The 67,838-nt window shown below is 45.4% G+C and overlaps 1 protein-coding gene across 1 annotated transcript; it reads right to left on the reverse strand.

Annotated features, from left to right (window-relative positions):
• Window positions 1-25,640: 25,640 nt before the first annotated feature.
• On the reverse strand, window positions 25,641-33,358 carry LOC141050969 (uncharacterized). The gene is made up of 7 exons (XM_073547732.1): window positions 33,273-33,358; window positions 32,551-32,694; window positions 32,242-32,421; window positions 32,036-32,159; window positions 31,855-31,952; window positions 30,045-30,135; window positions 25,641-27,543 (listed from the first exon to the last, which is right to left on the reverse strand). The coding sequence occupies exons 1-7, from the start codon at window positions 33,297-33,299 to the stop codon at window positions 26,231-26,233; spliced, it is 1,977 nt and encodes a 658-aa protein (XP_073403833.1). The 5' UTR covers window positions 33,300-33,358; the 3' UTR covers window positions 25,641-26,230.
• Between the last annotated feature and the right edge of the window lie 34,480 nt (window positions 33,359-67,838).

Below are 67,838 nucleotides of genomic sequence, written 5' to 3' on the forward strand. Positions count from 1 at the left end.
GCCCTAAACGAGAGAAACGTTTTGCACACACATTTGCTGTGGGCAGTGTACAACCTAAGTTCCTTTTGGCAATTACTTTGATCTGCTCCTTGTCCACATTTTCCACAAAGGCTTTTGTGGATTCAGGAGCAGCTCTGAATCTGATGGATTTGGACTTTGCTAAACGTTGTGGCTTGTCCATGACGCCTCTGCAGACGCCTATTCCTTTGAGGGGTATTGATGCCACTCCTTTGGCAGAGAATAAACCTCAGTTTTGGACCCAGGTGATAATGCGAGTTGCCCCAGACCACCAAGAAAATTGTAAATTTTTGGTTCTGCATAATTTACATGATACTATTGTTCTGGGTTTCCCCTGGTTGCAAACTCATAACCCAGTTTTGGATTGGAAATCTATGTCTGTGGTGAGTTGGGGTTGTCAGTGTGTTCTTAGGGACGCTCCTGTTTTCTCCACCTCTCCTCGGTCTCATGATATTCCTGATTATCTGGCTGATTTCTCTGATGTATTTAGTGAGAGTAAGTCTTCGTCTTTGCCTCCTCATAGAAGTTATGACTGTGCAATTGAGTTGATGCCTGGGTGTAAATTTCCCAAGGGTCGGCATTCCAACTTTTCTGTACCTGAACATGATGCTATGCGATCCTATATTAAGGAGTCGTTGGAGAAGGGTCATATTAGACCATCGTCACCTTTAGGCGCTGGGTTTTTTTTTGTGACCAAGAAAGATGGTTCATTAAGACCGTGTATTGATTATCGTTCCCTTAACAAGATGACGGTTAAATATCAGTACCCGTTACCTCTGATGTCTGATTTATTCTCCAGAGTTAAGAGTGCCTGCTGGTTTACTAAGCTTGACCTCAGGGGGGGCGTATAATCTTATTCGCATCAAGCACGGGGATGAATGGAAGACGGCGTTTAATACTCCGGAGGGATATTTTGAGTACCTGGTGATGCCTTTTGGGCTCTCTAATGCCCCTTCTGTCTTCCAGTCCTTTATGAATATTTTTCGAGACTTTGTAGATAAGTTTTTGATCATCTATCTGGATGATATTTTGATCTTTTCTAGTGATTGGGATTCCCATGTGGAACATGTCCGGACTGTGTTCCGGATTTTGAGGGAGAATTCCCTGTTTGTTAAGGGATCGAAATGCCTCTTTGGTGTACAAAGGATTTCATTTTTGGGACTTATCTTGTCTCCATCGACTATTGAAATGGACCCGGCCAAGGTACAGGCCATTTATGATTGGGATCAGCCTACTTCTTTGAAGGCTCTCCAGAAGTTTTTGGGTTTTGCTAATTTCTATCGTAAATTTATAGGTAATTTTTCTGGTATTGTCAAACCACTGACTGATCTGACCAAGAAGGGAGCTGATGTGCTGAATTGGTCTCCTGAGGCTGTCTCAGCATTTCAGGAGCTTAAGCGGAGATTTACTTCAGCTCCAGTTCTACGGCAACCTGATGTCTCACTTCCATTTCAAGTGGAGGTAGACGCTTCTGAGATTGGTGCAGGAGCTGTTTTGTCCCAAAAAGATCCTGTGACTTCTAAGATGAATCCCTGTGCCTTGTTTTCTCGAAAGTTCTCCCCATCTGAATGCAACTATGATGTGGGGAATCGGGAATTGTTGGCCATGAAATGGGCATTTGAGGAGTGGAGACATTGGTTGGAGGGAGCTAGACATCAATTTGTGGTCCTCACCGATCACAAGAATCTGATTTATCTGGAGTCGGCTAAACGCTTGAATCCTAGACAGGCTAGATGGGCCTTGTTTTTCACGCGTTTTAATTTTGTGGTCTCTTTTCTTCCGGGCACTAAGAATGTTAAGACAGACGCCCTTTCTAGGAGTTTTTTTGCTGATTCTCTTAATGTGACTGAGCCTACTACTATCCTAGGTGAGGGGGTAGTTCTTTCTGCCATTTCACTCTATTTGAGACACGCCCTGGACGAATTTCAGGAGGATAAACCTGAGCGTTGCACTGTGGGAAGATTGTATGCTCCTGACCAGTGGAGAAGGAGAGTGATGTCTGAAGTCCATTGCTCCGCATTGGCTGGTCATCCAGGTATTTTTGGTACCAGAGATTTGGTGAGTTGGTCGTTTTGGTGGCCTGCCTTGTCTCGTGATGTCAGGAATTTTGTACAGTCCTGTGGGACTTGTTCTCGGTCTAAACCCTGTTCTCGTTCTAGTGGGTTGCTGATGCCCCTCCCGGTGCCCAGGAGGCCATGGACTCATATCTCAATGGATTTTATTTCTGATCTTCCTGTCTCTCAGAGAATGACTGTTATCTGGGTGATTCGTGATAGATTTTCGAAGATGGTCCATCTTGTACCACTCCCAAAGTTGCCATCTTCCGCTGAGTTGGTGCCCTTGTTTTTACAACAGGTGGTTCGGTTACACGGGATTCCTGAGAACATTGTGTCCGATAGAGGGGTCCAGTTTGTTTCCAGATTTTAGAAAGCCTTTTGTTCCAATCTGGGAATTCAGTTATCCTTCTCCGCGTTTCATCCCCAGACCAATGGGCAGACTGAGAGAACAAACCAGACCTTGGAGTCTTATTTAAGATGTTTTATATCTGCTGATCAAGATGATTGGGTCTCATTTTTGCCCTTGGCCGAATTTGCACTGAACAGTAGAGCTAGTTCTGCCACTTTGATGTCACCCTTTTTCTGTAATTTTGGGTTTCATCCTCGATTCTCTTCAGGACAAGTGGAATCTTCGTCCTGCCCAGGTGTGGACACTGTGGTTGTGAGAATGCAGCAGATATGGGACCAAGTGGTGGATAAGTTGTCACTCTCTCAGGAAAAGGCCCAGCGTTTTTCCAACCGGCATAGGACCATTGGTCCCCGGTTTAAAGTGGGTGATATGGTTTGGTTGTCGTCTAAGAATATTCCTATGAAAGTTGCATCTCCAAAATTTAAGCCAAGATTTATTTGGACCTTATAAGATTTTGGAGATTCTTAATCCTGTGTCTTTTCGGTTGGCTCTTCCAGTTACGTTCAAAATCCATAACGTATTTCACAAATCACTGTTGAAGAGGTTTGTTGAGCCAGTAGTTCCTGTGGCGGCTCCTCCTGACCCTGTTTTGGTTAAAGGCAATGTGGAATATGAGGTAGAGAAAATATTGGATTCTCGTTTGGCTAGACGGAGACTCTAGTGTTTGGTCAAATGGAAGGGTTATGGCCAGGAGGATAATTCTTGGGTCTCTGCCTCGGATATTCATGCCAATAAATTGGTTCGTGCTTTTCACCGGGCCCATCCTGATCGGTCTGGTGGCGTGGATGAGGGTTCGGTGACCCCTCCTCAAGGGGGGGTACTGTTATGAGCTCATTTTCTGCTCTACCAGCTGGGAGTTCTCCTTCTGTTCTCCCTCTGGTGGTGACAGGAGGTAGTGAGGTTAGTTTAATTGGTAATGGTCTGCCACCTGACGAGGAGGATAGTGATTGGATCTCTGGAGTATCAGACTGGATATAAGACAGCCGACGCCCTATCCTGTTGCTGGTGATTCAGTCTGCCTCTCAGGTCTTGGACTTCAGCTCTTCTCCAGTCTTCTCAAGTTCAGTTTGTTTTTTGCTAATGTTCTCACTTGCTCTTGTTGGTCAACTCAGTTTTTGTGTGGTCAGCCAGCCCGGCTGGGCTGTGCTGAATTTCCACTCTTATTTATCTGTATTTGCCAATTTGTCTTTTTGTCCTTTATTAGATTGGCCTCTTTTTGCTCTGTCTCAGAATATTCCAGAGTGCTGATATAGTGGGAGAAGTCTAGTGACTTCAGGGTTAATTTTGTTATCAGAAGCGTTGGACATTGTTTTTGGTAGGGTTTTTTGGCAGATTGCAGACAGTATCTTTCCTTTCCTTTTCTTTCAAGTTAGTTTGGCCCCATCGTTTGCTCAGCCTATTTTTCTGCCTTTGTTTGTGTTTTCATCTTGCTTCACCGTCAATACATATGGGAGGCTGTCTTTCCTTTGGGGTCTGCTCTGGGGAGTTAGTTTTCCTCTTTTCTTACTTTAGGCTTATTTAGCTCTCCGGTTGTGACGAGGCGTCCAGGACCATTGTAGGCACGCTCCACGACTGCTTCTAGTTGTGTGTTAAGATTAGGGCTCTGCAGTCTGCATAGTTACCAACCTCTCTGGTTTTCTGAGACTTAGCGTGTGTTGCTTTTTTCCTCCTCGGTGACCCATTCATAACACCCTTTATTCTGTGCCCCTGCACTTTGCTCTGTCATGCGTCTCTACACATGCTCCGTGCTTGTACTCCGTCTCTTGTCCCGTGCCTTGTCTAGCGTTTGTCCTTTGTGCCATGTTTTGTCTCTGCTCTGCTCTGCTTTGCCTTGTAGTCCTTCCTTGCTCTGATTCTGTCCTGTGCTCCAGTCTAGCTCCTGTTCCTTGTTCCGTACCTTGCCTTGCTCCTCCCTATGGTCTCTGTCTTTGCTTGCTCTGCCTCGCTCTCTCCTATGGTGCTTTGTAGTGCTCCCTGACACACGCACCATTCCTTTCTCTTATTTTTGGTGCTCTTTTCCATGTCTAGTCCCAAGGCTCTGCCTTGGCCCGGCTCTGGGCTTCGGCCTATGCTCCGCTGCTAGACTCTTTCCTATTGTGCTCTCTTGCATGTTTCTAGGCTAGTCCCAAGGCTCTGCCTTGGCCCGGCTCTGGGCTTCGACCTACGCTCCGCTGCTAGCTCTGTTCTTGCTCCGTGTTTCTGCCTATGCTTCCGTTCCTGGTTCCGTACTCTGCCTAAGCTCTGTCTTGTTTCTCGTCTTGCCTTGCCTTGTTGCTTCGTGTGCTCTTTGCATGCGCATGGCCTTCCTAGCCTCCTGTTTGTGCCTCAGTCGTGCCCGCCTTAGTCGTGCCCGCCTGCTTGTGCCTCAGCCGTGCTCGTCGGTCAGTGACAGCTGTGTTGCCTGCCATGCCTCAGCCGATTTCGCTGGAGTCTTGCCCATCTGTCAGTGCCGCAGCCCGATCAGCTAGCCAGTGCCCCAGCCGTGCTCTCTGTGCTCCCTTGCACCTCATGCTGTTTCTGCACTGCGCTCTACGTGCTCTCTAAAGCACGCGCAGGCCCTCGCCTGCTCCTTGGCATACCTCCCCGTGCTTCTATAAAAGTACTCGCAGGTCTTGTCATGTACCCTGTCGTGCCCTCTTGCACGCACAGGTCCTAACCCTGTCCTTGAGCCCTGACCCTGGCGTGCCTCTCTGCACGCGCAGGACTCTGCCTTGACTGACCCTGGCGTGCCTCTCTGCACGCGCAGGACTCTGCCTCGCCTGACCCTGGCGTGCCTCTCTGCACGCGTAGGACTCTGTCTTGCCTGATCCTGGCGTGTCCCTCTACACGCGCAGGCCTCCGTCCTTGAGTCTGACCTTGGCGTGTTCCTTAACACGCTTCGTGTTGCTTACTTGTTTTGTCTCCTTGCATGGAACCCTGGTTTGCCTGCCGGATGCCCGGAACCTGCCGATCGCTGCCAGAGATCGTAAGCCTGATGACTGCGACCTAATGTCCGGAGCTGATGTCCGCAGCCTGATGCCCTGATCATGTCGATCGTTGCCAGATGTCCGGAGTCCGATGCCAGTGTGCCGTTGCCTACCATCTTGCACGTACCATGTCTTGGACCTTGGCATGTCTCCTTGCACGCACTCCACCTTGGACTCTGGCGTGTTTCCTAGCACGCTCCTTGTCTTGGACTCTAGCGTGTCCTAGCACGCATCCTTCCTAGGAACTCTAGTGTGAACCCTAACATGTACCCTGCCCTGGACCCTGGTATGTTTTCTGCATGTGTTATGTCTGGAACATTTGGCGTGCCCTTGCACGTACCTTGCCGTGTTTCACCGTTTGTGCCCTGCACCTGATTCCGTTTATGCCTTGCACCTGAATAAAGTGTGTAACCACATTTTGCAGAAGAAACCCTGTGACTTTGCTTTGTGTTTCGTATCCTGTCCGTCCTGTTGCCAGACACTCAATAGAGTCTTCCTGAGCTGGCTGTCTGGTCCAGCCGCTGTGGTGACTCATCCCCTTGGTCTTGCCCCTGACACTCCCTGTATAGGGGGTGGATTCTCACTAGGCCAGCTCGCCCTAGGTGGGTGGGTACCATGGCCCAGAGGGTCCACTCTAAAAAGGAAAAAACGACTCAGCGTAAGCTGACGCTCGTCACAGTACTTTTTTTTTTTTTTTTTTTTTTTTGCTCCACTTTTTTTTTATACACTTGTACTGTTCGGTCAAAAATGACCGATAGCCTTTTATAGTGATCTCCAGCCATTTATCAATTTATTTACTGTAGGTCCTTTTGGTCCATGCAGATTTACACATACATACATTTTCTCATTACAATACTCCTGATGGATTACCTTCCTGTATAGTTATGTGCCAAATATTTTTACCCTGCTGTTCACATAGAATAGTTCAATTCAGTTCTCAACATTTCATATTGTAAATGAACATTTCTCTTTTTTTATTTGTGTTCCCTGATCTAATTTCTGTGAAATGCTGACCTGAAAGAGTACTAATAAATTCTGTCTGAAAAGTGTGTTTGCTTTACTCTGAGCTCTTATCCTAAAGGGTGGGGGGTGTTTTATTTTTTCTTATCAGTAGACAATTTCCACAGTAGTCTATCCAGTTTCATTTTCAGTCCAGCTGGAGAGAGCAGAGAGGACATATACAGACAACAGAGTTCTGAAGGATCATCGTTACAGGTATGTAGCAGATAAACTATTTTTTAATTGTCAAAGTATTTAATTCTTTTGATTAGATGGTATAGTGTAAAGCAGCAATTGATAGAATGAGTGCATGCTTATATGGATGGTCTTATTTGCGATGCTCCAGCATCACAATCACAGTGGATTTCTCAATGTGTGATGGGGCCCTAATTGTGTTTATTGTTGTAAAACTGGTAATAGTTTGTTCTCTCATATTATTGTTTATGTATATATTTTATTTTTTCATTCCGGAGTGTTGCCTCTTTGCATAATGAGAAAACGTATATTGACTGAAGCAGAGTTGGCGGACCTTGCAAACGCCGCTAATTCTGATGATGATGCCCCATCACACATTTTTTTTTTGAAAATATAATTATGGGTCGCCCGCGCACACCCAGGGCAGCGGGGTACTTGGTACCGGGCCGGTGTCAAGGCGGGAATGTGTCACAGCAGCGGTGACCCGGTCCGTGGCCCTGGGCGCCCAATATCAATGGCGGTGATGTTAATGGTGTTAAAGTTTATTAGGTAGTTCGTGATGCCACCCTTGGTGTTTGGCAAGTAAGATGTTGAGCCAACGCTGCATGCAGATCCGCTGGGACTGATGGTGTGGTGCAGCAGAGATGGTATAGCTCCCCACAGGTGGAGCTGTAGTCCCAGGGCAGTGTAGGTGCAATGGATGAGGAGAGGCGCAGAATGGTATAGATGTTGTTACCCAGATGTAGCGGTGCTGGAATAACTGGAGGACACCAGAGTATGAGGTTCCAAAGCTTTACTCACTGTTTGCAGTTCACACAACTGCCTGCCTCCGTACTGTGTTCTCCAGGTCAGGGCTCCAGCCAAGCTCCAGGCAGGATAGGATTCTCCCTTCCACACTCCACCAACATGTACCTTACTGAACGACTCCTCCAATGCGCCTTTAGGTGCGAAGCACTCCAGTACTTAGTTACCCTGGAATGCCTCTCTCTAGGTGTTCCTAGTCTTTACTTGTATGACAGACAGCTGTAGCCTGCTTCGGGGACTCCTCACTGCGTCCCGGCTCTCTATTCAGTTGCTGTTATGTCCCAAGTCTATGATGGGAGCAAGGCGTTAGCGGCTCACTACTCTGGTGTCTGTTGCCGGACATAAAGATCCAATCAACCTCGGGGACCGGGCCCCGGCCTTTGCGCTCTCTGGACTGGAAGGGTTCTCTATCTTTCTTCAACCAGCTTCCCACCGTCCTTCTATTCTCCTTCGTTCCGATCTGTTCTATCTCTCTTATGGAAGGTTAGGTTATCAATCTTATCAGTCTCTTTCTCTGGTCTTTCTCGTGCCAGCAGCTCAGATCACTGGGACCTGCTGCAGCACATCCCTCAGACACCCATCTTCTCTCTTCTCTCTCTAACCAACTAACCACTAACTCTCACTCTTCCCACTCTTTTATATCTATCTCCACCCGCCTCCCCAGCACCTCTCGTGTTACGAAGCCAGGGACCACAAAAGGCACACTATGACCTTTCCAGCATAAAGCATGGATGGGTCCCTGCTGAACTATTCTGTGTGTGGGGTGCAGGTGTTGGAATGCGGAAAGGAGTTCCCAGCCTACCTGGATGGTGGGGAACTACACCTTAGGAGAAGGTGCAGCACCTCTATGGCGACTGAAGCCTCAGGGGCGCCACAATTACATTTAGTTTATTGTTATTAGTTATAGTTTACAGTTGGCTAAATTATTTTTGTATGTGCAAATATGCAATATGCATAAATATTCCAATAAAGCCATGTTAAATGTTTTGACGCAAAAAAAAATAAAAAGTAAGTTTTTCTTTCCATTTTTCATTTGTATATAAACAACCAGGTTCACATACAATATAATACTGCAAAAATTATTCAATTAAAACACTTAAATTAGCTAAAAATCAAGACTTTATTAGGTCCGGTCAAAAATGACAGGAACATAACAAGTGTATAGTGGTAACGAACAGAATAGCAGGGTTAAGCTTTGTAAAGAGATCTGGTCTTATAAAGGAGTCCGCAGGATTGTTTCCACTGTAGAGTTGCTAGTGAAAGGAGCAAATTAGAGGCAAGAGAATGGTCCAGTAGTTGTATCACAACCAGGGGGTGCAGGGATATCATAAGCTGGAAAAGTAGTTAGAAATTTCTGACTTCAGATAGTTTGTTTTTTTTTAATGATAATTGTAGCAGAATAACCAGAAGTTCACTGAAGATAGTTGAGCTATAACTGGCAGTGGATAGCAAGATTTCCAGAGCTTAAATATCTTGCATCCCCACCCAGGCCACACAGCAGGGACCAAACACAGACAGAGGTTAACGCTCGATTTCCCAGCCCAGATGGAACAGCAACCAGAGGAACAGAACTAAAGCTGTTTCCCTGCATTGCCTGCAAGGAACGCATGGGGCCAACAGTTGGCTGAAACAGGAAGAGCAGGCACCGATACAGATGTCAAAGATATTAGGTATCCATTCAGTATTATTATGAATTAGGAAATGTCAACCTCGCCATTATTATAATGAATTAGGAAATGGCAACCTCAACATTATTATAATGGTAACCTCAGAATACCTTTGCCCCATATGCAGGGAGGAACATCCTCTGACAGTGGACATGTCAATTCCATGATATTTTTCCTTCCGCAAGTAAAGTATAACAGGGTTACACCTCTTATAGCTATAACTCCATATTGACCGACTACTGTGTGTTTTTTTTCCTTTTTCAAAATTATTTTGTCCCACACAATCCAAGTTGTCAACTTACTCAGGAGGTTCACATTGTTCTGCTGATGCACGATAATTATCTAAAATTAGTAGCCCTCCTATTGCTAAAGTTTCCTCCAGAATGAATCAGTTATTTTCTGGATGGTGTATGGCTCAAAATTCTGTATTTTTTTGTAGGAAGGGTTTAATATGGCTCCTACTCTTTCCTTTTGGAAAATCAAATTACTCTAAAAAGAATATACATCAGACTAGCCTGTCATCTGGGGGTCTCTTAATGTTCAAAAAATAATGGTGAAGATGTAGCTTGGCATCTGAGCAGAGCAGAAACATTATATGTGAGCTCCGCTCTGGTAAGTATTCTCTAAAAAAATCTTCAATTTACAGGCATTGGTTTCTCTAAAAACATTTATCATCGTGGCCTCAGGAGGAAGTGGCTCTTCATTGTCCTTTTTCCTCCTGTCTCTCACTGAAGACTGCAGGGAAAGTGACCATATCACTTCACATGTAAGGTACACACCACCACTGGCTTAAGTGAATTAAGGATCACAGCAGCTGTTCGGCTGCCATTATTTCATGCAACTCATGAATCTTGCTCATGATCCGATTGTTGGACTTAAAGAGGTTGTCCACTACCTTGACTCAGTTTCTAGTTTTGACATATCGTACTTTTAAAGATTATAAGATGGACTATTTTCCTCAAAATTTGGGAGGAAAATGGGGGTGCATCTTTTAATCCGAATGTAGCTTCCCAGGGGGGTCGGCTGCAGTGGAGTGGGGTCACCGGAGTCAGGGTCACTGCTGCAGTAAGATGGCAGTGGAGGCAGGAGTGGGGTGATGCTGTGGGCCCGAGCAGTGAGAAGGTAGTGGTCAGTGGTGCGAGGCTGCGGCCAGCCCCGGGCTTTCACAAAATGTTGGCTGAGTCCCTGTACTTCCCATTGTTTTCACTGCGGTGAGTTTCTGGAAAATGGCCGCTGGAGGCGACGCATGCGCAGATATTTTCCTCCCAAAATTTTGGGTGCATCGCATGGTCCGGTGGGTCTTATAGTCTGAAAAATACTGTAAATGCTGTAAGGTAGCGCTGTCATTCAAGGTTGGGGACACTCGCTTGGCAGCCAAATAATCAGATGTGGCACGGATTTTCCATAAAACCATAACAGTCCATGCGGTTTATTCAGGCATCATAAACCAACAGCAGCAACATAAAGTTCATATCCATAGCATAACGTTCATGACAGAGCTTCCCTCTATTTGTCCTGTGGTCACACAGGTTACGCAATGTCCAGTACTCAGGCTCTTCAGCCTCACAGGTATCTCACCCTGTCAGGGTTACCTCATGGTTGCTTCAGACTCCAGACGTTCATTCCCTCTCCTGGGAACTCTCAGATTCTGGCAGCCATTACACATAGCCACTTCACGTGCTGTCAGGTAGGAAGCCCCATCTCCAAGCGGGACCTTCCACAACGGACCAACCGGGTCCAAGCATTCTCATGTGACCTACCCTGGCCACCTTATATGGTCTGTAACCATGCCCACCGGGTCACATGGCTATGACCTCATCACAGGTCCTTCACACTCACATAGTCTTTTACTACCAGCCTTTTCAGACACACCCCTGGGTGGATTTGTAGGTAGCTGGTCTTGCCCATCTCTCCAGCTACCTGAAGACTTCCCTAAGACATTGACACGGAACCTCAGCAGTATCACTGCTGATCAACACATACACAAGTCTTCATCTCAAGGCCACCCACCTTGAGATACATTACGATCATTCAGCATCCTACTCCTATCAGGACACTGGAAATGCTTATACGCCTGTCCTGGACCACCCACACAGCGCTCCCTAGCGGACACAGTGGTCACTACATCACAATGCTTAGAGAAGCACTCCCATCAACAATGTTTATCCTCGAAATATATTGCAGTCATCACATTTAATAGCACTGTGCACTTACAATTTCCCATTTTGCCCTTCTACCCAGTTAATTATTCTCTTAGCCATTAGGTCTAGGACATCACAATATTAAAAACTCACAAGCTAAATCCTTCTAAGCTCTATGTAGAAACAGGAAGTCTCTTTTCCTTGCATGCAAACTTGCACAAGAAATTGTGGGGTCAATTCTCTCTGGTTACCATCGAGAAAATGATAAATCTGGGGCTAAAGTAATTTGTTTTATGGAAGAAATTTAACATATCATTTTCAAAGCCCAATGTCATAAGATTCTGTGACTCACCAGTGGGTTCAAGATGTTCATCACATCACTTACTAGATGAATTACTTGATAGGTTCAGTTTCCAAAATGTGGTCACATGTTGGTGTTTTCTGCTGCTTTCGCACCTCATGGGGTCTCCAAAGCATGGGGTCATGCAACAGATTATGGATGACATGGCATCCATAATTTGTTGCAGCAAAAATTGCATTCCTTATGTCAAATAGTGCTCCTTCACTTTTGAGCCTTGCAGTGCGTCCAAACAGTAGTTTCCAACCACATGTGGGATATCGTCGTACTCAGTAGAAAGTGGACCCCACAATCGATTGTGACATTTCTTTTTACACTAGTGAAAATGAGAAATTTGGCAGCATTTTTGTGGAAAAAAACCTAACTATATTTAATTTTATTTGCCCAATATTATAAAATTCTGTGAAGCACTTATAGATGAATTCCTTGTGGGGTTCTGTTGCTTTGGTACCTCTGTATCTCTACAAATGCCATCTGTAATTTATTTCCTCCGTCTACTGCGCTAAAAGAAAATTAACAAAACAAACAACGCTCCTTCCCTTCTAGGCCTGGTCTTGTGTCCAATGAGTAGTTTTTGAGTTATTAAGGAGAAATTGCACAACTAATAGTGGGGTCTATTTTCTAACCCTCATGAAAAAAAAACATTTGGAGCTCAAGCAACATTTTAGTAAAAAAAAATATAAATGTTCTTTTTTTTTTGCGTTAATTCCTGTCTAGAACCTGAAGTATTAACAAACTTTTTGAATTAAATTTTGAATAACTTGAGGGATGTAGTTTTTAAAATGGGCACTTATTTCCAGGTTTTCTGTCTTATAGGCCCCTTAAAAATCACTTAAAGTAAAGGTCCCATAAAATATAACTTTGGTAAATGTCGTTAAAAAAAGTTTTAAAAAATCATGCTGATGCAAAGAAGATATGTGGTGAATGTTGTTTAATAGCTAGACTGCAGTGACTATTAAAACAAAACAACCCCTCGGCGCACTTCCCTCACCCCACCCATGACAACAATAACAAACTTGAGAACCAAAATTGATGGGTGAAGGTCGGTCACAGCTCTATTAGAATTATTTGGAACATACATTTAAATGGCACGCAACTTTAATAAAACACGCTCGCCACCTAATGCCCTGCTGCTTATTCACAGGCAAGTCAGCCAGCGAGCTGTAACCTTGTGCCTTTCCTCCTTTCACCGCTGTGACTTGAATTCTACAAGAAAACAAACAGATATTGACATTAGAGAACAAACATCACATAAAACAAAAAGAAAAAAGGGGAGGGAGTGTGGGACAAGCCCCTCCAGGTCCCAGAAATCCAGGGGAAAAGGGGGAGCTGGCTGTGCTCTCACATTTTATATCCACAGGAAGGGGCTGTACTAACCCCTTCCTGCTACTATTGGCATATAGCACACCAAAAATTTAACCCCCAGCCTGCCAAAACTCCGGGGGATCAGGCAACGTGCGCCCCAGCCACCAGGGGAAAAAAGGGGGGAGAAGGGGCCCCAAAGTCAGAGGCACTTTCCTTAACTAATGCAGTGCCTACCAGACTGCAGTGACTATTAAAACAAAACAACCCCTTGGCGCACTTCCCTCACCCCACCCATGACAACAAAAACAAACTTGAGAACCAAAATTGATGGGTGAAGGTCGGTCACAGCTTTATTAGAATTATTTGGAACATACATTTAAATGGCACGTAACTTTATTAAAACGTGCTCGCCGCCTAATGCCCTGCTGCTTATTCACAGGCAAGTCAGCCAGCGAGCCGTAACCTTGTGCCTTTCCTCCTTTCACTGCCACGGAGGATCCTGTTTCTCAAACAGTACTCTGACCCCCACCCATCAACAATAACGCCTGCTCAACCCCATCTTGGAGGCCAGATAAAAAAATATCTAGACCGATATCGTTCAAATGGACCCCATCTGGCCTTAACAGGGCCGCGTTGTCACCCTCCAACTGTCTGCGTCTGATGAACACACCGCACTTCTCACGCACAAACTTAGAAATACGGACGTTAATTGTCCTTCTGGTCTGTTCGACAGCTATTCCATCTCTGGCTCCTTGCCAAACTGCCCTCGGAACGATCTCTGACCATACCAACACGAGTTCCGAAATGAAGCTAGGAAAACGCTCGATATCAGCCCGCATCATAGTCAGGAGCTCCGCCACCTTGTATGAACACAGGTCATTTCCTCCCGCATGAAGGACCAGTATTACTGGCCCTCTAAATCCTCTTGCGATGTTCACTACTTCCTGTAGGACTTGTGGCCATTGCAATCCCCTGATGCCCCGCCACAGCACATTCACATCACGGAAATGTGGCGCCCCCAGTAGTATGGAGTACACCTCTTGGGTGAAGGCTCTATTGCGAGCCAGTTATGTGTTTGTCAAGTCACATTTGTGACTTTTTTATGTTTTTATCTCTTGTGTGGTTTATACATGTCTAAATGTAAATAATAAAATTGTCTATTTATACGCCAACCAATTGTCTGTGGTGATCCCCCTAGTATAGCCCATCCCCTTTTTTCTTGTCTCTGCATTGTCCTCTGAATGGGCTTGGTTGGATCCTACTGTGCTTTATAGAGACGGTGGTGCCCCTATCTCTTGTTTTGCATGCCCCCAGTAGTATGGTCGCCATAGTGGTGTTACCTTCCTCCTAGGGAGTGTGATGTCATGCTTGGAAGCAATAAAGGATCTCTCTGGTAGTTAACCACAGCACACAGCACAGCTCCCACTCCAGGCCAGCAGAGGGAGCTCTGAACCAAAACTGGGGAGGAGCTACTCTCTGGGGGCCAGGAAGGGGAAATTGGGAGTTCGTGTGAGGAGGGCAATGTGTGTGGACGTGAGAAGAGTTGGGGGATTGAGCAGAGAGTTCAGGCTCATTTCCAGCTATAGCGCATGATCTGGAGCCCGGTATCCAAGGCTGTATGGACACTGATGGTCCTGCAACAGAAACCGGAGGAATAGGAAGCTGTAAATGCTCTATTCCCACATAAGACTCGGAGGCACAACAGCAACGTGTGAGCCAGAAGAGAAAGGCTACAGCTGTCTGCCATACGAGGGAGTTCTAAAGAGGATAAGCAAGTGGAAATTCAGTGTAACACAGTACTGTAAGTACCTAAAACTAACCGCTAGGAAGGAGACTACACAACCCATCTGCCTAGAGAGATTCCTAAGTTGCTTCCAGGCTAGCCAGCTCCTGTGCTATCTGTAATCTGGACCCTGGACTGCATTTGCCAAGCAAAGGAAAGAAACTGCACCCTGTTGTGTCCTTGCCTTCTTCCTGCAACCTCTCCAGCACTGCTACATCTCTGTGCCAAACACTACACCCTCTTCCTCAACACCTTCCCTCTTCATCTACTCTGCCCTGGGACTACAGCCCTGTCTGTGGAGGGCTACAACATCATTGCTGCACCACACCATCTGTCCAAGAGGATCTGTCTGCAGCGTCGGTTTAACACCTGCATTGCCGAACACCACAGGTGGCATCACGAATCATTCACTCAAACTTTATTCCATCACTCTTAACCCCTTTTACATGGGCGCCCAGGGCCACGGACCGGGTCACCGCTGCTGTGACATTCCCCTCTGAGAGACCGGCCAGGTACCGAGTACCCCACAGCCCTGGGAGGGCGACCCATTTTGGCGTCACAAACAGGATTAACGGAGCCCGGGGTCCCCGGGTCCTGTGTGCCAGAGACTGTTTTGTGCCATAGACTATTTGTGCAATTGCCGCCTTTACCCTGCTGCTTGGCGCGCACGGGAAGCAAAAGGGGTGGGCCGACATGGGCGGAGCCAGCCGAAAAGCGCGAAAAAGTGAAGTGCCGCGCGGGAAGAGGCCATCGCGTGAGAAGTGAGAAGCGGAGGCCTGCAGTCCCTGCGTCCCCCGATCATCCAGCCTGCAGAGCAGCAGCCGGTAAGCCAGCGCGTTAGTTGTGTGGATATGATCAGGGGTCTGCAATCCGCTAGTTACCAACCTCTCCTGTTTTCTGGGCTTAGCTTGCTTTTTGTTTTTACTCCTCGGTGACTCATTCATAACAGCCACGCCTTTGCAAAATCTTCTGGTGGGCCAGCCCAAGAAAGCCAGGAAGAGGAGTCCTACATTTGAATGGAATGAGGAACTGGAGAGGTCTTTCACTCCACTGAAGATGGCTCTCACAGGAGATGAAGTTCTGGCCTACCCAGATTATGAACAACCATTTGTTCTGTATACTGATGCCAGCAACGTGGGACTGGGAGCAGTACTGTCACAGGTACAGAATGGCAAAGAAAGAGTGATCTCCTACGCCAGCAGGAAGCTTTGTCCCACAGAAAGGAACCCTGACAACTACAGTTCCTTCAAGCTGGAGTTCCTCGCCATAGTCTGGGCTGTGACTGAATGATTCAAGCTTTACCTAGCTTCAGCCAAGTTTACCATCTTCACGGACAACAACCCGTTGACTCACTTGGAAACTGCAAAACTAGGTGCACTGGAGCAGTGATGGATGGCCCGGCTGTCTAACTATGAATTTACCATCAAGTACCGAGTGAGGCACAAGAATGGCAATGCTGATGTGCTGTCCAGAATGCCTAATCTGCCAGATGCAGGAGAAGACCCTGAGGCACTCGAACAAATAGAGCTACCTGCCTTCCACCGGCCAATTGCGGCCCAACGTGCCCAAGGAGTGAGAAACAGACGGTCTGTCATGAAAGAGGCCACCCTAAATCTATTGCCTCATCATGACTGGGCAGAAATGCAGGATAGCGGCCCCGCAGTCCTCCTGGTAAAGGAGCTACTGTCACAAGCTGACTCATGCCCAGATCCAGATGCTCCTGAAGAAACCCAGCAGTTGTGGAAGGAAGAGATCGGCTGTTCATCTATGAGGGAAAGCTGTGCCGGAGAAGTATCAATGCCCGCACCCATGAGCTGGTCTGGCAGGTGATAGTCCCAAAGAGGGAGGCATCAATGGTCTTGGAAGCATACCACAATGGAGCTGGACACTTCGGATGGAAGAAGTTGGAGGCCTTGCTCCGGGAGAGATTCTACTGGTCTGGTATGAGGAAGGCCATTGAAAATTGATGTCGGGAGTGTGGACAATGCAACCTGCGCAGGAAGGACCGTAACAGCCAACGAGCTCCTTTGCAGCCAATATTAACCAAACAACCACTTGAGTTGGTCGCCCTGGACCATGTGAAGCTGGTTCCAAGCCATTCAGGCTACATTTATGCTCTTACCATCGTTGACCACTACTCGAGATTCCTGGTAGTCGTGCCTGTCAAGGATCAAACAGCCAGGACAGCAGCCAGAGCATTCCAACAGCACTTTTGTCGACCACACAGATATCCCGAGCATGTGCTTACAGATCAAGGTCCAGCCTTTGAGGCAGAAGTGTTCCAGGAATTCTGTAACTTGTACGGTTGCAAGAAGATCAGGACAATACCGTACCATCCTGTTAGCGTGGGTAGTCTGGAGCTGGAAACTCCAGGAGTGGACCCTCTGGACCATGGCACCGAGGGGCCCCGGGCGAGCTGCCAGGTGGAACCGACCCCTATACAGGGACCGTTAGGAGCAGGCCCAGGGGTTCGAGTACCACGGTAGCCGGTACCGAGAGGGGCGGCTCAGGATGGACCGGAGTAGGACTGTGGGAAAGAAGTATAGATGACGGAACAGGAACACTGGAGGCAGGACTGGAGTAGGACGGCAGGACTGGAGCAGGATGGAACAGGACCACTGGAGGCAGGACTGGAGTAGAATGGAACAGGAACACTGGAGGCAGGACTGGAGTAGGACGGCAGGACTGGAGTAGGATGGAACAGGAACACTAGAGGCAGGACTGGAGTAGGACGGCAGGACTGGAGCAGGATGGAACAGGAACACTGGAGACAGGAGTGGAGTAGGACGGCAGGACTGGAGTAGGATGGCAGGAACACCGGAGACAGGACTGAGAGGCTGCTGCGGAGAGCAGGCAAGAACGGAACTGCATGAGCTAAGAGCACACGATGCAGCGAGGCCAGTGTGCTTGGAAACACAACAATCAGGCACCTCCCACATGGGGAAGCGGCCTGATATGCTCCTGTCTGGTCTGCCATTGGTCAGGGAGGTGCTTCCAGGTCAGGGCATAGCCAGAGCACAAGAAGCAGGAGGGAGACGCGGCCGCGGCCTATGGCGCATGCGCATTGCATGCAGGGACGCTGCCGACCGCGCACCTGCCAGAGGCGACCTCCGTGGATGTCGGGCGGCGGGGGGCTGCGGCGTGGGAGCGATGGCCGGGTGAGTACGCAGGGACGGTGTAAAAGTACCCCCTCCCCTAAGCCGCCTCCCCGGACATTAGCAAGAAATCTCTTGAGGATACGGGGAGCATTGATATTCTCCCGAGGCTCCCAGGATCTCTCCTCAGGACCAAAGCCCTTCCAGTCAACAAGGAAAAATGACCTACCTCTAACCTTCTTCATGGCGATAATGTCCTCCACTTCAAAGACATCATCGGCACCCACCGGCTGAGGACCGGAATCAGGCAAGGTATGGAAGCGATTCAGCACCACAGGTTTCAGGAGAGAGACATGGAAGGTGTTCGGGACCCGGAGCGAAGCAGGCAACCTCAATTTGTAGGCGACTTCATTGATACGTCCAAGAATTTCAAACGGACCGATGTAGCGTGGCCCCAACTTGTAAGAAGGCAGTTTCAACTGGATGAATTTGGATGAGAGCCAGACCTTGTCCCCAACACGATAGGGTGGAGGATCCAATCTCTTCTTGTCGGCAAAATTCTTCATCCGATCAGCGGATTTCTTGAGTGACGTGTTGGTCTCGGCCCAGATCTTGGAAAACTCGGAGGACAAAGCGTTGGCCGCGGGTACCTCGGAGGCAGGAGTTATCGGAAGAGGAACACCAGGATGTCTGCCGAACACAATGAAAAACGGAGACTTGGCCGAGGACTCACCGGCATGGTTGTTGTAAGCGAACACTGCCCAGGGAAGTAAGTCAACCCAATCGCTCTGGTGGGCGTTGGAGAAATGACGTAGGTACCCAGTCAACGTCTGGTTGGTGCGATCCACCTGCCCATTGGACTGTGGATGGTAGGCTGAGGAGAAGTCAAGGGAAATGTTCATGAGCTTACAAAGCGATCGCCAGAACTTGGAGGTAAACTGAACCCCTCGGTCCGACACTATGCGTTGAGGTAGTCCATGGAGTCTGAAGATTTGGTGGACAAAGACTTTAGCCAGCTCCGGAGCCGAGGGGAGACCGGGCAGAGGGACGAAGTGGGCCATCTTGGAAAAACGATCCACCACCACCAAGATGACTGTGCAGCCAGAAGAACAGGGCAGGTCGGTGATGAAATCCATGGCAATGTTTTCCCAAGGGACCGCAGGAACGGGCAGCGGCAGCAACAAGCCGGACGGAGGTCTTCGTGGCACTTTGTTTTTTGCACAGGATGGACAAGAGGCCACAAAATCGAGTACATCTTGGCGAATTGTGGGCCACCAATAGTGACGCGAGATAAGATCCAGGGTCTTCTTGATCCCGGCATGGCCAGCCAGTTTGGAGGAGTGCCCCCATAGGACTTTTCGCTTGAGGTTCTCAGGCACAAGCGTCTTGCCAGGAGGAGGATCAAGCCAGTTCATTGGAGCCACTGTGATGATCCTAGTGGGGTCAATGATATGCGAGGGTTCCTCCGTGGTTTCGTGTGGCTGAAAGACCCTGGACAGGGCGTCGGCTTTGGTATTTTTGCTGCCAGGACGGAAACGGAGCTCATAGTCAAATCGGGCGAAAAACAAGGACCATCTGGCCTGACGAGGGTTAAGTTTCTGGGCAGACTGGAGATAGGCCAGATTCTTGTGATCCGAGAAGATGACAAAGGGATGGACAGCTCCCTCCAGGAGGTGACGCCACTCCTCCAAAGCCAACTTGATGGCCAGGAGTTCCCGGTCGCCGATTGAGTAGTTACACTCGGATGGAGAAAAGGCCTTCGAGAAAAAAAATTAAATTAAAAAAAAAAAATATTCCCTAAAAAATTCATTTCTTGGAAAAAAACAAAAACAAACAATAAAAGTACACATATTTGGTATCGCCGCGTCCGTAACGACCTGTCCTTTAAAACTGTCCCATTAGTTAACCCCTTTAGAGAACCCCTTAAAAATAAAAATAAAAAACAAAGCAAAAAATAATGATTCATTATCATACCGCCGAACAAAAAGTGCAATAACGCGCGATCAAAAAGACGCATAAATATCCATGGTACCGCTGAAAACGTCATCTTGTCCCGCAAAAAACGAGCCACCATACAGCGTCATCAGCGAAAAAATAAAAGTTATAGCTCGCAGAATAAAGCGATGCAAAAATAATTTTTTATATAAAAATTGTTTTCATTGCATAAAAGCGCCAAAACATAAAAAAAACATAAATGAGGTATCGCTGTAACCGTACTGACCCGAAAAATAAAACTGCCTTATCAATTTTACCGCACGCGGAACGGTGTAAATGCACCCCCCAAAAGAAATTCATGAAACGCTGGTTTTTGTTCATTCTGCGTCCCAAAAATCGGAATAAAAAGCGATCAAAAGATGTCACGTGCCCGAAAATGATACCAATAAAAACGTCATCTCGTCCCACAAAAAATAAGACCTACATGACTCGGTGGGTCAAAATATGGAAAAATTATATATGTGGTGATGCAAAAACGATTTTTACAATAAAAAGCGTCTTTTAGCGTGTGACAGCTACCAAACATAAAAACCTGCCATAAATAGTAAATCAAACCCCCCGTTATCACCCCCTTAGTTAGGGAAAAATAATAAAATTAAAAAATTTTATTTATTTCCATTTTCCCATTAGGGTTAGGGTTAGGGCTAGAGCTAGAGTTAAGGCTGAGATTAGGGTTAGGGGTGTGTTGGGGTTAGGGTTGGAGTTAGAATTGGGGGCTTTCCACTGTTTGCGCACATCACGTGCTCTCCAAACGCAACATGGCGTCTGATCTCAATTCCAGCCAATTCTGTGTTGAAAAAGTCAAATGGTGCTCCTTCCCTTCCAAGCTCTGCCATGCGCCCAAACAGTGTTTTACCCCCACATATGGGGTATCAGCCCACTCAGGACAAATTGCAAAACAACTTTTGGGGTCCAATTTCTCCTGTTACCCTTAGGAAAATGAAAAATTTGGGGCAAAAATATCATTTTTGTGGAAAAAAATATGATTTTTTTATATTCATGCCCGGGCGTTACAAACTTCTGTGAAGCACTTGGGGGTTCAAAGTGCTCACCACACATCTAGATAAGTTCCGTGGGGGGTCTAGTTTCCAAAATGGGGTCACTTGTGTGGAGTTTCAATAGTTTAGGCACATCAGAGGCTCTTCAAACGCACATGACACCCGCAGACCATTCAACCAAAGTCTGCATTCCAAAACGTCACTACTTCCCTTCCGAGCCCCGACGTGTGCCCATACAGTAGTTTTCTCCCACATACGAGGTATCAGCGCACTCAGGACAAATTGTTCAACAACTTTTGGGGTCCAATTTGTCCTTGTACCCTTGGGAAAATAAAAAAATTGGGGACTGAACGATCATGTTTGTGGAAAAAATACGATTTTTTTTATTTTAAAACCCGGGCGTTACAAACTTCTGTGGAGCCCTTGGGGGTTCAAAGTGCTCACCACACATCTAGATAAGTTCCTTCGGGGGTCTAGTTTCCAAAATGGTGTCATTTGTGGGGTGTTTCCACTGTTTAGGTACATCAGGGGCTCTCCAAAGGCAACATGACACCCGCAGACCATTCCATCAAAGTCTGCATTCCAAAACGTCACTACTTCCCTTCCGAGCCCCGACGTGTGCCCATACAGTAGTTTTCTCCCACATATGGGGCAGCAGCGTACTCAGGACAATTTGGACAACAACTTTTGGGGTCCAATTTCTCCTGGTACCCTTGGGAAAATAAAAAAATTGGGGACTAAAAGATCATGTTTGTGGAAAAAATACGATTTTTCTATTTTCACGCCCAGGCATTATAAACTTCTGTGAAGCACTGGGGGTTCAAAGTGCTCACCACACATCTAGATAAGTTTCTAGGGGGGGGTCTAGTTTCCAAAATGGTGTCATTTGTGGGGGTTTCCACTGTTTTGGTACATCAGGGGCTTTCCAAACGCGACATGGTGTCCGATCTCAATTCCAGCCAAAAACGTCAAATGGCGCTGCTTCCCTTCCGAGCTCTGCCATGCGCACAAATAGACGTCTACACCCACAAATGGGGTATCAGCGTACTCAGGACAAATTGCACAATAACTTTTAGGGTCCTGTTACCCTTGGAAAAATAAGAATTGAGGGAGAAAAGATCATTTTTGTGGAAAAAATATGATTTTTTTAATTGTATGGCTGTACGTTATAAACTTCTGTGAAGCCCTTGTGGGTTAAAAGTTCTCACCACATATCTAGATAAGTTCCTTGGGGGGTCTAGTTTCCAAAATGGGGTCACTTGTGGGGGGTTTCCACTGTTTAGGTACATCAGGGGCTCTCCAAACGTGACATGGTGTCCGATCTGAATTCCAGCCAATTTTGCATTGAAAAAGTCAAGTGGCGCTCCTTCCCTTCTGAGCTCTGCCATGCGCCGAAACAGTGGTTCCCCTCCACATATCAGTAATTATAGAAGGATAGGGAAAATGAAGGGAGGTCAGCTCACCAGTCTCGGTTGCGATCCATAATCCTCCTGCGCACGGAGTCACCTTGATCAGGGGTGTTGACTGAAGCAAAATAAAGAATGGAATCTCCAGCGCTGGACTTCAGTTAAAAATACATCATTTATTGTAAATTCTTAAAATAGAACAGAAAAAAGTATGGATAAGGACATACAGGCAGATGGGGTCTCTGGTGGTCTCCAACCAACGCGTTTCGACCTAGAGGGTCTTACTCATGGTTCACACTAGACCAATACTGACGACTACAAATAGTACAAAAACTAGTAAATCACAGGTGTTGGACAAAAGAATTAATGAAAATAGGGAGTATCCCTACCAGTTAACTCTTGCAAACACTCAGCCTAATGTGGAGCTGAAACAAAAACTTGTCGGAAAAACAAAAAAAAAAAAAAAAAATTAATAAAAAGATATCATAAGAATATAATAACAATCACAAAAATTATCAGAATAACCAGAATTGAATAGGACTAAGTAGAATGTAAATATACAGAAGAAAATATCAATCTAATTGCAATATTAAATCAAGTCGTTTGTTCAGACCTAATGGTACTCTTGTATTTAATTTAAAAATCCAAAAGGATTCACGATTTAATAATTTTCTCCTGAAATCACCTCCCCTAGTAGATCTATAGACTTTCTCTATTGCTATAATTTTGAGACTATCAGTTTTACCTCCATGAACAGTTTTACAATGATAAGAAACTGCTGAAATATTATAATTACTACTAGTAGCTTCTGACAAGTGTTTCCTAATTCTCTTTTTAAGAGGTCCTATTGTGCAGCCTACATATTGTAGGTTACAAAAAACGCATTCAATAACATATATTACTCCTTCTGAATTACAATTTATGTGAGACTGAATAGGGTATGATATGCCAGTAACACTAGAAGTGAATCTGCTGGTTTTAACCACATAGTTGCAGACTTTACAGGGATGATGTCCACATTTGGAAAAGCCTTTATATGACAACCAAGTATTATTTTTAGTTCTCCTATTACTGTTAAACAGACTGGGGGATAAGATATCGCTCAAAGCAGGAGCTTTCCTGGCTATGAATCGTATCTGGGTATTGTCCAGAATTTGACCAAGTTTATTATCATTGTGTAAAATAGGTAAATATTTTTTGACAATGTCCTTTATCTTATTGAATTTTGTGGTCCAATTTCTCCTGGTACCCTTGGGAAAATAAAAAAATTGGGGACTAAAAGATCATGTTTGTGGAAAAAATACGATTTTTCTATTTTCACGCCCAGGCATTATAAACTTCTGTGAAGCACTGGGGGTTCAAAGTGCTCACCACACATCTAGATAAGTTTCTAGGGGGGGGGTCTAGTTTCCAAAATGGTGTCATTTGTGGGGGTTTCCACTGTTTTGGTACATCAGGGGCTTTCCAAACGCGACATGGTGTCCGATCTCAATTCCAGCCAAAAACGTCAAATGGCGCTGCTTCCCTTCCGAGCTCTGCCATGCGCACAAATAGACGTCTACACCCACAAATGGGGTATCAGCGTACTCAGGACAAATTGCACAATAACTTTTAGGGTCCTGTTACCCTTGGAAAAATAAGAATTGAGGGAGAAAAGATCATTTTTGTGGAAAAAATATGATTTTTTTAATTGTATGGCTGTACGTTATAAACTTCTGTGAAGCCCTTGTGGGTTAAAAGTTCTCACCACATATCTAGATAAGTTCCTTGGGGGGTCTAGTTTCCAAAATGGGGTCACTTGTGGGGGGTTTCCACTGTTTAGGTACATCAGGGGCTCTCCAAACGTGACATGGTGTCCGATCTGAATTCCAGCCAATTTTGCATTGAAAAAGTCAAGTGGCGCTCCTTCCCTTCTGAGCTCTGCCATGCGCCGAAACAGTGGTTCCCCTCCACATATCAGGTATCAGCGTACTCAGAACAAATTGCGCAATAACTTTTGCAGTCCAATTTCTCCTTTTACCCTTGGTAAAATAAAAAAAATTGAACCTGAATTATTTTTTTTCTGAAAAAAAGTAAAATGTTCATTTTTTTTTAAATATGCAAAAAATTCCTGTGAAGCACCTGAAGGGTTAATAAACTTCTTTAATGTGATTTTGAGCACCTTAACGGGTGCAGTTTTTAGAATGGTGTCACTTTTGGGTATTTTCTATCATATAGACCCCTCAAAGTGGCTTGAAATGTGATGTGGTCCGTAAAAATAAAATGGTGTTGCAAAAATGAGAAATCGCTGGTCAACTTTTAACCCTTATAACTTCCTAACAAAAAAAAAATTTTGGTTCCAAAATTGTGCTGATGTACAGTAAACATGTGGGAAATGTTACTTATTAAGTTTTTTTGTGTGCCGTATCTCTGTGATTTAAGGGCATAAAAATTCAAATTTAGAAAATTGCGAAATTTTCAAAATTTTCGCCAAATTTCCGTTTTTTTTCACAAATAAACGCAAGTTATTTGAAAGAAATTTTACCACTAACATGAATTACAATATGTCATGAGAAAACAATGTCAGAGTCACCAGGATCCATGGAAGCATTTCAGAGTTATTACCTCATAAAGGGACAGTGGTCAGAATTGTAAAAATTGGCCCGGTCATGAACGTGCAAACCACCCTTGGGGGTTAATTAAACACAGCTGGACTCCAATGAAGGAGTAGAACCATCTCAAGGAGGATCACAAGGAAATGGACAGCATGTGACTTAAATATGAGTCTCTGAGCAAAGGGTCTGAATACTTATGACCATGTTATATTTCAGTTTTTCTTTTTTAAAAAATTTGCAAACATTTCTGTTTTTTTTTCAGTCAAGATGGGGTGCAGAGTGTACATTAATGAGAAAAAAAAAGAACTTTTTTGCATTTACCAAATGGCTGCAATGAATCAAAGAGAGAAAAATTTAAAGGGGTCTGAATACTTTCCCTATCCACTCTATGTACATTTATTCTCAGGAGCAGACGGCTCCCTCCCTATAATAATCTTTACCTGATAATAAAAGTTAAAAAAATAAATAAATCAGTAACCATTTGATTATCAACTGTTCTCATCTAATTACCAGAACGCACCATTTTTTAAATATTTTTTTTATTGAAAAACCCCCAAATAGCGATTTTCCATCTTTCAAATAACATTAGATAATTATACATAGTATAAAACATAGGCAAAGTATCACAACTTCAATTCCCTAACTCACCCTAAACCCAAACATTCCATTTTCATTTTCAGAGCAGTTCTAGAATAACGGAGCATAAAATTCATCGAAGGGATGAGAAGAAGGAAAAAGAAGGCTAACAATTAAGGAATAGCATTGTAAATATTCTATACCAGAACACACTATTAGGTAAGACACGCTTAGCATTATATGATTGCCTCATCAACTGTCCTGATTATGTATATCAGTGTCTCTGCATGGCAGCTGTAAGATACCGGCACTGGACCACCATTTTATGCTGCAGTTACGCATTAAATTTACATATGTTATATTGTATATACATGGATTCTAATTTCTTTTCAATAACAATAGCACACATTTTCTAATTATTTAGACCCCAATTCATTAGTCTGGCGTTTTGTTCTCTGGCCTTAATGAAGGAAGCGCTGGAGCGATATGAGTCTCTTCATCCATTTAATGCATCTTACAACTACTGTGTGGTTTTAGCCAGAAATGTTATTTTAAGCAGTGACTGAATTGTATTTCTTGCGTAATTTATGTCATTATTGGGCTTGCTTGACCACACACTGTTGGAACACTGCCCACTTTGCAAAAACTGGTTTAAGCTGGGAATAAAGTAAAAATGGCAAATGTCACAAAAGTGTTGCACAATTAAAAATTGTGCAACATTTACAGCAATTTTATACTAGAATTTTGGTGTAAGCTGCTTGGCAAATCAGGGCCCTAGTACCATGAATTGCTTTTCTTCTTTAAGATGTGTGACTTCACTTAACCATAAATTGTTTTTCCTTGTATACATCAATAAAATAAGCTCTACTTCTCTGTGTGCATTCTTTGATGTCTAACAAGGTTTGATTTCACTGCAAAAGATTTCCCACAAAGTGAACATGAAAATGGTTTCTCCCCAGTGTGAGTTCTCTGATGTCTAACTAACTCTGATCTGTCGTAAAAACATTTCCCACATTCTGAGCATAAAATTGGCTTCTCTCCTGTGTGGCTTCTCTGATGTCTAACTAGATTTGATTTCTCAATAAACTGTTTTCCACACTCTGGACATGAAAACGGTTTTTCCCCTGTGTGAGTTCTCTGATGTATAACAAGATAGGATTTCTGGTTAAAGCATTTCCCACATTCTGAACATGAAAATAACTTCTTCCCTGTGTGAGACTTCTGATGTCTAACAAGATCTGATTCGTCATTAAAATATTTCCCACATTCAGAACATGAACATGGCTTCTCAACTGTATGACTTCTCTGATGCGTAACAAGATTTGTTTTCTGGTTAAAACATACCCCACATTCTGAGCATGAATATGGCTTCTCTCCTGTGTGAATTCTCTGATGTGTAACAAGAGTTGATTTTTCATTAAAACATTTCCCACATTCTGAACATGAAAATGGCTTTTCCTGTGTGTGAATTCTCTGATGCCTTACAAGTTTGGATTTATCGCCATAACATTGCCCACATTCTGAACATGAATGTGGCTTCTCTCCTGTGTGATTTCTCTGATGGTTGACAAGATATGATTTCTCTTTAAAACATTTCCCACATTCTGAACATAAATATGGTTTCTCCTCTGTGTGAGTTCTCTGATGTTTAAGAAGAATTGATTTCTGAATAAAACATTTCCCACATTCTGAACAAGAAAATGGCTTTTCCCCTGTGTGAGTTCTCTGATGTGTAGCAAGAACTTGCTTCCCTGTAAAACATTTCCCACATTCTGAACAAGAATATGGCCTCTCTCCAGTGTGAGTTTTCTGATGTGCAACTAAAACTGATTTTTGTGTAAAAAATTTCCCACATTTGAGACATGAATACGGCTTCTCCCCTGTGTGACTTCTCTGATGTGTAACAAGATTTGTTTTTCGACTAAAACATTTTCCACATTCTGAACACAAAAATGGCTTTCCATCTATGTGAACTATTTGATGTTCAGCAGTCCTTCTGTGACTTTCAATTAGTATATTGGTCTTTGATGAAGCAGGATATAGATTTTTGCTATGAAAGGCTTGAGTTGTATCTGGGTTAACTGCATGTTTTTCATATGTATCACGTGTGAGAACGTGATCTTTTGCTGGAAAATCTGAAACTATCGGATGTCCTCCAAAGCTACTGGTACAGTTACCTGCCAAAATAAAATTGAGCTAGTTATTTTTCGTTATCACTGCCTTGAAATTCTATTAATATTTATATATTTTATAACATTCCCATACCAATTGTAATACAATTCAATTATTGAATGAAGACCACAAAGTAGGGACTAATAAATTATTGTTAGGCCACAAAATTTAAATTTTTCACTAGTCTGTTGAAGCAGTCATCTCCATAGTTTCATGTTTCACTGTGTGTGTGTCAACAAACATTTCCAGTTACAAGGAAGTTACAAGGAAGTCAGTTTCATTTGGTGGCGTCCATCCTGTACCCTCTCTGAAAGTGTTATGCAGTGTAATACAAAACAGAAGTTTTGGGAGGATCAGAATGGTTATGAACAAATAAGCCATGGATGCTGGGCCGACTTTAGGGGCCCCAGCTCATCCAGTGGCCGCTATGGGGCCCCTGAGTAAGAGGGGCCCGGCGCCGCCACCTCCCCACATCGTGCATTCAGCTTATCGGCATCATAGATGTCAATACAGTTGAAAGCAGTGATGGAGGACAGCGTCACGTGACATTCCCTCTCCCATCACTCCCCCTCTGCATGTGACTCAGCGTGTTTCAGCAGTGGAGCTGCTGAGACGCTGAGACGCTCCGCAGAAGTCAGCAGCTGGGGAACGAGGAGGAGAGGAAAGTATTGTGTGTGTGTGTGTGTCTGCTGCACTATACTGTGTGTGGGGGCTGCACTATACTGTGTGTGGGGGGACTGCATGATACTGTGTGTATGTGGGGGGCCTGCATTATACTCTGAGGGGGCTGCATTATACTGTGTGGGGGGCTGCATTATACTCTGAGGGGGCTGCAGTATACTCTATCAAGGACCATGGGGAGTGCATTTTACTATATGTATTATATGTACTATATATTACTTCCTGCACAAATGATTAAGCCCTCTTAGGGTGAAATGCGTAGGAAATTGCTCCCCTCCATACGCCTCTTTATGTCGTTTTTACCTGATGGTATGAAGATTTTATATTCTCAATAAAGCAATCATTATTTTATCTCCTGGAGACGCTGGAAAAATCCTTCTTTATTTGTGCATGCACCATACACCCGGGTCAGGGTGTTTCCGTGCGTCGGAGGTGTGATCAGGAGTGAAGAGGGGTGAGCTGAATACTTCTTGTTTGTGCATATATTACTTCCTCAGCTGGAGTAAAAGAAGGTGCACACGGTCAGTAAATGATGCGGGTTGGACGTTGCATACTTGTGCAGCGTCCAGATGTTACAGCATAGTGGATGGAAGTTCAAGAAATTCCATGCCCACTATGCGTGCACAGACGCCCGCAGCTCACCCGCGGAGACGGACATGCGGTGCGTCTCTCCAGACCGCAGCATGTCAATTTATCTTTTGTCTCCGCAAGATAAATTTCATCAGTATAATGTATTGGATGCAGTGAATCTGCACGGTTCAATGAACACATGCAGATTCACCTGCGTTCAATAGCCGGCAGCGTACATGTGCTGCGTCCAAAGTGCTGCCAATTACTGAACGTGTGCAACTACCCTAAACAGGTCAGGAAACAAGCGTCGAACGACTTCAATATTGTCGATCACACTTGTTTACCGGCCTGAACTCCGCGCATGTAAATACAACACAAATGTTTCTGTGTGATGGTGCAATATGTGAGCATTTGGAGCCCCACTTTAAACTTTTGCTCAGGGCCCCACTTTCTCTAAAACTAGCCCTGCTTGGATGGAGGGCAAAGGAAATATTGTCTTCCATCACAAATATATGAATATGGTAGAGTGTGGGTGGGAGTCAGTGTCGATCTAAAAAGAGTTTGTAGCAGTGCCCCAATGATTTATATGTGCCTCTTAGGCCACTGATTCTAAATCATTTTGTTTTTCTAAAAGTTCCTCTTTTGGGCTTGACGCTAAATTCAGGTGCAAAGGAATTTTTATTAGACCCAGAGAAAAGCTATTTTGTCTTGGAATGAAAACAAAATGACATTAAAGGGGGTTTACGCCTAATTTTTATTTTTTACAAAACAATCCGGCATGTTTTAAAAGGTTGTCTCAAGTTCATCAATAGGAAAAAAATTATGAATTGCTTGTAAAGACAAGCAACTTTGCAATTTGCCTCTTGTTAAAAATCCTCTCTGTCCTCTTGATGGAGAGATTTTTAATTCTATAGTTTACAGCTCATTGACTAGATTACCAGCTACCTCTGTAGTCTCAAAAGAGCGCACATTGCTTGCCGGCTTGAATGCTTTAGAGCAATCCGCATTGGTCTGAAGAAAATTGGATCAATGAATATTTTTAATCGTGGAAAAGAGTCATCATGTCAGTTTTGTCAATTGAAATTTTGTCGCTACAAATTTGTCAGTAAATAAAGTCGAAAAAGCTTAAGTTTTTCTTATGTGGTCAACCAATAAGTTTACTTTGCCAAGAAAAGCTATATAAAGAAATCTATACTGTAAAATACAATGCAGAAATACACCAGCCATTAGGCAGAATTCAATTGTCACAACTCACCTGTGTTGTTAGCTGTAGGAATTCCCTCTTTACACCACTCATCACCCCTCACATATGTATCTGTATTATTAATATGGGGCAGATCTTCACCCTGAAACAAAAATTGAAAAAAGTCACAGACAGATGGAGAAGTCACAGACAGGTGCATCTCATAAAGTTAGTATATCAAAAAGTTAATTTATTTCAGTTCTTCAATACAAAAAGTGAATCTCCTATATTATATACAGTCATTACAGAGTGATCTATTTCAAGTGTTTATTTCTGTTAATGTTGATGATTATGGCTTACAGCCAATGAAAACCCAAAAATCATTATCTCAGTAAATTAGAATACTTTATAACACCAGCTTGAAAAATGATTTTAAAATCTGAACTGTTGGCCTATTGAAATGTATGTTCAGTAAATGCACTCAACACTTGGTCGGGGCTCCTTTTACATCAATTACTGCATCAATGGGGGGTGGCATGGAGGCGATCAGCCTCTGGCACTGCTGAGGTGTTATGGAAGCCCAGGTTGCTTTGATACCAGCATTCAGCTCGTCTGCATTGTTGCGTGTGGTGTCTCTCATCTTCGTCTTGACAGTACCCCATAGATTCCCTATGAAGTTAGGGTCAGGCAAGTTTGCTGACCAAATCAAGAACAGTAATACTGTTGTTTTTAAACCAGATATTGGTACTTTTGGCAGTGTGGACAGGTGCCAAGTCCTCCTGGAGAATGAAATTTCCATCTCCAAAATCTTGAGTATAAAGTGCCATAAAATTTCCTGGTAGACGGCTGCGCTGACCTTGTTCTTGATAAAACACAGTGGACCTACACCAGGTCATGACATGGCTCCCCAAACCATCAGTGATTGTGGAAACTTCACACTAGACCTCAAGCAGCTTGGGTTGTGTGCCTCTCCACTCTTCCTCCAGACTCTGGGACCTTGACTTCCAAATGAAATGCAAAGTTTACTTTCATCTGAAAACAACACCTTGGACCACTGAGCAACAGTCCAGTTCTTTTTCTCCTTGGCCCAGGTAAGATGCTTCTGGCATTGTCTATTGGTCATGAGTGGCTTGATGCAAGGAATGCGACACTTGTAGGTCATGTCCTGGATACGTCTGTGTGTGGTGGCTCTTGAAGCAATGACTCGAGCAGCAGTCCACTCCTTGGAATCTCCCCCAAATTTTTGAATAACCTTTTCTTAACAATCCTTTCAAGGCTGCGGTTATCCCGGTTGCTTGTGCACCTTTTTCTACCACACTTTTTCCTTCCACTCAACTTTTCATTTATATGCTTGGATACAGCACTCTGTGAACAGCCAGCTTCTTTAGCAATGACCTTTTGTGGCTTACCCTCCTTGTGGAGGGTGTCAGTGACTGCCTTCTGGACATCTCTCAAGTCAGCAGTCTTTCCCATGATTGTGGAGTCTACTGAAGCAGACTAAGGGCCCTTTTTAATAGCTTAGGAAGCCTTTGCAGGTGTTTTTTTGTTAATTATTCTAATTTACTGAGATAATGACTTTTGAGTTTTCAATGGCTGTAAGCCATAATCATCAATATTAACAGAAATAAACACTTCAAATACTGTAGATCACTATGTTTATAATGACTATATAATATATGAGTTTCACTTTTTGTATTGAAGAACTGAAATAAATTAACTTTTTGATGATATTCTAATTTTGTGAGAAGCACCTGTATATGATCAGCTCTAATCCTGCCATCTCCACCATTCTTATTACAAAAGTATAAAACAAGACTGAGCACAAGACCTTCATAGACGTCTACACATCTTAATGGAGATGTCATGACACCTGTCCATCTACCTGATGATCCTGAGGAACATTGGGATTTTTTTGGTTACAGTCCTGTGGAAGAAGAGGACGGGGACATCTCTCTGGTGTTGTCCCCTCACTGGATAGAACTGGAGGAAACACATACAGGGACTGAATTCATTCTTTACATACAGATAATTATAGGCCGTGTGTATTTAGTCCTGTCTATTACCTGGTGATGTGAGCGGCTGGGGAACCTCCATCATGACGTCCTTGTACAGATCTTTGTGTCCTTCTAAATACTCCCACTCCTCCATGGAGAAATAGACGGTGACATCCTGACACCTTATAGGAACCTGACACATACAATGATCCCATCATCCCCCGATCCCTTCATAGCGTTACTGTATAATGTCCCAGCATTCCCAGCAGTGTCACCTCTCCAGTCAGCAGCTCAATCATCTTGTAGGTGAGTTCTAGGATCTTCTGGTCATTGATGTCCTCATGTATCAGGGGGTGAGGTGGAGGCCTCGTGATTGGGCTCAGGGGTCTTCCCCATCCCTCAGACACAGGGGCCTGACAGCGCCCCCTAGAGGTCTTCTTCACTACTGTGTAATCCTGGTTATGGAGAGACACATTAATAAACCTCACTACAGACATTTCCAGAGTCCTCACCTCTCCAGTTCTGTCCATCTGTTATTCCCATAGATAAGAATGATGTAATGTGACGTCATCAGAATCTCTCACCTCTCCAGTAAGCCGGAAGAGGATCTCTAGGGTGAGGTGTAATATCCTCTCTGCCATCTTGTCCCTATCCATCCTTGTAGGGTCACTCAGGAGAATTCTCTTATATAGAAGATCTCCACTGAGAGGATCCGATATTGTAGGGACCTGAATGGGGAGAAGATGACGATGTAACATCATAAAGATCCCATGTAAGAAATCTCTGGAGCTGTTACCGGCTTCACATGATCACTACATCCAGTCATGGCCCCGTCCTGCCCCCGGTATAACACACAGTCCCATTATAGTCACATACAGAGATTTATCACAGGCTCAGCACTGAGGGGGTTAATGTCCGCTGCCCCCTGTGCAGCCCAGTAATGGGGAATCTCCAGCCCCTACCTCCACCTGCAGAGGGCGCTATCTCCGGGAATGGAGGGGTTACTGCCCCCTGTGCAGCCCAGTAATGGGGAATCTCCAGCACCTACCTCCACCTGCAGGGGGCGCTATCTCCGGGAATGGAGGGGTTACTGCCCCCTGTGCAGCCCAGTAATGGGGAATCTCCAGCCCCTACCTCCACCTGCAGAGGGCGCTATCTCCGGGAATGGAGGGGTTACTGCCCCCTGTGCAGCCCAGTAATGGGGAATCTCCAGCACCTACCTCCACCTGCAGGGGGCGCTATCTCCGGGAATGGAGGGGTTACTGCCCCCTGTGCAGCCCAGTAATGGGGAATCTCCAGCACCTACCTCCACCTGCAGAGCCGCACACCACATATATGGCTGCTCTGTGCGCACAGGACCTGGGATGAGGTCACAGGAGGGGAGGAGTCAGCGGTCACATGATCAGGGGCCTCAGTGTATGGAAGAGGTAGACTAGAATGGATGCTAGAGTGTATAGGCTCCTTCCCGGTTTGAAGTCAGTTCTGTCACGTGCTTCGGTTTCCTCAGAGCCCAATTAATCATAGTAGAAGGCTGTGACGCGCGGGCTCCATCAGTGAGAAGTTGCAGGTGTAAAGGACCAAAGTGTGAGGTCCTCAGAGTGTGCAAAATTTTGGTAGAGATGGGGGCGTTTGAAGTTATAGGATTGCCTGTGTGGCATTTTGAGGGTGTATGATGCTGGAGGGATTTGGGGGGCATGCAATGCTCTGGAGGGAATGCCTATTTTGTATTTTGAGGGTGTATGATGCTGGTGGAGTTCATCTGTGAGATTTTGGGGGGGTGTACGATGCTGAGGGGATGCCTGGGTGGCAATTGGACTGTCCAGGTCATAATACCTCCCAACTTTTGAAGAACACCGCACTACAGCAAATTTTGGCCACATGCCAATCCTCGCACATTTACCATTTCATTCTCCCCCACCAGTCAGAGATGTCAGAGGGGTGGTGGTAGTGAGGGAAATTCAGCAGACGCCCAAGACCGCAAGCCGTAAACACAAATCTGGGTCTGTCCGCTATATCCGGGACAAGTGGGACAAGAGATGAGCTGATCAGTTCATGGGTCTACGGTAGAGATGAGCAAATTTGTTCGGATTCGGTTCCAAATACGATCGGCATTGAATATTGTTTATGCATTGTCAAACACAGCTGAACGTCATTAGATACAAACACATGGGCCGTGCACACAGTGAACAAGTCTGTGGGACAGTGTTCACCCCACCAAAAGACTGAAACACAGTTTGTATTTAATTGGTTTCTTGTTTTTGCAATATTAGGTTGGTTTCCACCCCTCCCTTGTGGGCCATGCACATACAAGCCGTCCTCTGCAGCGTGTCCACATCAGACATTACCTGTATGAATCCTGCTCATATAGATACTATACACATGATCAGGTTTTTAAATACATCAGTTAGGGACTGCTCTGATGTGGGTTACCTTGACGTTTGGTAGAGTGGCTTAGTATACATTTTTTTGCAAAAAACGTACCAAATACCCTGCTTTTTATCATCTTTTTACTAGCACTTGCTGTTTACTGTAACTTTTTTACAACAGAGTATTTTATATGTTTGTTTTACTAATAATAATAATTTTTTTTCTATAGCGCCAACATATTCCGCAGCACTTTACATTATAGAGGGGACTTCTACAGACAATAGACATTACAGCATAGCAATAAACACCTAGATCAAAACAGATGCCAATAGGAATGAGGGCCCTGCTCGCCAGCTTACAATCTATAAGAGAAAAGGGGAGACACGAAAGATGGATGGTAACAATTGTTTTTACTGTTTGGACCATCTTTAGTGTAAGAATCGGGGGTCCTGTTGCTGCATGAACCAGTTAACAGTCTAAATATGTAACAGTACAGACACAGAGGGCTATTAAATGCAAAAAGCATGTGAGAACATGATGCGAGGAACCTGGATATGGTACAAATTTTGAAATAAGCCACACAGGAATATTTAGGTTAGTGCGTTGAGTCGATAGGCCAGTCTGAACAATTGCGTTTTTAAGGCACGGTTAAAACTGTGGGGATTGGGGATTAATCGTATTAGCCTGGGTAGTGCATTCCAAAGAATCGGCGCGGCACGTGAAAAGTCTTGGAGACGGGAGTGGGAGGTTCTGATTAATGAGGATGTTAACCTCAGGTCATTAGCAGAATGGAGATCGAAAAATATTCAGGATTGAGAGTCCTCAGTAGTTGATACCTTTTAATGGCTAACTGAAAAGATGGTAACACATAGCAAGCTTTCAAGACTACTCAGGTCTCTTCATCAGGCTAGTCTAATACAAAATCTGAAGTCACATATTTATGCACAATACAGCCTAGAAAAAATGCAATAGATAAGACAAGTGACGTGAAGCAGAACTATCAATATGGGAGAGGGAGAAACATAAATATAAACATTGGACCAGTTCATAGATAAGGAGTCCGGATGTTTTATGGTCCTCTGATTGGGGTCTAGTTCTGTGTTGTGATGCCCCCACAAGGTTTTAAAAGGAAATTCCTTAATTGATGTAAAAAGACATAAATCCATGCGACACATTCATTCCAGCACTGAGAGTGTCAAAGGTCGTCATAAATTTGTACTCCCAAACTCGTCTCTCTCTCTGAGAATTGAAGTTACCTTTCAATACCAGTAATTTCATATCCACGTTGCTGTGATCAGGGATACAGAAATGTTTTGCCACAGGTAGATCCATTCTTTTTTCTCTTATTGTGTGACGATGAGCATTCATCCTTGTTCTAAGCTTTTGCCCTGTCTGGTCCAATGTTTATATTTATGTTTCTCCCTCTCCCATATTGATGGTTCTGCTTCACGTCACTTGTCTTATCTATTGCATTTTTTCTAGGCTGTATTGTGGATAAATATGTGACTTCAGATTTTGTATTAGTCTAGCCTGATGAAGAGACCTGAGTAGTCTCGAAAGCTTGCAATGTATTACCATCTTTTCAGTTAGCCATTAAAAGGTATCAACTACTGAGGACTCTCAATCCTGAATATTTTTCTATCTACTGGCTAACACGGTACAAAGATATACATCTTTCCTGTATCTCATGGAGATCAGCATCCAACACTGCGGAGACACCATCACATGTTTCTCAACGCAGTGATTCTAGAGCAATGCCCCCATCCCTTATGGGAAATATGCAAAAACATGCAAAACACAAGCCGCGGAGACACCATCACATGTTTCTCAACGCCAGCAATGACTAGCCAGGTCTTACCACGGGAAGGGCAGTCTCCCATGAAGGAAACCACCTATGCCAAAACATGGTATCCATCCACAGACAGCTGTTTCGGGGTATTGCCCCTCATCAGTGTGGAGTAGGAAAATGGCTAGTAGGAGCAATACCTAGTAAAAGACTGTGAAAAATGAGGATGAATGAACTCATGGAGATCAACATCCAACACTGCGGAGACACCATCACGTTTCTCAACGCAGTGATTCTAGAGCAATGCCCCCACCCTTATGGGAAATATGCAAAAGCATGCAAAACACAAGCCGCGGAGACACCATCACATGTTTCTCAACGCAAGCAATGACTAGTCAGGTTTTTCCCCGGGAAGGATCAACCACAGGAAGGGCAGTCTCCAATGAAGGAAACCACCTATGCCAAAACATGGTATCCATCCACAGACAGCTGTTCCTTTTTTTTTTTTTTTTAAACCATTTAGGTTAGTTATAAACAACTCAATATAAGCTCATCAACTTAAACGTCGTAGTTTCAACTCTCAGCATCATGGTTCATATTTATTTTAGTATAACAAACCAAGGGTATACACAAAGACATCCTAAACATCAATAAACATCACTAAAATTCACTGATATTTGATCAGGTGCTGCCATTTTTTAAATTTCCAGACACCCTCTGCATCAGAACCACCACCGCCTTCGCTGTCTAATTTATAAATCAAGTATAATCTAGACAGGATCAGCCTGACACACTTATTCACAGATACATGCTTCTCTTTAAAAATTCCTAAATTCATCACATCCCACAAACTCTGCATCACAGAAGTCATAATTAACCATAGGATTCTATTTTTCACACGACATATGCACCAATTCCAAACATTGCAACACGCCAGTCAATAAAACTCACACCCGCTAACTCCTTACACAACCCACCTACACACTTCCACACACTGCACGCGTAATCACAGTCCCACATAGTATGCCACACAGTCTCACATCCACCACATCCTTCCCTCGGGCACACATCCGTTCTGGTCAGACCTCGTCTCTTCTGAACCTGTCGCACAGGCAAAATATTGTGCAAGGACATCCATACAATATCCTTTTGTCTATTAGACATCCCATGCATTCCCAAACTCTTCCATGCAACCGAAAATTCATTCCCTCTCAACCCACAATATTACATTCCACATCATTCTTACATATTATTTTCATCACATTCTTAGCCATTCTAAAATCATTCATCGGCACACTCAGTAAATCATGCTTCCTCACAAACTTCTCAATCACCTCATACCACGACCGGACACTGGAAAGCAACAGGCACTCTAGCATCCCTCTTTCTCCAACATAAGCCATATAACATCCAACCAGCTGAATAACTTGCCATGTACGCTCCCTTATTTCCTTTATTCAGCAAAATAACAACAGTTTTGATATACTGAAGCCCCAGAAAAATCTCAATGTTTGGAAAGGCCATGCCACCATGGTGACACGCCTTGAAAAGACTCTCTCTCTTAAGTTTCTCTATTTTACTGCTCCAGAAAAAAGTAAAAACTAACTTTTCCACTCTTTTTATTTTCCTACATGATGGTGGAAAAACTGTTGCAATAAAAAGCAAAATCGGAAGAATCACCACCTTTATGACCAAAATCTTACCACTCAAGGTCAAGTCTCTCAGTCGCCAAAAATTTAACTTCCTCTCTATGCGCAATCCACACTCCTCCCAGCTCTCCTTACCTTCCAAGTCCTTATTAAATAATACTCCCAGCACTTTGATAGCACCCTCCTCACACTTTACCCCCTCCATTTTAACACTGTCATCCCCAAAACATTTAAAACTGCATTTATTCCAATTCACTCTAAAGTCAGATGCACCACAGAAAAACTCCAGGAGCAACTTAACCCTACTCATAGACGCAACACTTTCACTCACAGCCACAACATCATATATCCAAGAACTTTCACATGCTTCCCACCACTCCCAGGTACCAACAAACCTCGCATCATTTTATCACGTCTCACCAAGCACAACAGAGGTTCAATCACACATACAAACAAGACAGGGGACATGGGACACCCCTGCCTTACACCAGACTTAATATTCACTTTCTCACTCAACCACCCATTAACAAGAAACTCACTTGACACACAATCATACAAAGACATTATCCCATTCACAAATTTTTGAGGAAAACCCATTCTCTCCAGAACTTTAAATAAAGACACATGCGAGACCCTATCAAACGCTTTCTCAAAATCAATTGACAGAACCATACACTTCCGTTTCCTTCCCATGCAGTCTCCAATCAAATCCCTTAATAACAATAAGTTATCACTCATACTTCTTCCAGGCACAGCACACACTTGATCCTCATCCACAACACTACCAATCACCTCACGCATACGATTCGCCAACAATTTGCTATAGATTTTGTAATCTGCGTTCAGCAATGTTATAGGTCTCCAATTCTCTAAACACTTGCTCTCACCTTTCTTCTGCACAAGCACAACCACCCCCTCTTTCATTGATTCACACAACTTACCACTCTCCCACATATACTTACATATCTCAGTCAAATCAGCACCCAGAAAATCCCACGCCTTCACATAGAATTCTACAGGCAATCCGTCTTTACTTGGAGTCTTAGTCTTTTTAGCACTTTTCATCACATTTTCTAGTTCTTCCATAATTACGTCCTCCTTCAATATATCACATTCTCCACTATCCAACTTGTTCTCTAACCCTTTCAGCACTTCTGAAACAAGACCAGAATCAATCCATTTTGTATCATATAACTTGCTATAGAACCTATTCACCTCTTTTATCACATTCTCACCTGACACACACAAACCATTCCTATCCAGGATTTTATCCATATCAACCTTTCTCCCATTCATTCTCTTAAAAAAGAACCGCGTGCACTTTTCATCTTTCTCCACACTTCCTTAACCAGTCTAAGCGCTTGTTTAAATCATTAAATCTACTCCGATAAATAGCAGCTTTTTTATAGCCCCACTTTTTGAAGAATTTTTTGCAACACACCTTAACCCAATCCCACCACTCCAGTACACACGCAAAATCCCTCTTACATACTCTCCACTCTTTATACTTTATTTTTAATTCATTCATCACATCCTCATCTTCTAACAATCTTACATTCAGCTTCCAAACCCCACCCCCATACACACGGTCATCAATCGCACTAAACACACCTCTCAAACACTCATGATCAGAAAAAGGTACAGCATTTTGTTCAAAATTCATACACAACATATTTTTGGAAAACAACATTTTATCTATCCTGGATGCAAACCACCCCTATCAGCATGGTACATTGGTGGTGGTGGGATGCCAAATTTCAGAGCAGCAGCATCTAGAAGGGAAAAATCAGAAATAAGATTGGATAACTTTTTACCAGTTATGTCACAATTCCCTTCTGTGGTGCAATTAAAGTCTCCAACTAAAACTGTAGGCATTTTGCCCGGAAGAAACAAACTTAATTTTTCTAAAAGAGCCAGACGCTCCTTTTTCCTGTCGTGTCCTGATGGACAGTACACATTAATAATTCTAGACCGCCACCCCCTATAACTAACATGTGCAATTATACATCTACCCACCTCTACCACCGTGTAGCTATCTAAACTAATCTCCCTGTAACTCATTAATATCCCTACACCATCATTCCTATTAACACATGAGCCAGACCATACATGCTGTCCGTAAGGCCAGTCCTTATCGCTTGGCGCGTCCACAATCCCACAATCCTGAAGACAAAAGATGTGAGCATTCATCTGTTTAATATAATCTAGACCGATTGCCCTCCTGAATTTGGATCTAATTTGCCTGACATTCAGGGACGCAATGCCCCAACCAGCTTGGGGAGCCATAACATGACTGTGTTATTTACATAATGACAAACACGCCACTTCCTCTTCAGCCGTTTTCGTCTTCCATTTGGAACTGCAACTCCCCGAATATGTTTACGTCTGCGGGAATGCCTAAAAAAGTATTGGTGTCAGGAGAGAAGACATTCTGAGGGTAACTACGTTCACTTACCGGACTTAAATCAACTTCACCGGGGTCTGCCCAATCCGTTCTGGGCTTCTTACAGGAAGTTCCAGACTCCTCGTCCTCAGAGGACCTCGCAAGAGTGAAGTCACCTTGATCTCGACAACTGGCCAACTCCTCCTCAGTAGCAAACCAAGATACACTGGGGGTATTGCCAAGAGTACCTTCCAACTCCCCCTCCCCACAGACATCAGACTGATGAGGGAGCTCACATTCAACATCAGTAGCTTCCAAAACTGCCACCTCTGGGCTGGGAGACTCCGTTTGGGGCAGGGCCTCCTCATGTGGATCCATGATTTCAGGTTCCTCAATAAGTTCCGGGTCTGAAACCTGTGGAATGTCAACAACAGCAGCAGGGGGTGCAGCCGCCCCACCTGAGACCTCAGCGTAAGACCTAGGACTGATCCTGGCCTTACAGTCCCCATACTTATGGCCCTCCTCACCACAAGCATTACACATAACTGGATTTGTGCAGTCTTTTGCCATATGGCCAGAAGCATTGCAATTCCTGACTGGGATGATTTAGCGAATCCTGCTTTGAGCAGGGGGTTGGACCAGATGGCCCAGGAGGTCCCTTCCAACTCTACGATTCTATGATTCTATGATTCCTGCAAGTTGGCATCTCCTTGCAACTATTCTGGGTATGCCCGAAATTTTTACACCTCCTGCAATACATCGGGGCATCTGGAAAGAACAAAAAAACAGTATTTTTCCCAATTGAAAAATAAAGAGGGGGGTAATGGATGCCTCCCGGGCCTTGGGGATCCATCCCAAATCTCACAAAAAATTTGTACTTCCCGGTCCAGAGCCCTTCTCCATTCAGGACCCTGTGGGAGTACTGAACATAAATGCAATGTCTTTTCAAAAATAAAGCAATGTCCTCCAGGGAAACAAAAGGGTTGTGAATGAAAACTGCAAGTGGGATATCTCCCTTAGAGTACAGCACAGTAAAGGTAAGACCTTCCAGCAAAGGTTTTGCCACTCCATTTTTCAGGGCAGTAAACAAATTCTGGCAAGCCGCCATAGAAGATAGCACCAGTACATACCTGCCTAAACTCCTGCAGGCATATTATATCGGACTTCCGAATCTTCAGGATGTCATAGAACACCATGTTGACCAAATATCCCAGGGAAAAATGCAACTTCTTATCTTCAGCGATGTCAATCCTGAATCCATTTTTGACCCGGCTATCACCGGTCCCAGAGAATTGAAGTCGGACTCCCATCATCCACAACTCCAAGGATTTCCTCCCCGAAACCTCCTGGCTATCTCCCAAAAGCAACGACCGGCTTAAGCCACCGAAGTGGCGATGCCGGAAGGCCAAGAGACAGCACTCAAGGTATTCAGGAAACTCCGCACCTCATCAGTGTAGAGTAGGAAACTGGCTAGTAGGAGCAATACCTAGTAAAAGACTGTGAAAAATGAGGATGAATAAACTCATGGAGATCAACATCCAACACTGCGGAGACACCATCACATGTTTCTCAACGCAGTGATTCTAGGGCAATGCCCCCATCCCTTATGGGATGGAGGGCATGGGTAGGCTGAGACTACTACATATTTTGTGTTTTGTTTTTCTGTGTTTTGAACGTCATTAGAGTCAATGGGAGTAGAAATTTCTGTATATATTCGGAACCGATCATAAGACAATATGGCTCGAATATGTCAAAATCAGGTTTGGGAATAAAAAAAAGAACAAATTCGCTCATCTCTAGTCTCCGGTCCAGCATCCAAGTCAGTGCTACCTGGCAGCTGGGCGGGAGTCTGTGAATCTTTAACCTTCCGGGGTCCCTGGTGCGGCTTTTAATTACCCAGGGCCGGAGCAACGCCATCTGAGCATCTCGCTCATCTCTAGTTGCGACCTGTGGATTATTTTCGTTCCCTCATTCACAGTCAGAGCAGCCATATCTTTTTCATCTTTATGTATGTTCATGAAGGTCATGGCGGCCGTCATGTCCATTCTGCACTCTCGGGGCATGGTCGTTTTGCCATACTTAGATGAGCTTCTAATCAAGGGACCAGCCTTCCAAGGCTGAGCGGGAGTGCACGCATATCACTCTGGATACACTTTGTCGCCTGGGATGGCTCATAAATTTAGCCAAGTCTTCCCTCGTTTCAGCTCAGCAGATATCCTCTCTAAGGATGATCCTGGTGATTCTCCCTTGAGACAAGATCTTAGCCCTTCAACAAGGGTCCTGGGCAAAATGGTGGCAGCAATGTAAGCTATTCCCTTCGCCCAGCTACACCTCCGTCTTCTGCATCATGTGCTTCTGGCGACCTGAGACAGAAACCCATTTTCCCTCAACCGGCTGTACCGCTTGTCCCCGCAGGTCAAGGAGGCGCTCAGGTGGTGGACGTTGTTGCGACCTTCCCTCAACCAGGGGAAATCCTTTCTTCCAGTTCAATGGCTGATGGTCACTACCGATGCAGATCTTTTCGGCTGGGGGGCTTCCGTCACCACTCTGCCGTGGGGCACTGGTCACCTCGGGAGGCACGACTTCCGATCAACGTTCTGGAGATTCGGGCGATCTGGTTAAACCTGCGGTGTTTCCTTCTTCTGGTAGGTCGTCCCATCCAAATTCAATTGGATAATGCCACAGCTGTAGCATATATCAACCATCAAGGGGGAACCCCAAGCAGGGCAGCAATGCGTGAGGTGGTTCACATCCTTCACAGGGCCAAGAGGAACTATTCGGTCATTTCAGCAGTTCACATCTCGGGCGTGGAAAACTGGGCGGCAGACTTCCTCAGCCATCAGGGTCTCGCCTCAGGAGATTAGGCGCTTCATCCGGAGGTCTTCCAACAGGTCTGTCATCTGTCATCGCTGGGGGACTCTGGACGCGGATCTGATTGCTTTAAGATTAAATGCCAAGGTGTCAGAGTTTATAGCTCAGTCTCGGGATCCAGAAGCCATTGGGGTGGATGCACTGGTCCTTCCATTGTGTCAGTTTCGTCTTTCATACATGTTTCCCCCGCTTCTGTTGCTCCTGAGGGTCATCAGGAAGATCAAGGTGGAGGGGGTTCCAGTGATCCTAATCGCTCCGGACTGGCCACGCAGGGTGTGGTATGCGTCCCTGGCGACTACCGAATAGACCAGATCTGCTCTCCCAGGGTCCGATTTGCCACCAGAACTCAGGGGCCCTGTGTTTATCAGCTTGGCCTTTGAATCCTGAGTCCTAACCCAAGCTGGGTTCTCCCAACAGGTGATTTCTACCATGATTAGCGCCCGAAGGCCTCATCGGTACGCATCTGTCACTGCACCTGTAAGGCCTTTTTCTCATGCTGCAGAGATCGCGGGTGTTCTCCTCTCCTCTTCTCCATCCCAACCAATCTTGAATTCCTCCAGACCGGCATGGAGTCAAGCCTGGCGCTTAGCTCCATCAAGGGCCAGACTTCTGCTTTATCTTTTTGTTCCAGTACAGGATTGCTTCCAAACTGCAAATGAGGACTTTCATCCAGGGGGTCTCCCTTATGATACCCCCCTATAGAATGCCATTGGATGCCTGGGATGTTAACTTGGTCCTGGGTGCTCTACAGGAGACACCTTTCAAACCACTGCAGGATGTCTCTCTGATCTACCTTTCTTGGAAGGTTGCCTTTCTTGTTGCCGAGACGTCAATCAGGCAGGTATCGGAGCTAGCCGCCCTGTCCTGTCGAGCTCAGGCTACTTTCACACTTGCGTCTTTTTGCGCTGCGTGCACAGCGCAAACGCGCATAAAAAACGCATCATGCGGTTTTTTGTTTTTTGTGCATGGCTTTTTTTAAAAAAAGCATGCGTTTTTAAACGCTGACTTGCGCATAACCATGCACATGTCAGCGTTCCCATAGACTTTAATGTGTTTTTGGGTGAATTCCGTGCGCATTGCGTGTGCATGCGTTTTTTTGAGACAGGTCGGACGCACCAAAAATACAACAGGTTGCATTTTGTGCGCCTGGGCGCACACTACAAAAAACGCATGCGCATACAAACGCAGTCTCCGTCCTTCTTGCCCAAGGTGGTCTCTTCCTTCCACCTTAGCGAGGACATTGTCCTGCCCTCATTTTGCCCGGCACCAGTACACCATGTTGAGAGGGCTCTTCACACTCTGGATCTAGTGAGAGGTCTCAGAAGGTACATCTCGCGGACGGCGTCCTTCTGTACGTCGGACGCTTTGTTCATTCTTCCTGAGGGTCACAGGAAGGGACTCGCCACTTCAAAGTCCACAATAGCCAGGTGGATATGCTCAGCGATTCAGTAGTCCTACCGTGTCAGAGGCAAGCCTATCCCAGCGGGGATTAAGGCACATTCCTTTCGCTTCTTGAGTTGTTCGGCACCAGGCGTCGGCCAGAACAGGTTTGCAAGCCTGCGACTTGGTCCAGTCTGCATACATTATCAAAACACTACAATATTCACACCCAGGCTACTGCGGATGCAGCCATGGGCAGACAGATCTTGCAGGCAGTGATAGCGCATCTCTAGACAGTAGGTGTGTGGGGTTTGATCTGTTATGTCGGTCCCCCACCCAGGGACTGCTTTAGGATGTCCCATGGTCCTGTGCCCCCAATGAGGTGAAGGAGAAATAGGGATTTTTGTGTACTCACCATAAAATCCTTTTCTCCGAGCCACTCATTGGGGGACGTAGCACCCACCTTGTTGGCCTGACAGCTTGTTCTTTGTTTTGATGTGTTGTACCCTTATTTGATGTTCTCCCTGTCATGGTTTGGACAGGGTTCTTGCCCTGTACTCGCAGGATTAAGTGTATGTGGCCTCTTTCTGGATCTGGGAGGGGTATTTATACTCATTCTTTACAAGGATTCTCTGTCAGCTATACTTTTGCTCTTGGCTTAAGGCCCCGTCACACACAGCGATCTTGCTAGCGAGATCGCTGATTTTGTGACGCCACAGTGATCTCGCCAGCAAGATCGCTGTGTGTAAAGGGGATCAGCGACCGGCCCCCCTGCCAGTTATCGCTGATCGTCCTCGATCGGCCTGGGCCATTTTTCGATCGCTGGTCTCCCACTGGCCAGCACGCATCGCGTGTGGCAGCGAGAGACCAGCGATCAGCGATGCTGGACGCTGGTTTCTAATGTAAACATTGGGTATCCAGGAGCCACAGCTCTTGGATACCCGCTGTTTACCTTGGAAACCGGCGTTTCCAAGAGCGGGGGGTTCAAGAGGTTTAGAGAAGGCGGGAGCCAACCTAACCCTCGGTCTAGACTGAGAACGCTCCAACCCGCGCTCCGTAAAACGAAGATCTATGCGGGTGGAAATGGTAATCAGCTCTTCTAGACTAACGGGAACCTCCCTGGTAGCTAGAGCATGTTTGACATGCTCCACCAAACCTCTCGAGAACACAGGGACGAGTGCCTTATCAGGCCATTCCAGCTCGGAAGCCAGGGTCCGAAAGCGGACGGCATAATGGCTGACCGAGAGGGGTCCCTGTGTTAATGGTAACAATTGGAGAGAGGTGTCGTGTATGACCCGTGGCCCCAAAAAGACCTGCTTTAGAGACATCAGGAACTGAGCAGCACTCAGAACCACAGGGTCACCACGCTCCCAGAGGAGTGGCCTGTCATGAACTCATTTTCTGCTCCACCAGTTGAGAGTTCCCCTTCCGTTCTCCCTCTGGTGGTGACAGGAGGTAGTGCGGTTGGTTTAAGTGGTAGTAATCTGCCACCTGATGAGGAAGATAACGATTGGATCTCTGGAGTATCAGACTGGATATAAGACAGCCGACGCCCTATCCGGGTGCTTGTGATTCAGTCTGCTTCTCAGGTCCTGGACTTCAGCTCTCTTCCAGTCTTCTCAAGTTAAGTTTGTTTTTTGCTAATGTTCACACTTGCACTTGTTGGTCAATTCAGTTTTTTGTGTAATCAGCCTGCCCCTGCTGGGGCTATGCTGAAATTCCACTCCTATTAATCAGTATTTGCCAATCTGCTTTTTGTCCCTTATTAGATTGGCCTCTTTTTTTTTTGGCCTCTGTCTCAGAATATTTCAGAGTGCTGATATAGGTTTTGAAGTCTAGTGACTTCAGGGTTAATTTTGCTATCAGAAGTGTTGGACAATATTTTTGTAGGTTTTTTTTTGGCAGATTGCAGACTGTCTTTCCTTTTCTGTCCTTTTTAGTTAGCCGGGCCCCACCGTTTGCTCAGCCTATTTTCCTGCCTTTGTTTGTACTTTCATCTTGTTTCACCGTCAATACATGTGGGGGACTGTCTTTCCTTTGGGGTCTGCTCTGGGGCAGTTAGTTTTCCTCTTTTCCTGCTTTAGGCTTATGTAGTTCTCCTGTTGTGATGAGGCGTCTAGGACCAACGTAGGAACGCTCCACGACTGCTGCTAGCTGTGCGGTTAAGATCAGGGATCTGCAATCTGCATAGTTACCAACTTCTCTGGTTTTCTGAGACTTAGCTTGTTGTCTTTTTTTCCTCCTCGGTTACCCATTCATAACAGTGGCCCATTCCAAAGCCCTGCCCGACAGGAGGGAGAAGATAAACCCCACCTTAGCCCGCTCAGAAGGGAATCGCGTGGCCAGTAACTCAAGCTGGATAGAGCACTGGCTCACGAAACCCCTACAGGTGGCGCTGTCGCCTGAGAACCTGTCGGGCAATGGGAGACGGGATAATGTCAGGGCAGGAATGGATGTAGAGGCGCGGGAGATGGCCTCTGCTGCCACCTTGACGGCGACTGCAGTGACATCCGCAGCTGAGGCTGAGCGCTCGAGAGCAAACAACCTGCCCTCCAGCTGCTGAACATATCGCTGCAGGCACTGCTCGTCCGTCATTGTTAGCCAGGCCCTGGCGCTATGATAATGTTACGGGATGGTGGAATGCACCCAATAAATAGAGATAAAATAATATAAGAGGTGCGCTCACAACCCGGGCCCACCGTGCAGAGGTGACCAACTGCTGCTGAACAATGAGGGAAGGCGTGTAGGAAGGAAGCCGGACACCAGTGGGTAACCACTGGGCCGGTGCTAGCAGGCACGAACCTCGTTACTTCACGAGGGACGTTCCAGCCGGCGAACAACCGCAACCTGTTAACGTCACAGGTCACGGTAGTATGAGCCACTGCTTAGTATGGGTGCGCTGTCCGCCCTGACGGATGCCACTAACCAGCCTAACAACTGAGCTGGAAAGCGTTCCTAAAGCGCACGGCGTTACTTGGGTGGAAGCTGCAGTAGCAGTGGTCCAAGAGGCCTATACTGGCCGACGCCCAAGGCGTAAGAGGGAAACGATGAGGAACACTGCGGCACTATGTAGTGTCAGAGCTGCTGTGCTGAATCCAATTCCTATCCCTAACACATGCGTAATATCCAAGGAGGGGGGAATTATAATGCATCAGTCACCAGGCTCATTCATCCATCATCACACATACACTTAGAACTATAGCCTCAGAGTCTATCATAGCGCATGGCGGGACGGCCATGCGAACCTTTTATAGCCGTGCCCCTCCTGATCCTCCTGGTGGACCAATCAGAACTGGAGAAGGACCTGAGCATGTGATTCCCGATCCCCAATGGGAGATCGTCTCATGAGCATGCCCATTGGACCGAAGGAAGGACTTAGACTCTGGAGTCATTTGCTGCTGGCCAGGCTGCGTTGCCATGACTGGACCAGAGGTGGCAGCAGCAGCCAAACCCACAATGCTGGTGTGGGCTGAACAGGCTCCACTGCGGGTGAAGGGGAATGTGTTATGATGAGTCACTGAAGGAGGAAAAAACAAAATACCAGCTAAGTCCAGAAAAACCAGAGAGGTTGGCAGCTATCGGATTGCAGACCCCTGAACCTATCCATAACAACTAGCAGTAGCCGTGGGGGTTTCCTACGGTGCCCTAGACCCCTCGATCACAGCCGGAGAGCTACATAGCCTAAAGACAGAAAGGGGAAAACTAAACTGCCCCAGAGCAGACCCCAAAGCAATAGGCAGCCCCCAACATATAATGACGTTGAAGCAAGATGAAAACACTAACACAGATAGAAAGATAGGTTGAGCAAATGATGGGGCCCAAGCTAACTACATAGGACAGGATAGGAAAGCTGCTGTCTGCCATCCGCAAAAACCCTATCAAAATGAGCCAACCGACTGATAGGAAAAACAGGCCCTGAAGTCGCTAGGCTTCAAAAGACTATATCAGCACTCAGGTATATTCTGAAGACAGAGCAAAAGATCAACAGATCAGAGACAAAAATGGAATTCAGCTCACCCCCGGCTGGGGATGGCAGAACTCCCAAAAAGCAAGGCAAAACAAAAACAAAACTGAAGAGTACAAAGCAGAGCAGAAAAACTTAGCTTTGAGACGCAGGAATCAGACTGGTCTCCAAGAATCCAGCAGGAAAATCACCAGCCAGGAAGAAGGGCATCGGCAGCCTTATATCCAGTCCTCAATTCTAGCCACCCAGTTATCATCTAGCTGCCCAGGTGTTTGGTAATCAGTCTCACTACCTTCCTTCACCAGAGGAGGGAGTTCATCAGACCTCAATGGTGAAGGGAAAAATGAACTCACAACAGGAATGGGAGACTGATGATGGCAAGGCTCGGGATTCCCACTGTGCAGCGCCTGGAACCCGACATCTAACAGCGAATTTCTCAGGGTCCAGCCACTGGCTGGATGTCAATTCTGGATATCCTGACACTCCCACTGCTTTGTCACTGATACTGTAGAGGAGGAGCAAATCTTTTTGTATTCACTTAGTGTCAGTCTCCTAGTGGCAGCAGCACAATACCCATGGTCCTGTGTCCCCCAATGAGTGGCTCGAAGAAAAGAATTTTTTGTTAAAATAGTTTTTATTAAGGATTTTTTGCATAAATGGGGTAAAGACAATGGGGGAGAGATGTTATAAATACACCATAATATAGGCGCTAGCAAGAACCAAATAAAAGCAAAAAAGCCAAATTTAAAGGGATGAAAGATATAGACAAAATAACAGGTGGAAAGGGTTAAGTATAAGAAGGGGGAAGGAAAAATATAGTTTATTAAAGGAAAAAGAAAAAATTAACCCCTTCACGACATGCACCAAACATGTATGGTGCACGTCATGTCTTCCCCTTTGATGTGGGCTCCAGTGCTGAGCCCTCATCTTTTCCGGCACATAACAGCTGACATGTGCCCCTAACAGCCACTTGAGGAATTGGGATCCATCCTCCGGTGTTGACAGCGACATGTAACATTGATCTCTGACAACGGCGTTTAACATGCACGTGCTGGAGGACGGTCACAAACCCCGCCCATTGGCACCCAAGTCACATGACCGCGGGTCCCTGTGGTTGTAATAGCCGATCTGCTAGTGGCTCGCGTTCGGAGCTCATAGCAGATAAGCATTTCTGTTACACAGAGGAGGGCTGCAGCCGTGTTATGTATAGCACAAGCGATCAGAAGATTATAGCTTCAAGCCTCGTATATTGAAGAAAGTGAAAAAAGATGTTTTTTAAAAAAAACTATAAACGTTCAAAAAGAATTTATCAGGTAGACGTCGTCATGAGAAAAAAGAATAAAAATGGCAGAATTACTTGTTTTTGGTGGCCAAAACATTGCAGTAAAATGCAATAACAGGAAATCAAAACATCATATCTATTCCAAACTGGTATTGATGAAACTGTCAGTTCCACACACAAAAAATAAGCCCTCACCCAGCCCCTGATTCCATAAAATGAAGATGCTACGGGTCTCGGAAAATGACGCTTTTTTTACATTTGGATTTTTGTTTTTACCACTTAAATAAGAAAGAACCTTACATGTTTGGTGTCTATGAACTCGTAATGACCTGGAGAATCATAGTGGCAGGTCAGTTTTAGCATTTTGGTGAACATGGTAAAAAAAAAAAACAATTGTGGAATTGCCCTTTTTTTGCGATTTTTCTTCTCTTGGAATTTTGTGCTCATTTTCCAGTGCCTTACAGTCATGGCCAAAAGTATTGACACCCCTGCAATTCTGTCAGATAATACTCAGTTTCTTCCTGAAAATGATTGCAAACACAAATTCTTTGGTATTATTATCTTCATTTAATTTGTCTTAAATGAAAAAACACAAAAAGAATTGTCCTAAAGCCAAATTGGATATAATTCCACACCAAACATAACAAAGAGGGTGGACAAAAATATTGGCACTGTTCGAAAAATCATGTGATGCTTCTCTAATTTGTGTAATTAACAGCACCTATAACTTACCTGTGGCACCTAACAGGTGTTGGCAATAACTAAATCACACTTGCAGCCAGTTAACATGGATTAAAGTTGACTCAACCTCTGTCCTGTGTCCTTGTGTGTACCACATTGAGCATGGAGAAAAGAAAGAAGACCAAAGAACTGTCTGAGGACTTGAGAAACCAAATTGTGAGGAAGCATGAGCAATCTCAAGGCTACAAGTCCATCTCCAAAGACCTGAATGTTCCTGTGTCTACCGTGCGCAGTGTCATCAAGAAGTTTAAAGCCCATGGCACTGTGGCTAACCTCCCTAGATGTGGCCGGAAAAGAAAAATTGACAAGAGATTTCAACGCAAGATTGTGCGGATGTTGGATAAAGAACCTCCACTAACATCCAAACAAGTTCAAGCTGCCCTGCAGTCCGAGGGTACAACAGTGTCAACCCGTACGATCCGTCGGCATCTGAATGAAAAGGGACTGTATGGTAGGAGACCCAGGAAGACTCCACTTCTTACCCCGAGACATAAAAAAGCCAGGCTGGAGTTTGCCAAAACTTACCTGAAAAAGCCTAAAACATTTTGGAAGAATGTTCTCTGGTCAGATGAGACAAAAGTAGAGCTTTTAGGGCAAAAGCATCAACATAGAGTTTACAGGAGAAAAAAGAGGCATTCAAAGAAAAGTACACGGTCCCTACAGTCAAACATGGAGGAGGTTCCCTGATGTTTTGGGGTTGCTTTGCTGCCTCTGGCACTGGACTGCTTGACCGTGTGCATGGCATTATGAAGTCAGAAGACTACCAACAAATTTTGCAGCATAATTTAGAGCCCAGTGTGAGAAAGCTGGGTCTACCTCAGAGGTCATGGGTCTTCCAGCAGGACAATAACCCAAAACACACCTCAAAAAGCACTAGAAAATGGTTTGAGAGAAAGCACTGGAGACTTCTAAGGTGGCCAGCAATGAGTCCAGACCTGAATCCCGTAGAACACCTGTGGAGAGATCTAAAAATGGCAGTTTGGAGAAGGCATCCTTCAAATATCAGGGACCTGGAGTAGTTTGCCAAAGAAGAATGGTCTAAAATTCTAGCAGAGCATTGTAAGAAACTCATTGATGGTTACCGGAAGCGGTTGGTCGCAGTTATTTTGGCTAAAGGTTGTGCAATCAAGTATTAGGCTGAGGGTGCCAATACTTTTGTCCAGCCCATTTTTGGAGTTTTGTGTGAAATGATCAATGTTTTGCTTTTTGCTTCATTCTCTTTTGTGTTTTTTCATTTAAGACAAATTAAATGAAGATAATAATACCAAAGAATTTGTGTTTGCAATCATTTTCAGGAAGAAACTGAATATTATCTGACAGAATTGCAGGGGTGTCAATACTTTTGGCCATGACTGTATATGGTAAAATCAATAGTGTTGTTCAAAAGTACAACTCGTCGCACAAAAAAACAAGCCCTAAGGCTACGTGCACACGCTGCGGATTCCGCTGCAGTTTTAGCTGCGGTGTACAGTACCATTCAAATGAATGGTAACCAAAAACCGCTGTGTAGACGGTGCGGATTTATCCGCTCAGTTTTCCTGCGGTTTTGAAACCGCAGAAAGAATTGACATGTCAATTCTTTCTGCGGAATCCGCAGCGGTTTCCTATCTCCACCATTGTGGAGATGGTGAAACCACAAGACCAAACCGCAGGCTAAACCGCAGGTCTTTTGACCTGCGGTTTTATCTGCGGTTTTTGCAAAATCCGCGTGGATGAATCCGCAGCGGATTCCGCAGCGTCTGCACACACCCTCATACAGCCGTAAAGTTATGGCTCTGGGCAGAAGGGGAACAAAAAAACAGGAACATAAAAATTAAAAATGGCCCGGGGGTGGAGGGGTTAAAGGGATAGAAGGAAAGTGAAAAAGATTGGTATGTACAGGATAGGCAAGGGAAAGGGGTTACGATACACATATAAGATACCTTATATAAAAAGCATTTAAGAGGTAGGAGGGGAAGAAAAAGAAAAAACAAGGAAAGTAAGAACACCTGAAAAAACAGGTAGAAAGACAAGAAGCATGTAGATAAATACTGTTACATAATGTAAAATACCGTTTGTTGATTTCAAATAGTGGGCGCAGTTTTCATGGAATCTCATCTACTTTGATTGGACACAGAATTTTCATACAAAAAAACCCCGCAGAAAATACGCAGCATTTACTTTACAAAGCAAAATGGATGTGATTTGATGAAATCACTGCCCTCTGTGGTCTGAAGACTCTGCTGTACACTTTGGTTTTGGTGCATTTCTTCTCTAAAGCCTTCTGAAAAAAACGCATGAAGAAAAAACTTCCGAATCAAAGCTGTTCTGTGCTATTAAAAAAGTGTTAAAAACTCTACTTCACATCTGCGCAAAAATCTCATCAAATAAGGAGGAAAACGCACGATAGAAACACAGCAACCATGCAATAATCTGAGAAGATTGTTATTGTGTTGTCTGGTGCAGACACCTGCTCAAGAAAGCAGCAGAAAGAATGCAGCATTAACGCTACATGTGAACACGGCCACAGCATTAGGCTAAGTGCACACGTACCGGAACTCTCGCGGAAATTACCGCGAGAATTCCGGAATTCCAGTCCGCGGGAAAATCGCATTTTAAATTCCCGCGATTTTCCCGCGGAAAAACTAGCATTTTGCAAGCGTAATTAGCTTGCAAAATGCTAGCGTTCTCCAAGCGATCTGTAGCATCGCTTGGAGAACTGATTGACAGGTTGGTCACACTCGTCAAACATAGTGTTTGACGAGTGTGACCAACTTTTTACTACTGAGGCCGCCTATGCAGCATCAATAGTAAAAGGTAGAATGTAAAAAAAAATAAAAAATACTGTTATTCTCACCCTCCGACGTCCCGCGCATCCGTTCCCAGTAGTCCTTTGCGAAAATGCCCGCGATGACGTCCGTTCTCGCGGGATCGCGGTATCGCGATGTCTCGCGGTAATTCGCGATGACGTCGCGCGAATGACCACGAGACTTCGCGATCCCGCGAGAACGGACGCCATCGCGGGCATTTTCGCAAAGGGCTACTGGGAACGGGAGCGTGAAGTGAAGCAGGAAGACTGCGCGGGACGTCGGAGGGTGAGAATAACAATATTTTTTATTTTAAATTCTATTTTTTACAGGGATATGGTACCCAAAGCCCGGAGGACAGTTTCCTCTCCTCCGGACCGTGGGTACCATCTGCAATTGTTCTGCTTACTTTCTGCATGGTGTGCACAACCACATGCGGGAAGTAAGCGGAACAATGCATTCCTATGGGTGCGGGATCGCCGCGATTCCGCAAATTAATGAGCATGCTGCGTTTTTTACCGTGAAGCGATTCCGCCGCGGTAAAAACCGCAGCATTAGCACAGCATTGCGGAATCCCATAGGAATGCATGGGATGCTTATTTTTCGCGTTTTCGCGGCAAAATCGCGCGGTTAAAACCGCCGCGGAAACGCGAAAAAAATGCCACGTGTTTTTCATTATTTTTAGTAATGTTATAGGATGAAAAAAATCTCTTATTCCCCCTCTTGAATACAGACACATCCATTGTACACAGCAGTATATTCTTATCAGTATGAGCTGCCTGTAGTCAGATCCTGCAATACAGATCGAGTACACAGCATTCTGCCAGTGACAGCACTAGAGTTTGTGGCTCAGAAGGTTAAAGCACCTCTCTGTAACATATCTCCATCATTGTGAGGAAATATAGGGTCTTATCCCACAAATACAGTAAGCGGTTTGACAAAAAAATGCTCACCTGGTAGTAGGTATTCAAAGCATGTATAGATAAGGGCTGCTGCAGATCCACAAGTCGGTCACCGACTATCTGAAACAGAACTCTGCAAAGTAATACGTGGATTTCGTCTGCACTGCCCAAATGATGAAACTCCAGAAGGTTAATAAAGTTTGACAGTGGTTTATTCTACGCGTTTCAAGGTTTTTTGCAACCTCTTCTTCAGGAAATACCACATGAAGCATACATGGGTGGTGCATTAAGTACACACAGATTTCCAAAAAAGGGGCTCCAAACCGTCAGATGACACATGTCAAAGTTCATAGTTAGCAGACAGTATAAAAATTCATAGTAATAGTTAGAAGCTGTTCTTATATTGACATGTCTATTTTAATTTCACAGGTTGTTGAACAAAAGGAAAAAAAATAAGGAAAATTTAAAAACACATGTATACTGAGCAAGAAAAGCAAATCTCGGACACAAACTCCTAGAGATATGCCTCAGCTTCCTCCTGATCTGCCGCCTGACAATTAGACCACTCAGCTATACTAACAAGTTCCTGCAAATGTATCCAATGTGGAAGAGACATATGTTGACATAAACCATTAGTTAAACATTAAATTGTAAGGATCTAAATTTTAATCAATTAAAAATAAATGTTTTATTAATAAAAAATATATAACATATATTTTTTTTAAATCATAGGTTCGGCTTGTTATTCCTATTTAATGTTGAATTAGAATAAAGGAAAAAAAAAGGGGGGAAAAAAAGAAAATCACTCATCTGCCAAAGCTCAGTGGCAGAGTGGGAAGGACGATGTGCTCCACACCTGCAATATTGCATACACCTTTGGAATCGTACCACAGGAGGCGCACACAGCGCTTCTCCAAATACCACATGGCTGTTAAAAACTCACACAGAGTCAGATTATACAGCGACCAGTGCCAGTGTAAGTCACATACCAAAGTTTTAAAAAATCACTCCAGCAGCGTTATTAACACCACCTGAGGATAGCAAATCATGTCAGAGGATGATTTCTTTAGGGCAAAGGAATGATTGGTTATATACAAATACTAGCTGAAGAGCCCGGCGTTGCCTGGGCATAGTAACCAACTGTGGTTAGTTATAACAAATTATAATGATTATATTGCACATAAAAACATTTCACATCATATATTCAACACTACAGATTTGCAACACAAATTAACTAAACGATTACCCAAGTATTTTATTTTCAACTAATTCAAGAGCCTTTTGATAAACAACATGTGTATCTGTGTATCTAACTCTACCCTGTGTGATAATGTCTGCTGAGCTGTGTTCCTAATCCTCTCCTGTGTGATACTGACTGCTGAGCCATATACCTAATCCTATCATGTGTGTTACTGACTGCTCAGCCATGCATCTAACCCTATCCTGTGTGATACTGACTGCTGAGCCATGTACCTAATCCTATCATGTGTGTTACTGACTGCTCAGCCATGCATCTAACCCTATCCTGTGTGATGTCTGCTGAGCTGTGTACCTAATCCTCTCCTGTGTGATACTTTCTGCTGAGCTGTGTATCTAATCCTATCCTGTGTGATACTTTCTGCTGAGCTGTGTATCTAATCCTATCCGATACTATCTGCTGAGCCTTGTATCTAATCTTCTCCTGTGTGATACTGACTGCTGAGCTCTGTATCTAATTCTATCCTGTGTGATACTGACTGCTGAGCCGTGTACCTAATCCTATCATGTGTGTTACTGACTGCTCAGCCGTGTATCTAATTCTATCCTGTGTAAAACTGACTGCTGAGCCGTGTATCTAATCCTATCCTGTGTGATACTGACTGCTGAGCCGTGTATCTAATACTATTCTGTGTGATACTGTGTGCTGAGCTGTGTATCTAATCCTAGCCTGTGTGATACTGTGTGCTGAGCCGTGTATCCCTATCCTGTGTGATACTGACTGCTGAGCTGTGTATCTAATCCTATTCTGTGTGATACTGACTGCTGAGCTGTGTATCTAACCCTATCCTGTGTGATACTGACTGCTGAGCCGTGTATCTAATCCTATCCTGTGTGATACTGACTGCTGAGCCGTGTATCTAATCCTATCCTGTGTGATACTGGGCTCCCCCTGCAGTCTGTGTCAGAGGGTGGTCTGTGTTGGCACGGTAATAAATTGTGTTGTTTCCAACTTTACAGAAGGACGATAACACCATAGAAATTATAAGAATAATAGGCCAAATTGTTTGTTGAATTGGAACGTGCGGGGTTAAAATTTCACCTCACAGCATAGCCTATGACGCTCTCGGGGTCCAGACGTGTGACTGTGCAAAATTTTGTGGCTGTAGCTGCAACGGTGCAGATGCCAGTCCCGGACATACACACATACATACATACATACATAAACACATTGAGCTTTATATATTAGATTTCTGAGAGGAATATTAGCAAACTTAAAAAAAAAAATTAAAAAACTGGTATATTTTTTTAAGTTTGTTAATTTTCAGCACTAGTCACTGTATAATCTGACTCTGTGTGAGTTTTTAACAGCCATGTGGTATTTGGAGAAGCGCTGTGTGCGCCTCCTGTGGTACGATCCCGAAGGTGTATGCAATATTGCAGGTGTGGAGCACATCGTCCTTCCCACTCTGCCACTAAATTTTGGCAGATGAGTGATTTCCTTTCCCCCCCCCCTTTTTTTTTTTCCTTTATTCTAATTCATCATTAAATAGGAATAACAAGCCGAACCTATGATTTAAAAAAATATATGTTATATATTTTTTATTAATAAAACATTTATTTTTAATTGATTAAAATTTAGATCCTTACAATTTAATTTTTAAGTAATGGTTAATTTCAACATATGTCTCTTCCACATTGGATACATTTGCAGGAACTTGTTAGTATAGCTGAGTGGTCTAATTGTCAGGCGGCAGATCAGGAGGAAGCTGAGGCATATCTTTAGGAGCTTGTGTCCGAGATTTGCTTTTCTTGCTCAGTATACATGTGTTTTTTAATTTTCCTTATTTTTTCCTTTTGTTCAACAACCTGTGAAATTAAAACAGACATGTCAATATAAGAACAGCTTCTAACTATTACTATGAATTTTTATACTGTCTGCTAACTATGAACTTTGACATGTGTCATCTGACTGTTTGGAGATCATTTTTTTTAAAATCTGTGTGTACTTAATGCACCACCTATGTATGCTTCATGTGGTATCTCCTGAAGAAGAGGTTGCAAATAACCTTGAAATGCGTAGAATAAACCACTGTCAAACTTTATTAACCTTCTGGAATTTCATCATTTGGGCAGCGCGGACGAAATCCACGTATTCCTTTGCAGAGTTCTGTATCTCCATCATTGTGAGCTGTGGCTCATTGGTAAAGCAACAGAGTGCAGACCCTGAGTTGCTAGTCCTGTGGAGACTGATCACAGGAGGGGGCTGAAGGCTACCATCAAAGCAACCTGGGCTTCCATAACACCTCAGCAGTGCCACAGGCTGATCGCCGCCATGCCACGCCGCATTGATGCAATAATTGATGCAAAAGGAGCCCTGACCAAGTGTTGAGTGCATTTACTGAACATACATTTCAGTAGGACAACATTTCAGATTTTAAAATCATTTTTCAAGTTGGTGTTATAAAGTATTCTAATGTACTGAGATAATGACTAGAATATCATCAAAAAGTTAGTTTATTTCAGTTCTTCAATACAAAAAGTGAAACTCATTGTATAGAGTCATTACAGACAGAGTGATCTATTCCAAGTGTTTATATCCGTTAATGTTGATGACTATGGCTCACAGCCAATGAAAAACCCAAAAGTCATTATCTCAGTCTGGTGTCACTCATCTTCCTTTTGACAATTCCCCATAGATTCTCTATGGGGTTATGGTCAGGCGAGTTTGCTGGCCAATCAAGCACAGTGATACTGTTGTGTGTAAACCAGGTATTGGGACTTTTGACAGTGTGGACAGGAGCCAAGTCCTGCTGGAGAATGAAGTTTCCATCTCCAAAAAGCTTGTTGGCAGAGGGAAGCATGAAATGCTCTAAAATTTCCTGGTAGACGGCTACGCTGACTTTGGTCTTGATAAAACACTGGACCTACATCGGCAGATGAGATGGCTCCCCAAACTATCACTGATTGTGGAAACTTCACACTAGACCTCAAGCAGCTTGGATTGCGGCCTCTTCACTCTTCCTCCAGACTCTGGGACTATGATTTCCAAATGAAATGCAAAATTTATTTTTCTCCTTGGCCCAGGTAAGACGCTTCTGGCGTTGTCTATTGGTCATGAGTGCTTGACATAAGGAATGAGACACTTGTAACCCATGTCGTGGATACCTCTGTGTGTGGTGGCTCTTGAAGCAATGACTCCAGCAGCAGTCCACTCCTTGTGAATCTCCCCCAAATGTTTGACTGGCCATAAAATAATAATCTTTATTTTTACATAGCGCTAACATATTCCGCAGCGCTTTACAGTTTTGTACACATTATTATCACTGTTCCTGATGGGGCTCACAATCTAAATTACCTATCAGTATGTCTTTGGAGTAACAATCCTTTTAAGGCTGCGGTTATCCGGGTTGCTTGTGCACCCTTTTCTACCACACTTTTTCCTTCCACTCAACTTTCCATTAAAATGCTTGAATACAGCACTCAGTGAACAGCCAACTTACCCTTACCCTCCTTGTGGAGTGTGTTAATGACTGTGTTATGGATATCAGTCAAGTCAGCAGTCTTCCCCATGATTGTGGAGTCTACTGAAACAGACTAAGGGACCTTTTTAAATGCTTAGGAAGCCTTTTAAGGTGTTTTGTGTTAATTATTCTAATTTACTGAGATAATGACTTATGGGAGATAATGACTTATGGGTTTTCATTGGCTGTAAGCCATAATCATCAACATGAACAGAGTTTCACTTTTCGTATTGAAGAACTGAAATCAATCAACTTTTTGATGATATTCTAATTTTATGAGAAGCACCTGTATATGTATATAAACAATATAACAACCTAGATTATTGTTAGGATGTGATGGATGGATAAATTGGGCTGAGTTAAATAGGTATATAGATATCCCAACCAAACTAAAATGTCGATTCTGTCACTTGGTCCAGAGGTGAAGCAAGGGGAAATTATTTGTTTTTGCACTTATTCATGGAGACGCTGCCGCTTGCAGGCTTCTGCCATAGACAACTGCCCTCTGGTGGCTAGTGGCAATACCACACTAAGTTGGGCCCTATTTTCTTAAAGTAAACCTGTCACCTGTTTTGGCTGCTATAAGATGTGGCCACTGCCTTTCAGGGCTTACCTACAACATTCTGTAATGCTGTAGATAAGCCCCTGGTCCGACCTGAAAGATAAGAAAAATTACTTTTATTATACTCACCCGGGGGTGGTCTGGTCTGATGGGTGTCGCATGTCCGGCGCCTTCCATCTTCTTGCACGCCCTATTGCTTGCTTGGGCCTCTCTGACCTTTCCCGGCGCCTGCCAGTACAATGCCATTTTATTGGAGATGAGGGGGCGGCGCTGTCAGGTATGATTGGGGCCATCTCCACGATGTCGGCTCTGTGGCAGCAGCTTCACCGGTGGTTATGAGGAGACCAGAGTGTGCTGCGCTGCCGGCGAGACATAGGGACTTTGGCTACTGCACCTCCCGGCCGCCAGTCACCTTTCAGACTGGACAGCAAAAGCACCAAGAAGGAGTGTGTGTATGGTGTGCAAATTCATATACAGTAGTATCTTCAATAAAAAAAGGCGCCAGACATCTCGGTATGCGCACACGCTGACAACCTGTCACCAAATATAACACTGTAAACCTGCAGATATGCAGTTAATCTGCAGGTTAATAGTGTTATTATGCTGCAGGTGCCTTCACTGACTGAAGCAGGCCTCAATGTAAAGCCAGAGTCAGTTAGGGTCGGGAGCGCAGTTACAGCGGCCATCCAGTATACTCAGAGCAGTGACTGAACACGCGGCGCCCCCGCCCCTGTGACTGATATTGAATGCTGGCTGGGGAATAAAGTTAATTTCATCCCCATTGCATTCGGCTACGTGCAGGAGCCGAGCAGCGTAATGAAGCCATCAGGTTTTTCAACTCCTCGTAGATGATAACCATTAGTCTTTGTACCCACTGTTTGAAGTTCATTCTGATCCAGTCCAACATTTCACCGTAGCGGTTGTGAGATCCACGTTGGAGGGTCCTGATCTTTTTTTGGTACACCTCAGGAATCAGTTGATATTTTCTTATTAGGGCCTGTTTAATGGTCTCATAGTGTCCACTGTGTTCTCAAGGGAAAGCGGTAAACACCTCCAGAGCTTTGCCTAGTAGGCCTGGGGTTAAATATCACACTCACTGGCCATCAGTGAAATGATACTGTCTGCAGGACTTTTCAAACCACCTCAAATGTGTGTCCAGATCCATGCCCTTGTCCATAACAGGAAAATGCTCAGGATGGGGTTTAAAGTTGTTGATATTACTGGACTCACTGTTCAGCGGAGTAGACTGCTACTTCTGGAGACAGGTTAATTCCACCTAGTGCTCTCTCTCAGCTTGTTGCTCAGTCTGTTGTTTGGATGTCTCAGCCTCTCTCTTGACTTGTTGCTGAGCAGCTTCTCTCTCAGCTTGACGCTCGCCTGCTACAGCCTCTTGATCAGCATGGGCCTGCAGCTCTGAGCAAACGTATACCGTGTGTTATTGTAGAACAAGCGGCATCCGGATATGAGGATCATATCCTCCCATTTGCTGCAGAATAACTGACAAGCAAGCATCCATTCCTCTCTGGGAGCCATGGCTGCTGCTGGCCCCTTCTAAGTCAGACAGTTCTGGAACTGGATCCACGAATTGGAATCCTAGTGCTCCACTGATCTCGGGCTCTGGTGTCACATTGTGTTGGTGCCTGGCATCATCCTCCACCAAGGGACAGATCAACATCTATTTGGTCTTGTCAGACCCATCGAGACCTCGCTACTCACACAAAGGGATCAGCACAGCTTTCTAAGAGATGGGAGAGGAATACAATTGCTATGCTATGCTGACTTCTATACCAGGAAAGATCTTTGAACAAATTATTAAACAACATGTATGTCAATACCTGGATAAGAATGAGGTGATTAAACAGAGTCAGCATGGGTTTGTAACTAATAAGCCATGTCAGACTTACTTAATTTCCTTCTATGACGGTATCACTGATTGGGTGGATCAAGGAAATGCTGTAGATATAGTATATCTTGACTTCAGCAAAGCATTTGACAAAGTCTCTCATGCAATCCTTATTGAAAAAATGACTAAGTATGGCATGGACAAGGCAACTGTTAGGTGGATTCATAACTGGCTTAGTGATCGGACCCAAAGAGTGGTCGTAAATGGCTGCACATCCAGTTGGAAGAATGTCTCAAGTGGGGTACCACAGGGCTCTGTCCTGGGCCCTGTATTGTTCAACATCTTTATCAACGATTTAGATGAAGGAATTGAGGGTAAACTGATTAAATTTGCTGATGACACAAAGCTAGGAGGGATAGCTAATACTAGAGAAGAGACAGAGAGGATTCAAAAAGATTTAAATAAACTGGAGAACTGGGCAGCAACTAACAGAATGGTTTTTAACAGGGAGAAATGCAAAGTACTACATCTGGGCAATAAAAATGAAAAAAGCATATATAGAATGGGAGGAATAGGGCTAAGTGACAGCACATGTGAAAAAGACTTGGGTATACTAATAGATCACAGACTGAATATGAGTCAACAGTGTGATGCAGCAGCAAAAAAGGCAAATGCAATTCTAGGATGTATTAACAGAAGCATACAGTCTAGATCACGTGAAGTCATTATTTCCCTCTACTCCTCTTTGGTCAGACCTCATCTGGAATATTGTGTCCAGTTTTGGGCACCACATTTTAAAAAAGACATCAACAAACTGGAGCAAGTTCAGAAAAGAGCGACCAGAATGGTGACCGGTCTGCAAACCCTGTCTTATGAGGAAAGGTTGCAGGATTTGGGAATGTTTAGTTTGCAAAAGAGAAGACCGAGAGGAGACTTAATAGCTGTCTACAAATATCTAAAGGGCTGTCACATTGTAGAAGGATCAACTTTATTCTCATTTGCACAAGGAAAGACTAGAAGCAATGGGATGAAACTGAATGGAAGGAGACACAGATTAGATATTAGAAAAAACTTTTTGACAGTTAGAGTGATCAATGAGTGGAACAGGCTGCCACGAGAAGTGGTGAGTTCTCCTTCAATGGAAGTCTTCAAACAGAGGCTGGACAGACATCTGACTGGGATGATTTAGCGAATCCTGCTTTGAGCAGGGGGTTGGACCAGATGGCCCAGGAGGTCCCTTCCAACTCTATGATTCTGTGATTCTATACAGTATTGTCTCAAGTATAAATAAAATATTGTCTCAAGTATAAATAAACACTGGATCTAAATGTGCTGCTGGCAACACTGAGATCCATAGACAATATGGAAAGGAGTCTTTTGCTCACTGAGCAGACGCTCAATGGGATAGATGAGGGGGGATGCTAGGTTGGAGCTGCAGGACAGTGAAGCAGCCAGCTGAGTGACAGTTAGAAGGTGGGGTAGAGGGAAGAGCGCCAGGGAGGCTAGTCCTGATCTGGCACACCCCAATAAGTTTGCTAAGTTGGCAGATGAGGGGAGTGTCAGTGCAGGAGTAGCACTGCTGCAGCAAGGCATGTCATCTGAAAGCCGGAGGAGTGTCTGCTCAAGTAAGGGGGGAAATATGTCACGCTCGCGCTTTGGCTGAATGGCGCGAACCGGGGGGTTGTGGCCCCACTGTGCCACAAACCAGACTACCCTGCAAGGGGCGTGACTACGACAGCTACCTCAGTCTTCGCTGGAGCCTCTGATGGTGAGGTCAGGCTTGTGCGGCAGATAGCTGTCGGGTGCCACTCCAGGGGGGTGTCTGGCTGTGGCTGCTGATCCTACTCGGGGACAAGTCACTTGGACAGGTGTGACTAACAGGCAGGCTGAGACACAGGGAAAGCAGGCACGGCTGAGACACAGGGCAAGCAGGCACGGCTTGGTACACTGGCAGGCAGGCACGGCTTGGAGACACAGGACAAGCGGGCACGGCTTGGAGACACAGGGCAAGCGGGCACGGCTTGGAGACACAGGGCAAGCGGGCATGGCTTGGAGACACAGGGCAAGCAGGCAAGGCTTGGAGACACAGGGCAAGCAGGCACGGCTTGGAGACACAGGGCAAGCAGGCACGGCTTGGAGACACAGGGCAAGCAGGCACAGTATATGAGGGAACAGGTAGAGACCTGTTCACACAGCAGGTACCAGTACTGACACAGGCAGGAAGGAGTGGAATATGAAGGAACAGGTTTGGACCTGTTCACACAGGAGGTGCAGGTATGGATACAGGCAGGAAGGAGTGGAATATGAAGGAACAGGTTTGGACGTGTTCACACAGGAGGTGCAGGTATGGATACAGGCAGGTGTCATGATCCAGTGTTGGATCTGGCGGTATTAAATTGCACTGGGTGAACTTTTTTTACTTTGGAAAGTTCCAAGGTGTCTTGACTGTCCCCGGTGGTGGTTAGCAGTATTGCACTTTAGGTTTTTGTGCACTTAATTAGGGATCAGGTGTTACACCCTATAAAGGTGTGCTAGAGGTGTGCAATCACAGCCTGTGATATTGTGAGATTGTTCACTTTGAGTGGGAGAGCCTGGATGAAGGGTCAGGGTTGGACTCTGCTCCAAGGCTGCACTAAGGTGAAGGATCCTGTTATGGTGATGGATCCAGGTGGAGGAGAAGATGCACTCAGGTGGAGGGCTCTGTTGCTAGGAGCGCACGCAACAGAGCAAAGCTAAGTGGTGTTTCCCCTGTATTGTCTCTTTCCTCATGTGTGTTATTAGTGCAGTGGTGGGATTAGTCTCCGCACCGACCCATTCCCTAGTGAGGGTTTAGGGTCAGGGTGAGCAAGGGCGTTAAGGTACGCGTGCGGCGACAGGTGCGGAGCCTGTTTAGGGAATGTAAGGAGTGCAGGGACACTGGCTCAGGGGAGCTTAGGAGGTCTCCATGTCCCTATTCCCTATCGCAGGGCCCACCATTGTTAAAGTTTCCCAGGTTCCCCCTTTATTATTTAAATTCGCCTTTCTGGAGGCGGGGTTTCCAGATTGTATGTATAACGTGTAATTCCCAAATTCGCCAGGTGGAGGCGGCGTATCCACCAGCACGTTTTATTATTTAAATGCGCCCCACTGGAGGCGGTGTATCCAGGGTCACGTGTGTCACATGGGTTCGCCTTGCGGAAACATCTGCATCCTGACACACGTGATCATGACATTAGGAAGGAGTGGAATATGAAGGAACAGGTTTGAACCTGTTCACACAGGAGGTGCAGGTATGGATACAGGCAGGAAGGAGTGGAATAGGCAGAGCTGCAGGAGTGCGGAGTAAGCTGAACCACAAGGTCTGCAGAGAGAAGCTGCAGCAAGAGGTTCTGCAGCGGCAGCAGGAGCGGAGCAAAGCTGAACCACAAGGTCCGTGAAGAGAAGCTGCAGCAAGAGGTTCTGCAGCAGCAGAGCAAAGCTGAACCACAAGGTCTGTGGAGAGAAGCTGCAGCAAGAGGTTCTGCAGCAGCAGAGCAAACGTGAACTACAAGGTCTGTGGAGAGAAGCTGCAGCAAGAGGTTTTGCAGCCGCAGGAGAGGAGCAGGCAGAGTTGCAAGGGTGCAGAGGCTCAGACAGAGATGCAAGGGTGCAGAGGCTCAGACAGAGCTGTAAGGGAGCAGAGGCTCAGACAGGGAGGACACAAGGAAAGACACAGCAGGAAAGGAAGCCAAAGACAAGGAAGCAGGGCTAGGACAGAGTTCAGACAAGGTACAAGGACAAAGACTCAAGGACCAGGATATTCTGCCTCCTGGCAGGCGGAAGGACAAGTAAACACAAAGCTAGGACCAAGACACAGATGGGTCGCCCCGTCCCAGGGCCGTGGGGTACTCGGTAGCGGGCCGGTGTCAGGGGGATGTGTCACAGCGGCGGTGACCCGGTCCATGGCCCTGGGCGCCCAAATCAATTGTGGTTTGTAGTTAATGAAGTGGAATAGTTTGTGACGTCACCTGTGGTGTTTGGCAAGCAAGATGTCAAGCCAACGCTGCGTGCAGATCTTCTGGGGCTGATGGTGTGTTGCAGCATAGATGGTGTAGCTCCCCACAGGTGAAGCTGTAACCCCAGGGCAGTGTATAGGCGCAGGCGGTGTGAGGAATGTTGGTATCCAGATGTAGCAGTGCTGACGGTGCTGGCGCACAAGGAATGGAAGACACCAGGGCTTGTAGTTCCAAAGCTTTACTCACAGTTCGTGGTACACACTGGTGCCTGCCTCCGCGCCGTGTCCTCCGGGGTAGAGACTCAATCAACCTCCCGGGCAAGTCAGGATTCTCCTCTCCAACACCCCACCAACATGTACCTCTCCTAAATGACTCCTCTATTGCGCCTTGTAGTGTGAAGAGCTCCAGTACCGTGGTACTCTGAAGTTCCTCCTGTCAGATGTTCCTAACAACTCTACTTGTATGACAGACAGCTGTAGCCTCTCTCGGGGACTCCCTTCTCTGGAGTCCTGGCTCTCTATTCAGTTGCTGTTGTGCCCCAAGTCCTGGATGGGAGTAGTGCATTTACAGCCAACTACTCCACCGGTGTCTGCTGCAGAACCATAAGTGTCCATACAACCTCGGGGACTGAGCCCCGGCCTTGCGCTGAGAACCTATAGGCAGGGTTCCTCTTCCAACCCACAACTCCTCTCTGTTCTCCTACTCCTTCGTTCCGCGCTGTTCCTTCTCTCTCTTATGGAAGCTTAGGTTGCAGTTCTCCGTCTTTCTCCTTCTGTTCCTTTCCCGTGCCATCTGGCTCAGATCACTGAGGCAGCTACTGCACTCCGTCTTCTCTCTCTCTTCTAGGGATCTGTCCTCAGTCTCTCCTGATTGACTGACCCTCAGACTCCTATGACCCTCTGTCAGACTGAACTGAACTCTAATTCTAAACTTTCCCACTCTTTTATATAAACTCCACCCACCTCCCAGCACATCTCGTGTTACGAAGCAAGGACCCACAAAAGGTGCTCTGCTACCCTCTAAGCACGAAGCTGCAATCTGGTCCATTGCTGAACTATCCTGTGTGTGGGATGCAGGTGTTGGAGCGTGGAAAGGAGTTCCCAACTTACCTTGGTGGTGGGGCACTACACCTTAGGAGAAGATGCAGTACCTCTGTGGCGACTGAGCCTCAGGGGCGCCACACAGAGACCAGGATATGCAGCCTCCTGGAGGGCAGACAAAGAACACAAAACAAGGCTAAGAGTATTCCTACAGAGAAGGAGATACACAGAGGCTGGACAGACATCTGACTGGGATGATTTAGCGAATCCTGCTTTGAGCAGGGGGTTGGACCAGATGGCCCAGGAGGTCCCTTCCAACTCTACGATTCTATGATTCTATGAGAACAGGGCCTGGCTTCCTCAGCAGCAAGTATGAGTATAGACATTGCACAGGCAATGTTCAGTGGGTGTGGCAGATCTAAATAGTCGAAGGCTCTAGGTAATTGGTCAGGGACAGATTGAACAGGTGCACCCTGACTGCATAAGAACCAGAGAGTTCTGGCGCCCCCCCATATACACACATAGCCAGGAAGCATACAGGAGAACAGAGACACAGAGCACAGGACTGGCAGCAAACAGAATTCACAGCATGACCTGGAGCAGTGAGTAAGTTGGTGTGCGGGGGAAGGGAGGCCATGCAGTGATGCCAGTAGGGTTGTTACAGTAGGCCAGACAGGTGCTGGTAGTGGGCGACTCAATTATTAGGGGAACAGATAGGACAATCTGTCACAAAGACAGGGATCGTCGAACGGTGTGCTGCCTACCTGGTGCTCGAGTCCGACCAGAAGCGTAGCTACCGGAGGGGCAGAGGGGGCGGTCGCCCTGGGCCCCGAGCTCTGAGGGGCCCACTGAGCTATGCTACTGTAACTGTATGGGCGTGCACAGTGTGCCCATACAGTTACATTCTGCGGCAGAGCAGGGAGAATCGATCTCCCTACTCTGCCGCCCAGCCACTATGGGCCCCTGAGAAGGCGGTGGGGGGCCCCAATGCCAGCAGTGGGCCCCCCACCTCACAGCCAGCAACGTCGTCCTGAGCTTTTCTGTGCGCACAGGACCTGTGATGAGGTCACGGGAGGGGCGGAGTCAGGGGTCACATGATCAGGGGCTTCAGTGGCTGCAGGACTATGCTGTGCTGGTTGTGCTGGATGAGGGGAAGTTTCTGTGTGGGGTCAGGATTGGTTTACAGGGTGGATATAGCAGGGCTGTGTGTGTATGAGGTGTACGGAGCGGAGGCGTGTGTGTAGAAGGTGTACGGAGCAGAGATATGCATGTATGAGGTGTACAGAGGGGGAGCCATGTGTGTACGGAGCAGAGCCAAGTGTGTATGGGTCAGGGTGTACAGAGCAGAGCCGTGTGTGCGGCGTGTACGGAGTGGAGTCATGTGTGCAAGGTGTACGGATTTGAGCTGTATGTGTACGAGGTGTATGGTGCGGAGCTGCGTGTGTGCGGAGCAGAGCCGTATATGTACAAGGTGTACAGAGCAGAGCCAGGTGTGTACAAGGTGTATGGAGCGGAGCCACATGTGTACAGCGTGTACGGAGCTGAGCCGTGCGTGTATAGGGGGTGTGGAGCAGAGCCGTGTGTGTATAGGGGGTGTGGAGCAGAGCCGTGTGTGTATAGG

The sequence above is a fragment of the Dendrobates tinctorius genome, unplaced genomic scaffold (genome assembly GCF_039654945.1).
Source record: "Dendrobates tinctorius isolate UK_male_01 unplaced genomic scaffold, ASM3965494v1 ptg000155l, whole genome shotgun sequence".
NCBI lineage: Eukaryota > Metazoa > Chordata > Amphibia > Anura > Dendrobatidae > Dendrobates > Dendrobates tinctorius.

Coding starts and splice junctions, on each gene's coding strand:
- LOC141050969 (XM_073547732.1), bottom strand. CDS start 33,299: ATGTGGTGTGCGGCTCTGCAGGTGGAG. Junction 32,695..33,272: donor GTGCGGCTCTGCAGGTGGAG/GTAGGTGCTGGA, acceptor CTCCCCATTCAG/GTCCCTACAATATCGGATCC. Junction 30,136..31,854: donor ATGTTCCTCAGGATCATCAG/GTAGATGGACAG, acceptor TTTTTGTTTCAG/GGTGAAGATCTGCCCCATAT.